Below are 72089 nucleotides of genomic sequence, written 5' to 3' on the forward strand. Positions count from 1 at the left end.
CAATGATGAGTTGTTTCTATAGATTTAGCTGGAGCTCGACTATGTTCGCTGTCAAAAGCGGTTAATGCTTTTATAATGATATTGCGCCGCAAATCTCCAACCATAGGCGGTTTCTGTTTACTAACATTTCGCTCTTTGCGGTCAATTGGGAAATACCCAAAAAAACAAAACAGAAAAAAGAAATGAAAAGAATGAGTTAAAAAATAAATGCGAATCGGTAAACACACGTGTTTATATATTCAACAGATTTATTAGCAAAAGCCGCTAAGTTCATTCCATTCGTTGCATCTCTGATCGCCAAATTTAAGCTTGACTTTCTTGTTACAAATGTATACATGGAAACAACAACAAAGTAATTAACTTGATTTTTATACAAGGGAGTATACGGCTGGCTCATTACAGCTTCTGTTTCATTAAGTCGATATATGCGTTATATACTAGATCGATTCGGCAGTATCCAAATAGGAAAATCCAATGCACCTAAATTGTTAAATAATGTATGAGTATTCTGGAGTGCGGACTGAGGACTTAAAGTTAGAATCGAAAGGAATCGAAAGTCAATTTCATGTGACCAGCGATATAACAATAATTGTTTCTGAATAATATAAAAAGAAAATAAAACCAAAAATAAACATTGATTTCGGTTGCACAGAAGCTGTAAAATCAGCTACGAATACAAAAGATTCGTTACAAGAACTTTATTCCGAACGTTCAGCTTCTATGGCAGCTATATATTGCGTAGTCGAAAAAGTCTTTTCGTATTTTGACAATAGATGTCGTTGCAGTCGTATATCTCCAGTGCTACCGATCACACTGTGTCATACCATATAGTGTTAAGCTTCATTTAGCCAAAAATTCGGGGAAGTTGAAAAAAAGTTACAGCTGTTCAAAAATGAGTGAAAATAATGAAGAAATTCGCTATATTTTGCAATTTTGTGAAGTTTACGGACACGATGCTGTATCAGTTCGTGAAGCATAACAATGGTTCGCTCGCTTCCGTTCTGGAGATTTCGAAATTTCGATTTACACTAATGAGTTTTACACTAATGGAATAATGTCTCTAGCAACATGGCAAAAAGTGATCGAGCAAAGTTGAACATATTTGTTTATCTATTTATTAGTATAAATATAAAAAAATGAGTTAAAGTTTTATTAGAAATACGAAAAGACTTTTTCTTATGCTTATATCAAACAACCTAGCTAGAAGAAGTGTTGGACGATTACGATTTCAGATTTAATTATACGTACAGTTCCTATAAGAAATGTCCATGTGGAGGGTATTATAGCTATGGTAGGTAGTATATCACATATAACAAATCATATAAGATTATTGAGATATTCATATAGCATAAAAGCTCTTTAATGCCCTAAGTTCCAATAATTCGCTGCTATTGATTAACTCCCACATTATTTGAACCGAAATCTTCAGCAAATTTTAAGATTTGCATTTATTAATTTAATATTTAAATAGAGAAGAAAGTATTTATAAATAAAAGATAAGTAAATATGTAAACGGAGAAACTTAAAACTATGATATAACGTGCGGGCTATATTTCTATATCTTTTGTTAACCAATAACAGACACTTAGATATTGTCAACTGAAATGCAAAACATGTCATCAAAAAAATCAAAATTGAGTTTTTTATTGCTTACGATATTTAATATTGTAAAAAATTAAGCTTCCTTTTTAATAGCCTTGACAGACGGCAGCGTTAATCCGGATTAAATGCGCACTTCATGTCCAAATTTGCAGGTAATAGCCCTGACAGACGAGCAAAATTAATACGCATTAAGCAACGTTAATGCGCATTGAAATTTTATGGCGACAGACGGCAGACTTGTGCATTTAGACAGCTGATTGTGAAATTTGTTTATTTAAAAAAAAGTGAAATAAAAACGAATAAGAGAAATTATTAATAGAAATTTTGGTAGTTTTGGAAAATCAATATACATACATAAATTTAACGAAAAAAATCGTTTAGTATTAACTACGTTCAGATATAATAGAGTTAAATAATAATGGATTGTAATGCGAAAAAAGTGTGCGAAAAAGTTAAGAATATTGGAAAAATGGGTAGCAAACTGTGCGTTATTTATTTTCTGCCATCTAAAAATATTAAAATTTGTTTATGTTACTATACTTACACATAATGTAATTAGCAATATAAAACTGCTTACCTTTGATGCTGTAAACGCAAAGGAGGCGGCAGACTTCAAGCGCTATCTGTCAAAACATAGCAAAAATCGGCCATTTTTGAGCAGTGTTGCCTACTCAACTTTGGTAAATTCAGCTAAATGCACGAAATTCTTGTGCATTACAAATTTGCATTAACATGTGTCAAATGCGCAAGTAAATGTAAATTAAGCCCGCTAATGCATATTAGCGCTGTCGTCTGTCAGGGCTATAACAGACGGCAGCTATGCGAGTTTGAAACTCTCGTAAAGAGCTGAGTGTCATTTTTATAATATTTTTAGTGAAAATGGACATAAGTTAAACATTGCCGTTGTTAGCCGACCGATTTTTACAAAAACATATCAACACGTTATTTTTAAAACTGCTTCATAACATAAACTTCTTGTTTTATTATTGAAAATTTGAGAAACAGCTGTCAGTGTTGCTTGTTTTTCATTCACCATAGATTAAAATTGGCCATTTCTAACAATGTTGCCAGCGAAAATACAGCTACAGCTCTCTAAAATTTTGCCGATTAAATGGGAGTTAGCAACGGGGTTATCTTCACTAACTCCGGAATTAATCCGGATTAATGCAGTTAATTCCCTAAGTCCTGTTTAATGTAGTTAATCTGGATTAACTCTGCCATCTGTCAATGCTATTAGATATAACCAATATTTGATCATTCTTTAAATAAAATCCAAATTTTTTTTCAATATGTGTGGATTCTATTACATCGTTTTTTCTTCGTCTGTGAACGTATGAAAAGTGTTGTTGCGTTATTTTGCATTTAATTTTTTAAAAGTCGCATACTATGTGAGAAAACAAAACTCTTCCAAATTCCTTATTCTTTCATCATTTATTTTCTGTAAACTTAAATTTGGATGCAGTTGGGCTCACTTCGGACAGAAATCTGTGAAAGTCTAGAATGGCAAACAGAAGATCCGCCATTCCTACATACATTGCAACGATCTAGACAAGTAGTAATTAGTTATCTTTTGACAGTAAAAATGTTTGCTTAGGTTATTAACCGGGCATACAAGGCAACCGTTTACTCCCTTGTTTGTACATATGTATAGTTTGTATATAACTAATGAAGTGCTAATTGCGCGAATTCATAAAAGTGCATGGCAAAATAGGCGATTTATTACTGGATATTTTGGATGCACATACTGGCTGTAATCGACACTTTAAAGAGCAATCGTTACTTTAAAAGTAATTATATGCACAAACAATTTAAGCCTCATTAGCAAGAAATGATATAAAAGATATCTGTTCACTTGGCTATAGTAAAATTGTGCAAAAAAATTGCATAATTAATTTAATTCTCCAGTTACTGAAATGAAATGGAATATACTTACCATACTTTATATTTATTTATTTCATTCCTTAAAACCTGTTTTCTCAATTTTTATACCCTGAACAAGATACTATATTAGGTTTGCCTGAAGATTATACCACGCAGAAGGAAAGCTCGGAGACTTTATATTTTATTGAAAACATTTTTTTATTGAAAAAATATGTGGAAAGCGAGAAAAATCGAAAAGAAAACATTTAAAGTCAAAACTAAGTGCTAACATTTTCAGGTATCCGTGATGAAATAAACAAAAAGTTTTAAATGGAACACCCCATTTGCATATACATAATATTTAAAAGATCAGCATAATGAGCTGAGTCAATTTAACCATGTCCGTCAGTCTGCATATAGGTAAACTAGACGCTCAGCTTTTGAGATATCGATCTGATGTTTTTCATACGTTGTTTACTCCTTAAGAAGCTGCTCATATGTCGGAACAGCCGATATCAGGCCAGATATAACTGCCATTTAAACTGAATGATCGAAATTCAGTGCTTGCGCGAAAAACATTTCCATTTCACGAAACATCTTCAAGAACCTTTGCATGGATTACTATCTAAGGAAATAATACAAACTCCGAAGAAATTGTTCAGATCGGATCACCATAGCATATAACTGTCAAATAAACTGAATGATCGGAATGAAGTTCTAGTAATTAACCTTCTGTGTTTGTGAAGGGTATTATTAGTTAAGTGCAATCGAAGTTACCTTTTTTTCTTTTTTTAAATCTTTTTTTTGAATGTAATTTATATTTTATATCCAGTGAAACCACAGCTTAATTAGAAGATTTGCTAGTCAGTACTTATTTAATATGCGTATAAAGAACTCCGCTAGCAAAATAGAACTCATATCCGAAAATACCAGTTTAAGGGGCTATACCAGTGTGACGCATGAAAAATTAGGCGATTTTCGTGAATTTTTTTAAAAGAAAGTACTAGATTGAATGTTTCGACGTTCTATGGACGTAATAAAGTATATTTTTAGCTATATTAAAAAAAAAAATTTACAAAAATATTGAAAAATAACGGAGTAATGTGCTGTCTGCGGAAGTGCCAAAAAAAAAAGTGCCTCAACTGCTGGCATGATTCCGGTCGATTGAGTAGCTGAAACAAAAAAATTCAAAATGTTTATTAAACTTAAATATATTTTCTATACAATGGACTACGATCTTTGAAAAATATCAAAAATTAAGAAAATGGCGCCATTTTGAAAAAAAAAAATCGTTTTTTTACGAAAAAAATTGTCGTTTTTTTAATGCCAAATTGACAATTTTCAGCCAATCAAAAAGATCGTAGTCTATTGTATAGCAAATGTATTCAACTATATCCAGTTTTAATTTGAAGTCGATCGGTTAATTTCTCGTTGAGTTATAATGTCAGCAAATTTGAAAAATGTCGTTTCGAGAAAAACGCGTTTAAAGTTTCACTTATATATGTTTGCACCTCTGAGCGGTCGCTATTTAGAACGCTGCCATTCAAAAACTATTTAAAATACGACCTCGCCGATTTCACAGGATATTTTTGAATATATAAGCTATCGAAAAAAGCAAAAAAAAAAAATTTTTTTTTTTTGAAAGTGTCACACTGGTATAGCCCCTTAAAACAATAAATTTCGAACCGAAATGGAACTAGTAAGAAAAATACTGGATTTGGACTAGTTATGAAACAATTTATTGCTGCTGGAACTATTGGTTTTTTAAGTGCAAAACCTAGTGTTTTTGTTTTGTTTTGAAGTATTAAAAGAACATCTTCATGTAAAAACTACCAGTTGGTGGTATAATGAACATTTAATTGGCTATTAAGTTGAATTAAGCCGTCACATTATTTGTAAGTTAGTGTAGAACTAGTTCATTTGTCCGTAAGGTAAAATAAGCCGTGCCAGTATAATACATATCGTATATACATACATATGTAGAATACCTTTCGGCATCCCATTGAGTTAATGAGTCATGCGAAACAAATATTTATTGATTGAAGTGATATTTGTTTACTGGACGCGGTTATTGTTAACCGAAAAAAAAACTAAACTGGCTTACGAAAACGTTTGTTTGCGTTCGCATTAGAACCTGTTCTTGCCTTTTGGTATCACAAAAAAATCACGGTATTGGTTTTTAAAGAAAAGAAATAAAATATTTAAATTAATTTGGCGGCATGAATTAATTTCACTTCTCTATAATATAACAATATAATTATTGGAGGATTTTCTATGAATAGCGTAAGTCTATACAAACAACCCAGGGTAAAGAGAACAAACATTTGGACGAGGACCGCATTTTTGAGGTTTTGATTGTAAATTGTAATGGAAAGAATTACTAAAGTATCTATTTGATAAAAATGAATGTATTTACTTCTCTAATACGCTAGATAAATTTAATTTTGCTATAAGTTATTATAAATAAACATTAATGTATGTACAAGCTATTGATTTGTTAAGACGACTTTATTACATGCGAAATCATTGAAGGGGATTTTTTATTAATCAAAAAATTATAAAATATTGCCTCAATAATGACATAAAGATGAAAAACATTGCGTTGAAGAACTGGTTTTTATTTTTGATTACAATTTTACTTTAATTTACTATAGTAAACATATTTACATATATATATTGTTGGCCTTATCTATATACACATAACCGGTGATCCAAGTAGAGGCACGTTTTTTCATTGTCAAGATCATGCGTGAGTCTTGTCAAGCTGTCATGTTATTTTTGTTCAGTATTGTTTGGCATTTCTTAATGGAAAGACTTAGTCCTGAACAACTCTATTACGAAAACTCACCTTCTGTAAGGAATATGTTTCCCGAGCTTCGCTCAACTTATGGTCAACATAATCGGCCTACTGAGCGTACTATTCGCAACACCATAACCCATCTTGAGACCCAGCATTCAGTATTGAATAATATTGGACCGAATAGAAAACTTAGTCGGCTGACAAGCACGCAATTAAGAAAATAAAGCAGCCCTAACTGAAAATGTGCACGAAGATCGTGGCGAGTCGATTCGGTGCCGTTCGCAGCAACTCGGGCTGAGTATGGAACGACTTGGCGCATTTTACGTATAGATTTTAAATTGAAAGCGTACAAAATATAGCTTGTGTAAAAACTGAAGTCGCTCGACCTTCCCAAAGTTCCAACAAGATCCGACGTTTTCGAGCCAAATTTTGTTCAGCGATCAGGCTCATTTTTGGCTCAAAGGGAATGTAAACAAGCACAATTTTGGGATGAAAAGCAACCTGAAAAGATCAAGAGCTGCGATTTCATCCAGAAAAAAAAAAAAACGGTTTGGTGTGGCTTGTGGGAGGGTAGAATCATCGGTCCATATTTCTTCAAAAATGATGCCGGTGAGAACGTAACCGTCAATGGCGCACCATGATAACCGACTATTTGATGCCTGAAAGTCGTGATCTCGGCGACATTTGGTTTCGGCACGATGACGCCACTTCCTACATATCTCATCAATCAATGGATTTATTGAGAGAACGTTTCGGTGAGCTGATAATTTCACGTTTTAAGCCGGCCGATTGGTCACCAAGATCGTCAGATATCACACCCTTAAAGTTTTCCTGTGGAGATATGTAAAGTCTAAAGTCTATGCAGACAATTCCGCTTCGGTTCAGGCCTTGGAGCAAAACATCTCGCGGGTCATTCGGCAGTTACCAGTCGAAATACTCAACTGAGTAATCTAAAATTGTACTCAACCAATGGACCAACTCACACACAGCCATGACTAACACCTCAAAGAGATATTCTTCAAAAATTAATTCAAAGAATAGTCTTTCGAATGATAATAAACATTCTCTATTAAATTTTAAGTTTAGGGAACTTCGAAGTGAATCACCCTTTATAACTAAACCAGCTTCTGTCACCCATTGTTTGGCGCTCCACTTTGTTTATATCCTAAAATATATTTCCAAATGACTTTACTTTGAGTATTTTCTTATATTTCTTTATTTTTTTTTTGAAATTGAGTATTTCTTTTCCTGATTATTTGTTGAAGACTTTTGTGACTTAAAATTTCATTGTGCACCGCAGAACAGAAGATAATTGAAACTTTACAGCTATTTGTAGACGGCTAAAGCACCATGACTATGAATAAGTTGGATGCCACATTGGATGACGTGCAGAACACGCGTTTCGGGAATATCTATCACGATCTGATCAAGCAAATGGCGAAGACGACGCAGTTCACAGAGGGTGAAGTGAGCAGCATTTTAATGGTCTATCACAAATTCGTTTTGGCCAACGGTTCCAAGGCGAAGCATATGACAAAGAAACAGTTCTTCCATCTTTTCCTGGTTTTGTTCAAAATCTTCGATTTGCAAATAATCGAACGCATACTCTTACACATAACTTTGGATATGAAAAAGGAGGTAGACGCTGTTGCTTGGGTGCGCCTCTTCTCCGTCTTTATGACCAACAAATTGGATCAGAAGATCAAATTCACTTTTCAAATTTACAATATCCATGGTAACGGGTTTTTGAATCGTGAAATTGTGCAACATGCGGTCGAAAAGTTTTTCGTAGGGGAAGACGAGGACGAAGTGAACGAGCTGCGGTCGGATATGGTGGATTTGTTGTTCAAGAAATTCGATGTCGACAAGGATGGTGTGATATCGTTTGATGACTATTCGCAGGTTGTCATGAAGCAACCGATGTTGCTCGAGTTTCTAGGACAATGCTTTCCGTCCATAATTGGCACAACAGTAATTGCTCTCTGTGCGAACATAATGTCCAAGGTAAACTTTGATAAACCGTGTTCATAACTCACTTGAGATATATGTACATATATAGAATTCATATTTTTATACACATATGTATGTATAAATTGTTTTTTTATTTTCTTCTAAATAAATTGCTGTGTTTTATCTTTGAATATTATTTGTATATTTTTATATTGTTTTATTGAGATAAATACATTGATAAAATGTATTTTGGGTAAACTAATCGAGAAGACGAATAGATGAGAAGGTTATTCTACTTATGTAAATGAAGTGTCCAAAGACCCGAGAACTGAATTAAACTGGCCACCTTTTGTCTTGCTTCCACATGGAAATTTCATGACTAGAAGCTTAGAGACTAGAGGCGTAGCGAATATGAAACGGTTGAAAAGATCAATAAAAGTTCAAATGATAATGCAGAGCTATTTTTGTAAGGAGGAATGGAAAAAAACGATCGTTTGTAAAATTTCGAAAACTTTTGCAGCGTCTGATACATTTTGCGAGAAATGCGAAGTGATATAAAATAAAAATTACCTTTTTTTAATCTAAATAAATACCACTGAAGAGAAAAGGCAAGAAAGTAAATTAGAGATTCGTCTCAAAACTTTCATGAAAATTCCTCTAGTATATAAACTACTAAAAGCACGTGACGACTGTCAGGTATTGGCATAACCCGCCAAAATATTATGTGGTTATTTTAATTAGCCGACTTTGATTTTAACGCACATCTACACTCACATGCAAAAATTTTGAATAGCAATAGGAGGTGGAGTTGTAAACAAATTTTTTATTCATTGATCATTCTCTACAATGATTAATACACGAATAAAAAGACAACGCAGACGTTTTACTGTTTCAAACTGTTATTACGCATAAATACCGAATTTGCCGGTTTTTACGTCGTCTACGCGTTAAATTTAAAATCTGGAAGCAAATACAGGTGTTATTAATCTTCGATCGAGACCGAAGCACTTAAGTACCTATACAAACATTGTGACAAAAAAGTATGCGGAAATTGTAAATAAACGGCAAAATATTTAACTATTCATAAATATTTATTTTGTCGCCTTCAAAGTAATCCACACGAGATGTAATACACTTACGCTAACGATTTTTTCAGTCCCCGAATCACTTTTCGGAAGCACGGTTTGGGATGGACTTCAGCGAATTTTGTTTCATCTTTTCGATCGACTGAAAACGGCATTCACGTAGCAGCAATTTCAGTTTGGGGAAGAAGAAAAAATCATACAGAGCCAAATCTCGTTAATATGGCGGTTGATCGATGGTATTTATTGCGTTTTGAGCTTTAAATTAGGTCACAATTGTGGCTCGATGCGTTGGTGCATTATCATCGTGAAAAATCCATGAATTGAACTCCGGCCGTTTGATCATCTGTCCCTCCGGAACAAATTCATGTTGCACCAAGCCACGAATATCGGAAAAAACAATGAGCATCATCTTGATTTTTGAGAGGCTTTGGCTTGGTTTTTTGGTTTCGGCTCGTTTTCTCCCTCCATTCCAATGATAAGGCCATGTTATGATGCTCACCATGAATTTGGGTTCGGAATTCGCACGAAAAAGTCCAAAGAGAACTATTTACGGTACTCGTTTTGAAAAAAAATGTATCTTCATTGGGACGAGTCGAACAAAAACGCGTTTCATTGCCAAAATCATTTGAACGGAGTCGTGAGAGATGTCGAGGCCTCTTGCCATTTCTGTAACAATTGCCTGACGTTCAAGTACCATATTCTTCACTTTTTTAATATTTTTATCAGTTGAAGAGGTCGTTCAGAACGAGACATATCTTCAATGGTCTCTCGACGAAGTTTGCTTAGAAATACATAATTTGAGACAAATCTTTTGTTCGATATTTTTATCCATTGTAAAAATCGCAACACACTACTGAGGTGTACCGACTTAAGCAACTGCTTTGAACAAACTGGTTGAGAAATGGCGCTCACATTTGGCGTAGTGATTAAGGACAGCCCTACCAACTTAGCAAAATACTTTTTTGAAACATTATTTACCCGGGGGAATTTAATTACAATTTCCTGGCGCTTTTTGGACTGAATGTATATTTGGCGGGGGATTTTTTAAGAATTAGATGACTTTCAAAGTTCAATGTGTTTATCCAAGTGCTGGAAAACTATTGGCAAAAATGCTGTAATCCCATGGTACAGAGAATTGCTCTTGAGTATATATAAATAATGGTAGAATATAAGGGGTGATTATGTTCTTTGCCTAACCCGTTTACGTTTGTTCAAATGAAATTATGTATGGATATGTAAACATATGTTTGTATGTGTGCCGAATTAGTTGTGGCGCTAAAAATTGTATAAAAGTGATTCAAAATCAATTTGATATTCAGAATAAAACAGTTTCTTTAAGAATTCAGAGCTGCTAACATAATATTTTTATACAAACAAAATGCGTTACATATTTTATGTGCTGTGGATGTGTCTCGCGGCGTTAAGTGTTTTCGCAGCAGAAGTTGCACAGCTGGAGGCAGCAAGTAAAGCAGAAGAATTGCTTTCCGTGGACGCAGGAGTCCAACACAGCGAAGAAAACACGCGCTCTGTGCGGCAGTTCGGTGGTGGATTCGGAGGCCCAGGCTTCTTTGGTCCAGGTGGTCGGTTCGGAGGAGGAGGCTTTGGTCGACGTGGTGGGTTTGGTGGAGGCGGCTTTGGTCGACGTGGATTCGGTGGTGGTTTTGGACGCAGACGAGTTATAAGAAGACGTGGTTTTTATGGCTAAGGTTTTGAAGAGGTTATGTAAAAACAGTACGAATTTAATAAATATACTTCTTTTCCAAAAACATTAAGGTTATACTATTATTACTTCAGTCCCTTAAATAAACAAAATCAAGAGATACGTTTGAGAGCATGTAAATAGACAAGGCGATGACTGCCAACTCCATTAAAGCATTGTTCGAACTGGTCTCAGCGAAATGACTCAGTGCTTTTCGTCACCATCATTCAAATTGACACCCGGCAAAAGGGAGGTATACATGCAGCCCTCACGTTTCGCATTTGACGAACGATTGGGCATTGGCAAGCGGGTATTTGTCTCTAGGGAATTGTCAAACTGCTTACAACTGTCCGGCGTTGCATCCACCAACGTTATAAGCAGCAAAACAACAATAAACTTATTAAACTTTGAAAAACTCTCTACTCCTTTCAACTTTTCACTTTGAGGCATACGTTTGAAATGAGCCCTTTTTCCAAATTTTAATCCTTTATATAAACACAGAGATTTGTCTTGTGGGTCCGCAAATAAGAGAATTAATGAAAGATGAAACAATTGAGGTAATGCTCAATGAAACTGAACCTGGAGTGCCTTTAAATTGGATGACGTGCAGAAACCGCGTTTCGAGAATATCTATCACGATCTGAGGGTGAAGTGAGCAGCATTTTAATGGTCTATCACAAATTCGTTTTGGCCAACGGTTCCAAGGCGAAGCATATGACAAAGAAACAGTTCTTCCACCTTTTCCTGGTTTTGTTCAAAATCTCCGATTTGCAAATAATCGAACGCATTTGGATATGAAAAAAGAGGTAGACGCTGTTGCTTGGGTGCGCCTTTTCTCCGTCTTTATGACCAACAAATTGAATCAGAAGATCAAATTCACTTTTCAAATTTACAATATCCATGGCAACGGGTTTTTGAATCGTGAAATTGTGCAACATGCTGTCGAAAAGTTTTTCGTAGGGGAAGACGAGGACGAAGTGAACGAGCTGCGTTCGGATATGGTGGATTTGTTGTTCAAGAAATTCGATGTCGACAAGGATGGTGTGATATCGTTTGATGACTATTCGCAGGTTGTCATGAAGCAACCGATGTTGCTCGAGTTTCTAGGGCAATGCTTTCCGTCCATAATTGGCACAACAGTAATTGCTCTCTGTGCGAACATAACAATGCTTTCCGTCCATAATTGGCACAACAGTAATTGCTCTCTGTGCGAACATAATGTCCAAGGTAAACTTTGATAAACCGTGTTCATAACTCACTTGAGATATATTGTATATAGAATTCATATTTTTATACACATACAGTATGTATGAATAACTTGTTTTTTATTTTCTTCTAAATAAATTGCTGTGTTTTATATTTTAATATTATTTGTGGAAATGCATACAATGATAACATTTACTTTGAATGAACTAATTGAATGCCTTGGATTCACAAACACTTGGGGAGTGGTGAATCGAACAAAATTGGCATTTAGCCAATAAACCGGTATAATGGAATAAAGGTAAGAAAATGAAACATGAAGAAGTTATTCTACTCAAATGAGGTGTCTATAGAACTGACTTAAGCTGGCCACCTGTGTTCTTGCTTCCACATGAAAATTTTGTGACTAGAAACTTAGGGACTAACGACGATGCGAATATGAAACGGTTGAAAAGAGTAAGCTATAAAAGTTGAAATGATACCACAGTCATAATGGGTTGTCAAAAAAGTCTTGCGCTATTTTTATTGATTTTTTTTTGCTATTTGCTACGGCTGCTCAAATGCCGGTCTTTTTTTTACGACAGGTCTTTTGAAATCTTTACAAGAACGAAAATGAAACCATCGTTTTGAAATGACTGTATCGGGTCCAGAAATGCCCAAATTTTATTGGATTCCCCTCCAGAACAAATTAATGACAGATGCATTTCATGCCGTATTTTCTCTTTATTTTGACATGTTTGCGATAACTCACGAACGACTTAAAAGAAACGACAATCAATCAAACACGTGTTAGCGCGTGAAATAAGCTTTCCAAAAAGGTATAGCATGTCCCGATGCGACGAATAAAACTAGAACTACATGCTTTCAGCGCCAACTAGCGAAAATACCGCAAGACTTTTTTGACAACCTAATATATCGGGGTACCAACTTAGCAAAATACTTTTATGAAACATTATTAACTTTTAAGAGCTTGATAACTTTTTTAAAAAAAAAAACATAAAATTTGCAAAATCTTATCGGTTCTTTATTTGAAACGTTAGATTGGTTCATGACATTTACTTTTAGAAGATAATTTCATTTAAATGTTGACCGCGTAAAGAGGTGGTCCATTCGGAAAGTCCAAAAGGCATTTCGGCCGGAATAGCCGACGAAACCATTTGTGCTGGTGGAAATGTGACTTTATCTTGGTCCACAAAAACTAGTCTAAATTTTGATCTTTGGCCAACTTACGGGTCCATTTCTTGAGATGAATTGTTCTCCGAAGTTTTCCCTCAAAATGGCCATAGAATCGCGAGCTGTGTGGCATGTAGCGCCATCTTGTTGAAACCACATGTCAACCAATTTCAGTTCTTCCATTTTTGGCAACAAAAAGTTTGTTAGCATCGAACGATACATCGCCATTCACCGTAACGTTGCGTCCAACAGCATCTTTGAAAAATACGGTCCAATGATTCCACCAGCGTACAAACCACACCAAACAGTGCATTTTTCGGGATGCATGGGCAGTTCTTGAACGGCTTCTGGTTGCTCTTCACCCCAAATGCGGCAATTTTGCTTATTTGCCGCTGAACAAAATTTGTCGATAAAAAAGCGCCAACTTTTCAATCTGAAAAACACGCTTCAGTTCTTGCACGAGCTGTATTTTATACGGTTTTACACCAAGATCTTTGCGTAAAATCTTCCATGTGGTCGAATAACACAAACCCAATTGCTGCGAACGGCGACGAATCGACATTTCACGGTCTTCAGCCACATTTCACTGTACGCATTCGTGTGGTTGGTTTAATGTCCAATAAAGTAAACTGAGTGCGAAACTCACAATCGCATTAATTGTTTGCTCACTTTCGATTATGTAGACCATAAATCGGACGTAAAGCGCGAAAACACATTTCGAACCGAACACTGATTTTGGTAATAAGACAATGATTTGCAAGCGTTGCTCGTTAGTAAGTCTATTCATTTATGTCAAATTGAGCATCTTTCTCTTTGACACCAAAAATTGATCGTCAAATACTAATGCATGAAAAACCTCAAAAAAATCACCCGATATTTATAAATTTTTACGAAAAAATTGATCGTTTGTAAAACTTTGAAGACTTTTGCAGCGTCTGTTACATATTGCGAATAATGCGATGTGATATAAAATAATTGGGGACTACCTACTCTTAATATAAATAAATAGTACTGAAGAGAAAAAGCATGAAAGTAAATTAGAGATTCGTCTCAAAACTTTCATGAATATTTAATGATTCTCTAGTTTATTAACTTTCAGGTATTAGCATAACCTGCAAAAATAGACATAAGTTGTTATGTTAATAAGCCGACTTTGATTGTACCAGACATCTACACATACATACAAAAATTTTGAATAGTCTTTTTTTTATTCATTGATCATTCTCTACAATCATTAATACACGAATAAAAAGACAACGCAGACGTTTTACTGTTTCAAACTGTTATACGCATAAATAGCGAATTAGCGGGTTTTTACGCCATCTACGCCGTTAACTTTAAAATCTGGAAGCAAATACATACTTATGTTATTAATCTTCGATCGAGACCGAAACACATAAGTACATATGTACCTGTACAGACATTGCGACAAAAAAGTATGCGGAAATTGTAAATAAACGGCAAAATATTTAACTGTTCATCAATATTTATTTTGTCGCCTTCAAAGTGAACCCCAACAGAGGAAATACACTTTTCCCAACGATTTTTCCAGCCCTCGAAACACTTGTTAGAAGCACTTTTTGGGATGGCTTTCAGCTCCTTCAGTGAATTTTGTTTTATCTCTTTGATCGACTGAAAACGGGTTCCACGGAGCCGCCATTTCATTTGGGGAACAAGAAAAATTCACACGGAGCCAAATCTGGTGAACACGGTGGTTGATCGATGGTATGGTATGGTATCCATTGCGTTGTTTGCTTTAAATTCAGTCACAATCGTGGCTCGATGAATTGATCTTCCAGAATTCCGACCGTTTTCGACGGATGTTCTTGCGCAGACGCCTCAATATTTGTTTCATTTGTTTCCCTCCATTCCGATAATTGTTGACTTGTTTGCATGCCAAACTCATAAATCCATGTCTCATCGGCACTATACTGCTCTCCATGCATGTTCAAAGAAACCTTTTTACCGTGCTCTTTTTGAAAAAAGTTCAGCGCTATCAGGATAGGCCGAGCAAGAAAGCATTTATACCCAAAATATCTACTAAACTAAAATCTTTCGAACAGACTCGCTGGAGATGTCGAGCTCTCTTGTTATCTCTCAAACACGTGCTTGACGATTTTCACGTTCTTAATAATTTCATCAGTTGAAGAGGTCGAAGGTCGTTCAGAACGAGGCATGTCTTCAACGATATCTCGACTGTCTTTGGTGGCTTTGTACCATCTCGTAGGTTTGTGGTTTTGATAAAACTGAATCACCGTAAGCATTTTGCAACATTCGCAACGATTCCTCAAACGTAATTTGATTAGAAAAACAAAATTTGAGACAAATTCTTTGTTCGATATCTTATCTATTGTAAAAGTCGTTGACAGATCACGCTCATATTTGGCATAGGACATTCCTACCAATCTAGCAAAATACATTTTTTTGAAATATCATTTACCCGGATAATTTAATTACAATTTCCGGGTGCTTTTTGGTCACAATGTATATATGGCGGGGGATTTTTTAAGAATTAGATGACTTTCGAAGTTCAATGTGTTTATCCAAGTGCTGAGAAACTATTGGCAAAAGTGCTGCAATCCCATTTACGGGCATTTGTTCAAATGTATGTATTATGTATGGATATATGTATGTAGACATATGTGCGCTGAATTAGTTGCGGCGCCAAAAATTGTATAAAAGTGATTCAAAATCAATTTGATATTCAGAATCAAACAGTTTCTTTAAGAAGTCAGAGCTGCTAACATAATATTTTTATACAAACAAAATGCGTTACATATTTTATGTGCTGTGGATGTGTCTCGCGGCGTTAAGTGTTTTCGCAGCAGAAGTTGAGCAGTTGGAGCCAGCAAGTAAAGCAGAAGAATTGCTTTCCGTGGACGCAGGAGTCCAACACAGCGAGGAAAACGCGCGCTCTGTGCGGCAGTTCGGTGGTGGATTCGGAGGGCCAGGTGGCTTTGGACAAGGGGGCTTTGGCCAAGGTGGTGGATTCGGAGGGCAGGGTGGCTTTGGGCAAGGGGGCTTTGGCCAAGGTGGTGGATTCGGAGGGCCAGGTGGCTTTGGGCAAGGCGGATTTGGCCAAGGTGGAGGAGGTGGCTTTGGTGGACCTGGATTCGGAGGTGGTTTTTGATGCAGGCGAGTTATAAGAAGAAGTTTTTATGGCTAGGGTTTTGAAGTGTTTTTTGTAAAATTTATACAAATTTAATAAATATGTTTCTATTGGAAAAGCCTAAAGGTGATACCATTATTGCTCCAGTGTCTTAAAGAAACCAAATCAAGAGATATGAACACTTATTGCTTCACACTAATTTATTCTTATTATGTGTATAATACTTCATTACAACATTTTACTGCGTTAATCACAACTTTAGATTAAACTAAGCTAATAACTAAGTATATGCTAACCATATGTACCTACGTATATGTATGTATATTCCCAATCCTTATTTACAAATAATTTACTAGTATCCTTAAGCTTATTCGATTACGTTTGAGAGCATGTAAATAGACAAGGCGATGACCGCCAACTCCATTACAGCATTGCTCGAACTGGTCTCAGCGAAATGACCTCGGTGCTTCCCGTCACCATCCTTCAAATTGACACCCGGAAAAAGGGAGGTATGTATGCAGCTCTCACGTTTCGCATCTAACGAATGATTGCGCATTGGCGAGCCGGTATTGGTCTTTAAGGAATTGTCAAACTGTTTACTATTGTCCGGCGTTGCATCCACCAATGTTATAAGCAGCAAAACCACAATAGCGAGCAAAATTATAGTTTTTTTGAATGACATTGTGCTATTAAACTTAGAAAAACTCTCCACTCTTTGTAACTTTTCACTTTGAGACATAAGTTTGAAATGAATTCTTTTCAAATTTGAACCTTTATATAAACGCTGAGAATTGTCGCATAGTTCTTCATCACCTCTTGTTTGTTTATGGAAAATTCTACAATCATAAATTAGTCTATTATATATTCCGTTCCTTGTAATTTCTCTTTTATCATGTTGTCTGCTGTGTTTAACGCGGCTGTTGCCATTTTCGGAAACTTACGTTTCGCACACAAGTTGACGTACACATTGCCAATAAGATTTCTTGTTTTGATTTTGAGGTTTGGCAAGCGCCTGCGAATAGTGGAAATTTTTGAAAACACCAACATTTATGTAAATGAAGTCAAACACATTCTCTAAGCATAGATGTAAATACATTAGTAACAACAGGCGTCACCGCGTAGAGTGTCAAAACTGAATTAGAATTAAATCATTTGCTTCGAGAATCAGTGAGACATGAGTTCATAGCTCATAACTATTTGTTGAATATAGTACACTTGGCAGGGATTATGGCACGTCTGTTGTGCTTAAGTTCTCTTTTTCTAAAGAGAAGAAATTTTAAATTGTGTAATAATCTATTGTAAAAGGGATTTATCTTCATCGCAACATAACCCTGGAGTCTTAGCAGTTTTTGCTCCGGTACTTCACTTAAATTGTACTTAACAAATGGTTTGCTGGATCCTGCTTATTTCCCATGGTTAATCGAGTAATATGTATGAGTAAGTAATTATAGAAGTAAGCTATTCAGGGCCGGATTAAGAGTGTGGGGATCCCAGAATATATACGAGAGAGGCTCCTTTTTTGTGTATAGTAAAATTTATTGAAAAATTACAAATTTTACGAGATGATACGGTAGGTTTTTATAGCAGCCGGTATGAAAAGCCGGCAAAAGGCGTCTCACCAACCTAACATTATCCAGATCTTCCTATAATACATTGTAAAAATGACGTTACAAAAGAAGACTTTGCGCAAATCGTGCCTTCAAGGTATGCGATCTCACGTCCAAAAATCAGACAATAACTTTTTAAGCTCCCAGTACCGAATAATACTTGAGCAAAAAATAGTAAGATAATCAATAAGTTCATAATTTTGAAATTCTTAATTGGTTATTCAAAATTGATGTAGTCCCCCTGAAAGTAATCCCCCTTGGGTCCAATATAATAGTGTCAACGTTTCTTCCGCTGCTCGAAACAGTTGTTAAAGAAAATTTCCGGAACAGCCTCCAATGCCCGCAGCGATTCACGTTTAATGTCTTCAATTGACTCAAAACGGAATCCGATTTAGGCAAATACAATGGTTATGGCACGATATTGGTTGAAGAATCAATGCAGTATGCGGCGGAGCATTATCGTGGTTACGAATAGCTTTACGTAAACGTCGCATAACACTCAAATAGTATTCCTTGTTGACAATTTGACCGGTCTGAAGGAATTCGGAGTGCACTCACCTCAATGTGCGAAGAAAACTGTCAACAAAACCTTGATTTTTGACATACTTGCTCGGTTTTTTCGGCTTCGGCTCACTTATGCCTCCATATTCGTCCAATTGTTAGTCTGTGTCCGGGTCGTAAGCATAGATCCAACATTAATAATAAGTTTCATGAAATCCATACAACTAACCCGACAGTGTGTTTCGAAAAAATTTAGTGATTTTAGGACCAATTGTTTTTTCACTTTTCTTAGGTCCAAATGATCTTTCGAAATGGTTTTTATTGATCTTTCCGATATTCCAACGATATCAGTAAGATCCCTGACTGTTGATCGTCGATTCTCAAGAACCAATTTCTTTATTTTATTGACGTCTTCGTCATCAGTTGATGTTGATGACCGTCCTGGATGTGGTTCGTCGCCAACGCGTCCTCGACCCTGTTTTGAGAGAATCTTTTCCTGATAATGGTGTCCAAAATGGGTTGCACCGATTCAATATTGCTTCTAGCCCCATATACCAAAATATAAAAATTTTTTGAACTTCCAGTTGACTTAATACGATAAATAACGGTAAATATATGAGTAAGTTTAATGACAATCAGAGAACTTAACGTTCCCATATACTCGATATCGTGGTTTCCGACGTTCCACCTTACTTTAAACTGATTATAAAGCTCAATTTATGTTGTTAAGTTCTGAATATGAGTGAAATTTGTCTAGACCTTAGTCTACACTACTTATTCGTAATAATGATTTCCGGCCTCCTGGTTGATGTTTTCTTTATAACTCAATACATTGCATTTGGCCAATTTGGTTGAGTTAATACCAATTTTAGTTAATTTTATCTCATTTGAATTGACTATGTTGATTTTAATAGAAATGTCTCCCACACGAAGCAAATTGTAATTATGAAAGTGGGTAATGTCGATGACCTATAATGTAAGTTAATAACATACCAATTATGATTGCTATTCATTCACAGTTTCGTCGAATAATGACTATTTTTTAACACAAATAATGTTTTGTCAATAGCTGAAAGTATTTGTCCAGTTTTCTTACAAATTGGGAAACTACAAAATCTGCGGTAACTTCAGAAGTTAGGCCTTCCTTACTAGTTCAGGATTGATTTTAAGTAGCAAAACAATTAAAATCGATTGAATGGAGATTTTTGACGTCCGATAAATGGTTTACTCAAATGATGCTGCATATTTCGTGGGGAATTGGAATGTGGCTTTAAGTACACAGAAAAATTCCCGTAATTACACATACGGAACAAACATAAAATATTTTCGAGATTATTATTGCTCTAATACACATTTGTGTGTCTAACACATAAAGTATCAAGTAATAATGAATAATAAAAAAATAAAAAATGCGTAGTCAATTAAGAAAATAAGATCAGAATGAACAAGAAAAAACACTTGAAATATGACAGTGTAAATGATTGCTAAGAAAGGTAAAAAAACAGCGCCAACAAAGGTAAACAAAAAATATTAGCAAAAAGTTAAGTTCTAATCGACCGTCCAGTCAGTGTAATGCCATTGTTTAAAGTCGCCGCGGAGCAGTAAGATGATGTAACGAAAAAGGGGTATAAATATGCTTAAATATCAGGTAAAATTCTTAGTTAACTTCTAGTATTTTGGCATTCCGGTTGGATTGTACCTTTAAGCTATAAAATTATTGAACTTTAGAATTCGCGAATATTGTAACTTAAATACGATGTAATGCGTTCGCCGACTCTTTTTGACATATTCTGCGTTTTTGCAATTATTTCTGTGATTGTGGCAGTTGATCTGGCGGAAACCGAACAAGCGATCACTCCAAGTGCTGCTATAAGTCCAGAGATGTCAGACATTGCTGCTGCAAGTCCAGGCGTGGAGTCAGAGGGGAGAACATTGGAGCCAGCAGACGCGTTGTTGGATGTGGATGCCAGTACAGCGCATGAGAATAAAAGCGGGCGAGAGGCGCGCCAGTTTCGCACATTTGGCTTTGGGCGACGTAGGTTTGGGCGTCCGGCGTATTATGGAGCCTTTGGTGGCTTTGGACGTTATGGTCGTCCATTTTATGGCGGTGGGTTCGGGCGACCTTATGGATACTTTCCCAGACCATATTATCCTCGGCCCTACTATGGTAGACCATGCTGCTTCTACGGTTGAGTTAGAAGAGAAATTGATGTTATGTGCCTAGGCTTTGAAGTGCAATTTTCTGTTATGATAGGAGAGAAAAAAGACGAAAAAAATAAATAAGTTCTAAATGTGATATTAAATTGGGAAAATTGTCGTATTTATGCTTAAGAAAGTAATTTGATAGGCAACAACGACCAAGAACCAGAAAGAAAGAGCTGTTCATTGTACTTAGCAATGGCATGACGTGAAAAGTTAATGAGCCCGGTTAATGCGGCAAAGTGAATCTGTCAGAACCTTTCGGCTAAACTTCCGTGACTTTTCGCTTCGTTTTGACTGATTCATATGCGTGGCAGGATTTAATTACGTGCGGCAAATAAACAGCAAGAAAAATTAAACAACAAGCCAACAGATAACGGCCAGGAGCATAAACAAAAATGCCAGATACGGCGAAGTGAGCGGCACTACCGCAGCATAGAATGCTGAGATGACCGCAAAGAGGATGAGATGACTAATTTTCTGACTTACAAGACCCGTAGCAACTGTTGCTCCCCACACCTCTCCCATCTTATGCTGGTTTTCATAGAAAAGTAGAAAAATTGAAATAAAAAAAGCTTGATAAAAGCTGGTAGAAAAAAATCTGAGAAAAACGAAGTGTATAGCAAACTGCATATAGGTACTTCGCTGATAATGAATTCAGAGTATGCGGGAGGCGAAATAAAAGAATTAGGAAAATATACTTTCATAATCATGTGTAGGTTCATACATATCTACTTGTATGTACAAATGAACAGAGTGGCAGCGAATGAAAGACTTCAGCATAATACATGAAACAAAATGCCGGTGACCGGTGAATACAACACAGTAAAATCCGTTATAATCAAATTTAAACTATTTAAATAAATAAATCTGGTTTAAAGTAAAGAAAACCCAAAATATGGTTTCTCTTTTAATGTTTTACTATCAAAATGGTAAAAATGCGGTTTAAGCTAATTACGTGATGTGAACGCCAATAACAAAATTGGTTTGCAAAATTCCGATCTTGAGGATGCACTAAGTCCGGGAAGGACTCTTGAAGCTGATGTGGATAAAATTAACTCATTGGTAGTTGCAAATCTGAGAATAACCGCTTTTGAGAGATTGCTGAAAGATAAAATGTTTCTACGTGACAGTTCACACGCACATGAAACGTCAGGGATTAATTTCGAAGCTAGATATATGGGTGCCTCATGTTTTTATAAAATATAATTTTCTTCGGCGCTTTAAGGACTGCGATTTACTTACCAAAAGTCAAAGAAATTATTCATTTTTGAAGCGCTTTATTACTGACGACGGAAAGTGGGCTGTGTCTAACAATGAAACCATCTCAAACCACTTCGAAGACTGATAGTGACCAAAAAAAGGGTTTGTTGTCTGTTGGGTCGGATTTCAAAGGGATCGTTTATTTTGAGGTTTTGGTCGACGATACTACGATTCATTTGGTGTGTATTCTGATCAGCTGGACGAATTGAGTGATGCACTCAAACAGAAGAGGCCACAATTGATCAGCAGAGAAGATATAGTGTTCCACCAGGATAATGCGAAAACTCATTTATGATTCATTTCCTCTACCCTTCCCCTGTAAGATGGTAAGAATTAGATATGTTGTCGTCGACGTCATCCAACGGTAGGCGCAAGAAACGTGCTATTTCGACGGAGTCAGATCAAAGGGAGAGGCGTGTCAGATGAGATATTAAGAGGCATCCAGTCGTAGTTCGGAGTGCAGTGTTCTAGCAAGGCTGGCGCTTCGTCGTCTGCGTTTTACTGTATCTAAAAGTCACACCTAAAATTTTAGGTTGATTAGCAGTCGGAATCTTAACGTCGTCGACTGTAATATTAAGGTTAAGTCTGTACTCCTTCGTCCAGTTTGTGAATATGGTCGCTGTAGATTTAGTTGGGGAGAGTGTTAAGTTCCGTGCTGTTTACCTTTGAACACGTCGTATATATCGGTTGCTAAAACATTTACCTCAATAAATTTTATTTTACAATATTTCGACTACTGACATAGGATGAAATTGCTATGTAGTTTCACATAACAGACTTTTACTTCCCGAAGAACAAAAGATTATTGCCCAAAGCCTTGAAAAATTACCGCGATTTATTTGCATATGCTAGTATTATCAACTACTTCTACAATCTACTGTTAATTTTTGGAGATTACTCAAAGTTGGCCGCTCTGGCAGAATAATAAAAAGGCGAAAAAAGAACAAAATGAGCAGATGCTGCAAAAAATTACCAGAGACAAACATTACTTTTAATTAACAATTTGTAACAATATCTTTTAAAAGCACTTCTGTTTAATGAGAACTGCTTTGCAAAGTACCGCAAGAACTGTCTAAAAAATCCTTTCAATCCACACAACATTATGCTCAACACGTACTTTAAAGTTTCGGACAGAGTGCGCAAAGAAAGCGCGAGAAAAAATGAAAAGCCGTCTTAAGTCCATAAGAACAAGTTTAGGACAAATTAAAAAATTATTACAAAAATGTACTAAAAAGCACTCGCACGGCTTGGCGAAGAACGCGAACTTAACAAGCGCTTGCCAGAAACGGCATTGAGTGAGTGGACATAAAGAAATAATTATCAAATTCAACTAAGTTAGAAATTGCTAATTTAAAAACAAGAAGGAAAAACAATTAAATGTAAAATGATAATTACATAATTATTGCTTAATGTCAAAGTTTCTGTTGGGCCAGCAGTTCATCGTTGGCTGGTCCATGGACGCTTGTGGCACGTACACTTACGTCACAACAATTGAATGCTGGTTGCCCCCCTCAGTGGCAGTGAGACAAGTCAGATACTCAGTCAGTGTTTTTATGTGACAGAGTTAATGAAATTATAATTACAGTAATTTTTACTCAATTTAATTTTTTCTTATTATTTTTAACGGTAAATGTGAAACTAATTGTATGGGTGCTCGCCATGTTAAGCAAGCCACCGAGATTTAGTTAAGGGGTCAGTAGGGTAATCTGTTGTCAATTTTTTTTTTTGCATTTTCTGTTTCTTTATACTCTTAGAAGTAATGTAGAAACCCACTTTTCCATTGGAAGGTTTCGAAAAAGACCCAAAAATAATAACACCGCACGACGTTCGGAGCACTCGGAGTGCACACCTGGTACAGTACACACCAGTACCTCAAATTTTAAACGCGTTTTTCTCAAGAGATGAAGGGTTAATCGGGTCCGACAAGACATCGCAGCCGATTAGAAGTTGCACTACGACAACGCCCCGGCTCACACCGCCTTTCTTCTCAATAGCTGCCTAACCAAGGCCGGCATTCCAACGCTTCCGTAGCTACCCTACAGCCCAGATGAGGGCACTCGGACTTTTTTTGTTTCCTTGCCTTAAAAGGCCGATGAAAGGCAAGCATGTTGAGACGACAGAGGGTATCCAAGCAGCATAAACCTCGGTTGTCAAGGCTATTCCGGCGAATGCCTTCCGTGACGCCTTCAATGCTTGGAAATCGCACTTTCAGTGCTGCATCGACGTAGAAGATGTAACGATTAGTTTAATAAATTTTTTCAAATCGACTCAGTTTCTTTACTTTCCGGACAAATCCTGTATGCCATCCTTCTTCAATTCTGCCGGACCTGTCCATCAGTGTATTCCGGTCCAAAGTTCATAACCTCATTAAAAATGGAAAATATGGAAAACTGCGGAACAATCATGGATTAAACTAAGTCTCATTAGCTTGGAATAAATCACCGAAATAAAGTTTTACTTTGAATTAATTTTATTTTATACCTGATTAACTATAAACTAATACTTAATATGAATACTCAACATTGTTCCTAATACCCCCTAGCAGTGAAGTCAATACCCACATGCACCCGTATGGCCCTGAATACATCAGACATTTTCAGGTTTCGAAATTAATTAACATAAAATACCAAATGCATTTCTCTTACGAATAAATTGTCAGTTGGGAGAGCAGAAATATAATTTGATTTTGCTCCGGCGGCAACAACATACACAAAGATGTATGGCCTGCTTGTCAAACTGGCAATTCACCAAACCGAAGGGACGAAATTAACTCGATTTAGGTAAGCAAAAACTTTTCTATTAACAATGACAGCCCAAATGTTGGCAAAGCAAGGTGCCAGCCGCAGACACACATGTTCACCTATTATCTCCGTATGTATGGTATGTGTGTGTGTGCTAGTGCGCCTGGTGGGCTGATGTTGTGTAAGCGGAGCTAAGCCAGCAATAAGGGCAATTTAGTAACATAATTCGACTTTATTATTATTTAATAATTTTAAGTCATTTACGAACACGCTTACGATATTAGCTGTGTTCAACTAATCCAGCGACAACAATAACAACTGCTGGTAGACATGCATGTAAGTGGCGGCAACAAACTAACAAACTAAAATATCACGCAAATGCCTCTGAGAATAGGCAGCAAAAGCGAAATTTCGCAACTCGGCATAGAACTGTTGGAAGTTATCGCATTACCTCCGTAACCTCACATTGGCCCATACATATGTAGTCGTATTTGAGTGCCCGATCCGCGCTCATCTGCGCGACCTGACGGCGAACTACGATTCTGGCATTTATGATGGTAATCCCTCTCTCAGCGCAATCCATATTCGCAACATTGTATTTACTCTAACCCCACACAGCCATACACCCGTCCCTTCACATGCCATTCACTTAATGTCTGCGTATACCCAAAACGCTAATAACTTTTCGACTTTAGGCGCAATTTCATTCATTTTTGCATACAAGTTATCAGTTGGTGTGTGGTGGTGTAAGGCAACAATAACAACAGCAGCAGTGGCAGCGTGGATGTCGCGTCGTCGGCAGCAAGAAAACACTTTGTTTCAACACATTGCGGCAAGTTACATTGTAGTTTGGCTTGCACACGCGGCGATACATGGGCGCACACATTCGGCGCTTTCCAGGCGTCGGTAATCGCATTTTGGTTGGTACTGGCGGCGGCGCCTATTAAAAGCGGCACAAAAGTTTTGGCTTAGTTGCGAGCATCTGGGATTTATAACTTATTTGCTGCATGTGCCACAGCAACTATGTACGAAGGTTGCCGTCAAACCGTTAAACGTACGTACAAACACGAGTTCGAGCAGAAATATTTAACTACTTGTAAACAGACACTCATGCAACCATATGTTTGTGGCAGAAGCTGGCGCTGATTGAATGACTCAGCCACCTAGGCGCAATGCGCCATTCGCCCTATCCGCCACAGCCCAAGTGCTTGTTTTTGTTGCTGAGTTGCTGTTGTTGGCGTAATTAATACCAGCGAAGTCTCGAATATCTAACTGCTTACGCATATTAGTTTGGATGATGCTCCTCTTATTATCTGATCAACTTTCGCAGTGCTCAGCTGCACTCCATTCAATCTTTTTTTATTGCCTCGGGTGCGTGTGTTGGTTATATTTGTTGATGTTGCAGAAAAACTTTTCAATTTACTTAGCAGATACGAAAAATCTTTCATCTTCGTGCATGCTATTCGCTCAGCAAAACTATTTTTAATTAGGGCGGTTAATTTTTGATCTAAAAATTCGATGAAAATATGGTCACTCCCGAGTATTCCAAACGATAAGCGCGGTAACTCTACGGATGAAGTGAACTATCTATGCCATTATTTAAAATTTGTCCGTGGTTATTAATTTTGATTTTCAATTTAATTTATGAAGTTCGTTTTACTTAGGGTTTGTGCCATTACCGTGGAGAGTCGTTGCGGCGCCGTTTGCAGCAACTCGGTCGAACGTATGGAACGACTTGGCACATTTTACGTCGAGATCTTAAATTGACAGCGTACAAAATATACCTTGTACAAGAACCGCTCGAGCTTCCCAAGCGATATCGCTTTTCTCTCTGGGTTCTTGAAATGTTCCAGGAAGATCCGACGTTTTCGAGACAAATTTAGTTCAGCGATTCACATTTCTGGCACAAAGGGTATACGAACATACAAAATTGCCACATTTGGGACGAAGAGCAATCTGAAAGGATTCAAGAGCTGCCATTTCATCCAGAAAAAAAAACCGGTTTGGAGTGGTTTGTGAGCTGGTGGAATTATCGGTGCACATTTCTTCAAAAATGATGCCGGTGAGAACGTAACCGTCAGTGGCGACCGTTATTGCGCCATGATATTTATGTCTGAAATTGAAGCTCGTGATCTTGGCGACATTTGGTTTCAACAAGGTGGCGCCACTTCCCACATATCGCATCAATCAATGAATTTATTGAGAGAACACTTCGGTGATTCGATAATTTCTCGGTCGATCGTCCACCAAGATCGTACGATATCACAACGATATTTTCCTGTGGGGATATGTAAAGTATAAAGTCTATGCGAACAATCGCGATCCAATTCGAACGAGTCATCGAAAATTGGACTCAACGAATGGATCATCTGTGACGTACCCGCGACAACATTTGAAAGAGATAATCTTTAAAAGATAAATGCCCAAGAATGTTCTTTTGAATGCTAAGAAACATTCCCCATGAAATTTGAAGTTTTTATGTTTTTTTCTTAAAAAAAGTAGGGAAACTCGAAATCAATCACCCTATACAAATGTGGAAAGCTGCTCTTTGCGAGAAAGTATTAACGGTGTTACTTGAGTTGCAACTAGGTTGATTGCCGCGAATATTGCAAAACTTATATTCTTCCCAAATTTAAGCCAGGCCCTTATGTGCATACCTAATAAGCTCGTACCTGTGCTATTATTATGAACAACACTGATGGGAAATGAAAAGTTTGCTAATATGTCTAAATCAGCATTTTCAGTCCAATTTAATTATGATCCAATCATTGCCATTTATAACTTACTTCATTCATATTTGATATTTCGCTTTGTCTTTAAGGTAGTTTGCACTTTGATTTGTATTACTTAATCAGCGAAATTAGTTTAACATGAGCCAAGGTTTAAGGGATGTTGGATGGTGCTTAAAAATAGTATTGCAGAAGGAATAAAAAGCGAAAAGTTAAATAAATGAACCAAATAGCTTTAAGGAGATGTCAGAATGCAATGCTCAGTATCAGTTCAATATTGCTCATTTCGTCAACAAACCGAACAACAAACTTCGAATTGTTCGGAATTGAACGATTACAAATATGACATTAGTGACTTCGAGCAACAATTTCACAAACCAAACTGAAAATATATAATATTTTACCTTAAACTTGCGCTTGTGTAATTTTCCATTTCAATCGAAAAGCAGAAAAAAGAAACTGAACTATCACTCTAAGCAATAAACAACAAATATATGTACATATGTATATATATTTTTCACTTTTTATATCATTAGTAGTGATGAGTACCACACACATTAAAAGTGTTTAGCATCTCCAAATGAACACGTTTTTCAATTCATTGTTTACTTATTATATTTTGAAAAGAAATGATGTCGTTGGGTATATTCACTCTTAGCTTATGACGCTTCTGACTTTTATTTGTTATTTGTGTTTCTGTGACGTCCAGAATAATCTGGTCTATGATGCTGGTGGTGACGCTGTCAGTCCAGCCCAACTTACTATGCTCACTAGATCTACATACAAGCATGTAAACCGCCGAAACAGGTTTGACCGATTGTGTTAAATTGGTTTGTTTTGTTTTTATTTGCTATGGAGTTTGTTTACATTTACGGTTTATGGAACTTGTTGTTGTCCATTGATAGTTAATAGATTCGTGGGCAGGTAAAATCTATATAACCCGGGGTTAATACTACCTTATGTGCAGCTATATATGTATCAGTAGATATATGTTATACCAGTCTCATATCAGCTCAAAATATACGAATGATGTCTAGTTCATTATGGAGTAGTCGTAAGCTTTTAACAACACAGTAAGAAAGTAGTTAATAAACTTAATTAAACACATGTCATATGTTAATTTGGCGGCATTAGGTTCCCCAATTTCAATATTGTTTCCAATATAAAAGATTTCAGTGAACCAAAAAGAAATCATCGATTCTTTCTTGTCTGTGAGCTCATTATTAATTGTCCTACCTTAGGTTTGAAGTTGATGTGTATTTGACTACATAGTTCGTTTTCAGCTAGGAAATTCAAGCCATAAATTAGTTTTTTCATACTCAAAACTTTGTGATTTTGTTTGATTTTTTATTTAAGTAAATTTATTATTATTTCAATTAATGCAATTTGTCCTAAATGTGGCATATATTTTGTATCGAAAAAATTAGAGATGGGCTTCCATTCTTCTGAAATTATACTAAAGGAAGAATCTCATTTGTGTTAAATAACTCTACTTCAAGCAAGTCCAAACCATCACGTGAAAAATAAAGGTCTTTATTATTTATCTCTAAACGAAGCAATCTATCTAATTTCGGATATAACTAATTTTAAAGGTTGACTGTACGCTTTTCGCTTTAGTGCATTTCCGATGGGATTCTAGGTAGACCTTAACCTTATATTCTTATTAAAAATCCTGAATGGAATAGTTTGTAGGTCTTTTATCTTGCCTGAAGTTATATTTAATATCCCGGTTCGCTTTAAGAGGCAATTCAGACCTGATAAAATCTTCTAGATCAAATTTTGAACTTAACGAACCATTCCGTCGCATATGTCATGTTTTTTATTTTCATTCCTGCACATTTGATTTGTCTGATTCACTTTTCGAAATGAAAAGACCTTTTTGCTTTATGTCAATAAATAAAATCCTAACAATTGTATATAACGTAATTTAAAACTTAGCTGTTGAAATTTTTGTTTCTGGAGCTGAGCCGTTTTAGATCTCGACGCTTAAAAACTCTGTTGCCTTTCATGACTCGACATACACAGCTCAGCCCAAGAAATTCCAAATATAACAAGTAAGGAAGGGCTAAGTCGGGTGTAACCAAACATTTTGTACTCTCGCCACTTTCAATGATCAAAACCGGAATTTTTTTTTCGAATTTCTATAGTATATTTATCTGACAGGTTGACCGACATCTCAAATCCACTATTCGAGCAAAATGTTATGCGATTACATTGCTTGGCTCTTTATTTGTATACTTGAAAGTGAAAGAATCAAATTTAAAATTGTGTTGTAAAAGAAGTAGGTATGGTTGTAGTCCGATTTCACCCATTTTGACACTGTAGAAATGTTGAAATATTACCTACCAAATTTAGTTGAAATCGGTCGAGTAGGTCCTGAGATATGGGATTTGGCCTAAATGTGGGCAGTGGCAAGCCCACGTCTTATTTTGACCCTGGCTTCTATAAAGACTTCTCGTACTCGGATTTGTTAAGATAAGATTAAGATATTTCAATTTTTACTCAAGGTCATAAAAACTAAAAATTTTATTATGTTATTTCTATATTCCTGCTCATAACAATATCTTTAAATTTTTTTAAATTTATAAAGGGTGTCCCATAATTAATGCAAGTTTAAAATATACGATCATTTATGAAGTAAAGTGTTGATAGTCCTAGAAAAACAAAAGAAATCAAATGTTGACAGTTTAAGCGTATGTAGTAAAAATGGAGCTTTACAACGTGTCTTCATTATTGAACAATAATATATTTCTAACTTCATCAAGAAGTGGATGCTGGTTTTTTGAGCGGCGGTGTGCATTGCAGGTCACTATGATGTGTTTGTTAATCGCCAAAATTGCCGCTTATGGAGCCACAATTGGACCATATTTCTTTGAAAACGAGGCTGGTCAAGCAGTGACTATGACTAGTGCTCGATATCGTGACATGATAACTCAGTTCTTTTTGCCAAAATTGGATGAAATTGATCTGGCCAATATGTGGTTTGGAAAAAACGGCGCCACATATCATAGAGCCTGTGAAACACTTCTATTCCTATATGATATATTTGCAGATCGTGTACTTTCTCGTTTTGGTGATCCAGATTAAAAACTGAATTTTCTATTTAATTCCAATCTAGCGTCAATTTTGAGTCACCCTTTATATGCACCCGGATACTAAATAACAGGTCAAATCTCCTTGAATTGCGCTATTTTCTTCATATCATTGTTTGGCTAAAATATTTTGGAAAATTTGATAATTGTAAACAGCACTAATATTACCTAAATTTAATTAGGGAGAGCACAAAGTTCGATTTTAGGCAAGTCTTGCTAAACTGTTTAGTTTGGATGACATAAATATTTAGCTACAAACGCCAGTATGTTGACAAAAATCTGTTTCGATGACTGTTCCGAGGCAGCGCAATGAAGCATGACTTCTATGGGCATATGCAAATAGCTGTGGCCGGTGGCGTGCGCCGTGGTTCAAGTTCACGGTTGCGGCTGCTTCGTTTTGTTTATACTCATGTTCTATAATTTCGACGGCGGGGCGCTTTATCACGTAACAGCTTCGTTGCAAAGTAGCTTTAATTATAATTCACGCAACTATGCGCACAGTAACATGCAATTACTTACCAACCCGGCATGTGCCGCGAAATGTGGAGAGGCTCACTTGGGCAGTGTCGTCAACAAATATTCGGACAGAATGTACAAAAACAAGTAAGGAAGGGTGTCACCGAACATTTTATACTCTCGCATGATAAAGTGATAATCGAGATTTCATTATCCGTCATTTACATATTTTTTTATTTTGCTGTAAAATTAACTAGATTAGTAGTTCCTGAGATAAGGTTTTTGGTCCATAAGTGGGCGACGCCACGCCCATTTTCAATTTAAAAAAAAACCTGGATGCAGCTTTTTTCTGCCATTTCTTCCGTAAAATTTAGTGTTTCTGACGTTTTTTGTTAGTCGGTTAACGCACTTTTAGTGATTTTCAACATAACCTTTGTATGGGAGGTGGGCGTGGTTATTATCCGATTTCTTCCATTTTTGAACTGTATACGAAAATGCCTGAAGGAAACGACTCTATAGAGTTTGGTTGACATAGCTTTAGTAGCTTCCGAGATATGTACAAAAAACTTAATAGGGGGCGGGGCCACGCCCACTTTTCCAAAAAAATTACGTCCAAATATGAACCTCCCTAATGCGACCCTTTGTGCCAAATTTCACTTTAATATCTTTATTTATAACCTAGTTATGACACTTTATAGATTTTTGGTTTTCGCCATTTTGTGGGCGTGGCAGTGGGCCGATTTTGCCCATCTTCGAACTTAACCTTCTTATTGAGCCAAGAAATACGTGTACCAAGTTTCATCGTGATATCTCAGATTTTACTCAAGTTACAGCTTGCACGGACGGACGGACGGACAGACGGACAGACGGACAGACAGACATCCGGATTTCAACTCTACTCGTCACCCTGATCACTTTGGTATATGTATATAACCCTATATCTGACTTTTTTAGTTTTAGGACTTACAAACAATCGTTATGTGAACAAAACTACAATACTCTCCTTAGCAACTTTGTTGCGAGAGTATAAATATGGAGCTTTCATATAATGATATTGATATCAGTCATTTTTTCATTCTTTTAATGAACTTTAAATTGAATGGAACATATTTTTTTATTTCTTATATAAAAGAAGTTTGATTAGAAATACGAAAATACTTTTTCGACTACCCAGTATATATTATTTCTTCTTATTGGTGTGAAAAAAATACTTAACAAATTGATTACCTCTTTTATCTGTTGTCTAAATAAAGTGGCAACATTTGTCTGTCTATTAGTGGAAGCCACTGTATGTGCTAATATCTACCTATGCAAATTACATGATAACTGTCATTAAATCGTTATGACATTTTAACTCAAAATAGCGTCCCTACTTGCCAATAGAAGTTTATTTGAGTTTTCAGCACTGTTATCGGCGGCCGGGCAGCGTATAAATAGATTCAAATCTGTTTAGTGAATCGCAAAGAACGTTTGGCTACCGGAATACATCATTCTAACAAATACGTAAAAAAAAAATAATATAAAATAAAATAAATCGAAAAGGACGTGCTCAACGCATAAAAAATGCAAGTCATTCGTATGTTCCGCAACGCGTTCGTCATCGTGTTTTTCCTTTTCAATGTTTGCCGAGCCATCGAAGCCAACGCGCAGCTTGCAGTTTCCGGACGCATGGATAATGGTGCTGGTATTCCACCGGTTGCCAGCGGCGTTGTGATGCAGCAGCAGAAGTCAATGCTTAGTCTGCTAAATGCGGATAAGTTGGAGTCATCGTCAGCAGTTGCAGGTGATGCTGGCGTCGCGGAGACGGAACAGCAGGCGAGTGGAAGCCGCCAAGCACGCCAAGTTATACTTCCATATGCTAGTTATGGCAGTTATTATGGCAGCTATCCTGCCTATTATCCTTACAGCTACTACACTTACAGACCCTACTACTACTACAGGCCATCCTACAGTTACGGTCTTCCCTTCTATTTGTATGGCTAAATGAACTGAGCTTCAGATTCGGTGATAATGCGTGCTTTGTAGTGCATTTAATTTTTGTGTTTACTATTATTTTTTATTAATTTTGACGTGAGATTATCATATTGAGCTTGTGACAAGCAAGCATCCTTGTTTAAGTGAAAGTTATGTTCAATAAATTAATAAAGCTTCAACCTCAAAATTATAACTCGTTAATTAAATTTGCAATTCGGTGATAAATTCTTGGAATCCTCAAAGTGCTGAGATGAGAGTTGAGTTGCAATATTGTAATGAAAATGTTCTGCTGTCAGTTTCTGAGGTGAAATTATAAAAAAGCACTTTCGCTAACATTTTGATTCGTGTATAAAATCCAAGCGGAAAATTCTGCATTGGTGTTTGCTCATAGATTTCCAAAATGGAGCTACTGCTCATGGAACTTGCGACCTTCATAACCCGAGCAGTATAGAATGAGATTTATTTAAGGTGTGGCAAGAAAAGGTGGAAGTGCATTTAACAAGAGGATTCCATGAACTGATTACCGATTAACATTGAAACATGGAGTGGTATGATTAATCATTTTCCAACAACTTAATTAATTAATTTATTACATAATGCCCCAAAATAACAATTCCAATACCTTGCTGTGAAAAGCCATGAAGCGAAAAAAAGTTATTTAAACAAAAAAGATGGAGTTCACTTGAAATAGCAGGTGCTAATTGTTATTTTTGTACCCGGGAGTCATGTGTTTAGGTATTATGGTATTTTGAATTGACGATTGTGCAACAACAAGAAATGTTACAGATTATGATTTATACCTTCACCTTCTGCCCACATTATTTTGCACTTGATATAAGCTGATCAATATTCTTTCTACGATTTCTGATCTCCTTCATCGAACGAAAGTTTTGTACCGTCAATAAATCTGCCTGCAACTTCATGAACTCTAGTCTGACTTTATCGACTCGGACTTTATCTATTCATCTCTTCACTTTGAAGTCTATAATATATCAATCTGGGCTGCTGCCGCGATTATGAACAGCAGAAAGGTTGCCGGGTATAATAATGAATGATTTATTTTAAGCCTTACCACCACATTTTATTTCAACTATACATGTATCTATTCATTCACATACATACACGCAGCTTCGGTTGATGTGGGCTTTGAGTTGATAATTCATGTTTTGTGTGTGTGTGAATGTGGTAAACGTGCTGTTGATAAGCATAATTTATTTGATGGACTACCTATTTCACCGAAATAATCAATGCTGAAATTTTAGTAATGACGGAGGATAATTAATGTAATTTTAGCTTTTATAAATTATGCGTGTCATCAGCGAATTCTTGCAATTCATTATCATTAAATTTTATTAATATCGCCATTTGAATGATCCAATTCAATGATATTTCATTAAAAGCATGTTGTCTAAGTTCGCATAATTCCATATAACGGTTATTTGCAGCAGACGAAATATATTAAAATTTATTATTTTTGGGTTTGAGTGCTCTCGAGATCGGTAAATAAGTGATGACCCGCTCATGTTACTGTTAAACGATTAAAAGGGATGAAGGTGAAGGAAATTAGTCCAGATGGTATTGCTTCTACTCACACTGAGCCAAATAATTATAAATAATTAAAAAAAATATGTAAGAATTTTCGATAAATTCAACTTTTTTTTAAACTCTTCGAAAAATATTTCAACGGAGAAAATATTTTAGAACTTCGACTAACAGTTGGCTAAAATAAGCCGATTTTTTTAAAACTTGCGATGCCTTCCCTTGGCAGATATGCGGTCACGCAAAGAGAGTGGAGTTTGTAGCGCTCTTTGCTTATTCAGGGATGCAGCAAGAGATTTGTAATTAATTACGGTTTCTATAAGTGGATGCAACAAACAACGTTTGGGTAGTAAGTTTGCCTTTCTGCGAATTTATTTATTGCTGCATATGTGCTGGTGAATGGCGAAATGCGCGCGTTCATAAGCTACTTTGCATTGCAAATAGACTCAAATCAACAATCTCAAACGTTGAATGCAATAAATCTTCGCCAAGCTGCCTGAGATGCAAGCAAAGTGGTCCTAGTGCAGTCTCTTCTAAAGTGGGCTGGTCGGGGCATCAAGTTGCCGCAGCATTTCATCACGTCTGTTTGCTCATTTGTTGGAGAAACGTTGAATTGTAAATTTTAAATAAACTCACGCATCAAACGGAAAAAGTAGGGCATAGAGATAACATTTATATGGGCTACGGAGAGTAGCAGTGCATTAATTATGTGGTTAGAATAAAAATCGTGCCATATTATATACTCAAACTGATCATTTGCTTTTAGCACTGCAGTGAACCTCGAGGTCAGCAGTTTCCGTATTGATTACAAACTAATACAACGCAGGGTGCTGTGAATAATATTCCAACCTCACATTTATAGTTGCAATTATTTATTTTTTTGGTTGAGGATTAAATGGCATTGCTGCTGCGCATTACCTAACACAATTGTGAGCAAATAGGCATGTTGATTTTTTGAATTTCGCCGAAAGCTAAATTTTTTGGGCTTTACTCTGCCAAGTTCTCCACCAATATTGGCTTAATCATTAAACTTTGTTTGTGTGAAGACAATATTGACGGCCGAAATTGTGTGGACTCGCATGTGGATACACGCATGCATACATATGCACGGGCTGGCATGTGAGAGCGAGAGTGAGTGCGAATGTGTGCGGCTGGTGTAAGCTGAATTTCCTGGGCAATAGAGCGTATAGGTGACAAATATTTACACAGCGATCAGCAGCAAATCGAGTCATACGCGGCTACAAGCCAATTTACACACCAACAAATTTACGAGCAAACAGGCAGTCGCCTCATTCGGCTTATGTGCATACAAATACATAGCTTTGGTCAGTGTGTGTACAAACGTGGTGGCTGCTGATGAAAATAGATTTTAAAAACCACATTGCATGCGAAACTGCGCCATTAAATTAAAAAAAAAAATATTTTTTTCTATCCTTTTTGTTACTTATTTGCATTCATAGTTTTGTATAAAATAACGGTTGTTTGTAATAGCGCAAAACATCGACGGGGTATAGTAAACTGTGGTGAGTTTTCGGCAGACGATTCGCGTAAGCTATAGAATATTTAATTTATTTATTATAAATCGGTCTAACGGCGCTGTTTTTTGGTGTTTGAGCTCCTCTCTGAACCACCGCGTGCTGCTGATGAAGTTCATTATTGCAAATAGTTTTATATGTGCAGCCTCTGAAACGACACCAAAAAACCCTCGACCAATAGTTGAGATTCCTTTCCTGTATGGAGCTCCTACCTCCTGATAGCTTCTGCTATAGTCATTGTAGTATGTTGCACCTATCGCCGGCATGTTCACCAAATTGATTAGAGTTCTTAGGTCATTCCTTTTGAATTTCAATAGTCGGCGTATGTTCCATTCAAGCCACCTTTGCCTGTTTTTAAGCAAGTAAGGGATTGATTCCACCGATACTCAGCTAAATTTATAACATGTCCCATGATTTAACGATCCAACGAGTTGTCAAAGGCATATAAATACACCCTTTTTCGGAGTCTACTTGTAGAATGCTCCGTGTTTTGGCTAGTAGATTTATTACCGGAGAAATCACGGTGGAACCCGTTGCAGTTTTTTCGTGAAATAGGATTTCGTGGATTAGATCCACTAAGAGACTTCAGTGATCATCTAACATGTCATACATTTTGACAATCCTCTCTTCCATTTTAGGTCTCTTTTGCTGGAGAGATACAATTTAATGAAGTACTTCTATAATTAGGACCACCCTACTGCCTTCAATCGCTCTGCTTTCTTTAATAATTTCCACTTTAGCCCACTTACAAAGGAATTGAGGGGAGAACGGCGTTACAACTTCAGTGAATCGTAAGCAATAAAAAACTCAATTTAGATTTTTTTAATGATACGTTGTTTTGCATTTTAGCGACGATATACTCATTTACATATAAATAAATAATTTTTCATTCGATTTATTTTTGTGATTGATTCCTGTGAAAATCTTTAAATAAAATTTGCCTAAATTCTGAATGACATCTATTCGAATTTAGATTGACAGCGGTGTTTTTATTCTCGGGAATTATGCATGCCCAATGTGAATCAATACTGGTTCTGGGTGATGATGAATTAAATTCCGATTGCAACCATACAACGGTGCTGTCACATTCAAATAATTAATTACTATTAACATTAAAATTAAAGAACAAATATTAGTGCTAGAAGCTATCAATCAGAGACGAGTGGTTTTATCATAATTGAAATTGAAAATAAAAATTATTAATTAAAGCTTTTTTGTTTATGAAGGGTGATCCATGCCGAGGTTTCCTACTGTTTTAAAGAAAAAAACACAGAAACTTCAAATTAAATAGGGAATGTTTATTATCATTCGTAAGAACTTTCTTCAATTTTCGATCACTCGTTTGAGCATTTCGACTGGTAACTGGCGAATAACACGCGTGATGTTTGGCTCCAAGGCCTGCATCGAAGCGGGATTGTCCGCATAGACTTTAGACTTTACATATTCTCACAGAAAAAAGTCTAATGGTGTGATATCACACGATCTTGGTGGCCAATCGACCGGTCCAATGTGTTCTCTCAATAAATCCATTGATTGATGCGATGTGTGAAGTGGCACAGTATTGTTGAAACCAAGTGTCGCCGAGTTCACGAGCTGCAATTTTAGGCATCAAATATTCGGTTATCATGGCGCGATATCGGTCGCAATTGACAGTTACGTTCTTACCGGCAACATTTTTGAAGAAATATGAAACGCTTATTCCAACGGCCTACAAATCACATCAAACTGTTGTTTTTTCTGGATGAAAGAAGAGATCTTGAATCTTCTCAGATCGTTCTTCGTCCTAAATTCAGAAATTGTATATGTATACCCATTAAGCCAGAAATGAGCTTCATCGCTGAACAACATTTGGCTCCAAAACGTCAGATGTTCGTGGAACTTTTTAAGAGCCTAAAGAGCGAAGTAATGTCGCTTGGGTACGTCGAGTGCCTTCAGCGTTTTTTAAGCTTTCAACTTAAGATCTCGTCGTAGAATGCGTCAAGTCATGTCCAACAATACTGCACAGAAATAACATGACAGTTTGACACGACACACGTATGATCTGTCAAAAAAAGGCTATTGAAAAAAATGAAAAAAACGCATTCTGACCGATGGTATCAGAAATAATAACAAACTCTTTCTGCCTAAGGTTTTGCTCTCTTTCCTCTCAGTGGGAAGAGACCCTGTCTTTTTTCGGCACTTCTGCAAATAATGTATCTATGTATTAATGTCAAAGGTCTTGCTTTTACAAAAACAACAACGCAAACAAATATTTATAAGCTTTTGTCAATATTCCCAGATTAGTTTTTCCTTTTAATTATAACCGACTTTCTATTTATTTGATACCCGAAGTTCAGTGTTATTAAAAGTCATTTGATAAGCTTAATAAAGCGAAAATAACTCTCATAAATTTTAATTGCAAATGAGAGAGTATGTCATACATACCTTTACAAATGTAAATACACGCCTACGCTTTGATCCCGAGCGGCGTTTTGCCCGCGCCCAGTGAAACTTCGAAAGAACTCGGTTGCGCGTGAAATAAAATTAACAAAATTGCAATTGTATGTGCTGGTAACTAAACAGTGCAGATAATGGCGTTGGCTTCCACTGTTTTAAGTGGCAAAATCTACAGCGATGACAACAAACACCATTGTGTACATTTGTTAAGAAGCAGAATGGGTTCCGCGCGCACACTTTTAATTTAAAACGAAATAAATTTCAAATTTAATTTCTCACTCAACTGAGCGCTGCGCTATTTCCATGTCACGCTTTTATTTTGTTTTGTATTTATGCTTTCCAATTCAGTCTATGCTTTTTGCGCTCACCGTGGAGCGCAGAACGCCTCCAAGATCAGCGCCGTCGCCACTATCGCTGCAAATGAGTGCGCCACCTTTGCCGAGCCGCAACCGCTGCTGCCGTTCTCATCTCCGCCTTGACGCTTCCTTGATCCGCCACATTTATTTCTTCTTCATTATCCTGGAAACAATTTTCTAGCGCGCCCCTCCCCTCGCCACCGAACCCGCCTTTCTCGCTAAGCATGGCGAGTTGTAAATGAGAAAAAAGGACGCCTGGGGAAGAGAATAGTTGATTGCCGCGCGCGAATGGCAAATACAATACAACAATAGCAATAACAGTGGCGCGCATCTAGAGAAGTGGCGGAGAAATGCGAAAATAAGCGAGTAGTGGCAGCAAAGGTCGCAGTAGTGTGGAGCGGCAACAGCCGCGGTTGAGCAGATGCACAAGCATGCAGAGCGGGCAGCAGGCGGCTCCTGCCAGCCAGGATATTCATTATTTTCGTGCATCATTAAGCGCTGTGAAATGTTTGGTTTTGCATTTACTTACGCGTTCGCTGTAATTCCGCCCTTTCACCGCGCGTCCGCCCGGCAGTCCCGCAATACCGCTTCATTGGGGTTACGCTAGCGTGACATCAGCCGAGTTTTCACACTGGCGGAACACTAAAAAACCAAAACAAAAAATCGTTGTGTAACAGTATACCTACTTATATAAATGAAAAGATGTGGTGAAATAGCTGCTACCAAAAACAACAGCAATATTCTGGCGCCTGCAAAATGACTTGGAAGACATTGCGTCTCTGGCGAAAGCTAATGGATTCCCTCTAAACAAACGCACTTTTACACACTAGTGTGCCGCCGTCGGATGGCGTAAGGAAATATGCGTTTGCGTTAGCGAAACGTAACGAAAGCAATATTTTTAATTTCTTTAATCATTCTAAGTATTTGTTTGGCTAAGCCATCACAAAGCCAAATGCTCCATTTTAATGACGAAACAAATTGTTGTTTTTCTTCTTAGTGGGAAATGTTTGAGCGAAGTGGCAAATGAAATATGTTTTGTAATATTTTTAATACTGGCATCTGGAAGTAAGGGAGGAGCAAGCATTAGGGAATAAAAATGCTTTATAATCCGGTTTAGACACTACCGCTATCATTACTATGAAATGAGCACAAAATATGTGGACTTGACTTTCAGAATGGCAGTGGCGCAGGTGAGTTGGTGTCCAGCAATCAGAGAAGTAAGTAACGGTAGTAACGGATTTTTCAATGAGAGCGCTATAAAACCGCTATTCTCGACGGTTTTCAAGCATAAATCGGCCGATACTGTTTCAATTTCATTTCGATATTCGTACGAATTTCATCAATCATCGCTGGTTTGTTGGCATAGACCATACAAGGTGGGTTCCAAAGTAAAAAGGACTTAAAAAAAAAAAACAGAACAATGATTTTTTCGACAAAATCAATTTATTTTATTCAAAGTAGTCTCCTTCTGCTTCCATACGGTTTTTTGCACGGTCGCATGTCGAACGAGTGTTTTAGCTCGTTGGCCGGTATGGCCGCCAGCATGCCGGTGCAAGCCTTTTGAATGGCCCCCACGTCTGCATATCGCTTTCCTTTCATGGGCAAATGCATTTTTCCGAAAAGGAAGAAGTCACACGGTGGCATTCAGGTGAATACGGGGAGTGGTTAATGGTTAAAATGTGATTTTTGGTCAAATAATCGTCTTTGGAAAGTTGGATTCTGAGCAATTTTTGGTCGTCAGTCAATTTGTGCGGAACAAACCGTGCACACCTTTCGTAAGCCCAAATGTTCGGTCAAAATGCGATAAATCGATGTTTTGGAGATGTTCAATACCGTTTTCATGAATTTCAATGATGATTTCGGCTGATTTTTGATGAATTCACGCACAGTTTCGAATTTCCGGTGATCTCAGATTTTGTTTGGCCCACAGGTTGATCGTCTTTTATATCCTTTTATATCCTCACGACCACTTTGAAAACAATCAATTTTAAAACAAAATTGAATGTTGGCTCTTTGTTCAAAGCTCATTTTCGCACCGATAACACAAATATACTGACACTTCAAACGCAATAACTTCACTTCCAATCGATGAAATGTCATTCTCATTGGACAATCGATAAAGATAGCACATTCTAACGCACCAGTCGACATGTAGATGGCGCTACCAGGGGCGCTTCAAAAAGATTCAAAAAGTCCTGTGTACTTTGGAATAAACCTTGTAGACCTGACGTAGCCCCACAGGAAATACTTAGTCTAACGGCGTCAAACCGCTGGACCGAGGCGGCCAATGGATACGCTGTGTGGCTTGTGGCGCCGTCCTGTTGGAACCACCTATTGTCCAAGTCCATATCATCTAATTCGACCAAAAAATATTCAGTTATTATTGAGTGCTAGCGATTCCCATTCGCAGTAACCTGTTGGTCTTCATCATGACGGAAGAAGAACGGTAATGTTCGCAATTTTTTCGGGATGCAATGGTGACTCATCGAGTATGTGTGGATTCCTGCCAGACCAATAACGCCTATTTTGCTTATTGACGAAGCCATTCAGTCAGAAATGAGCCTCATCGTTGAAGATGATTTTTCGATGAAAATCCAAATCATTTCCAAGTTGTTGCTCAGCCTAATTCACGAACATACAACGATTCTGCTGGTTAAGCGGCTTCAGTGCTTGCGTCAATTTCCTCTTTTAAGGATGTAGGCCAACGATTTCACAGAGATACTCAACGCTTGAGAACGACGTGTCAGGGACTGATTTGGGTCTTCCTCAATTGATGTGCTAGCGGCAGCAATTTTCTCGACACTACAGCACTTCTTTGTCTCACTGGCACGGGAACATTTTGTATGTGCCTGTGCCTTTGAGTTCAAATTTTTCCACTTTTGAGGTCAAGGTTATAATCTTTAGTGCAGTGATTTAGATTTTCCCCAGTACCTGTATAGATCTATAAAATATTTTCGAGCAAAGGATTTTTGAACGAAGTCGTCAACAATTTTGCTAGAAATATCGCAAACAAGTAAGACAGAGTGTGAATGCTTTTATAACGAATATAAAAAATACTTCAACGGTCAAGAAAATTCCTTACACTGCCCTCCAGTCGCAAATTGCTTCAAAACCATTTTCTTCCTTCAACAAGTATTCTGTAGGCGCTCGCTTAGTAAGTGAATTGCAGAAACTGATCCAGTATTAGAACTTAATAAATATACGACTAGGAAGTAACTTTATGTAATAGATAATTGTTGCAACTTTGAGGAGCTTAAATTAGCTAATTACACGCAAACACGTCACAAGCGTTTTTAAATTAGTTTTTTTTATCTGAAGCAGTTCTTAAAACCATAAAACTAGTCATAAATAGCGGCAGTGCCATAACTTCGCCTAGTCATATCAGGAAAAAATATTGTAAATTATATGCGCGTGGATGTGTGTGCAGGTAATAAAAATGGTTGCGTTCTAAAAGTAATCTAAATTTTCCGACGACGGAACTATACAGATAGTAATGAATTTCTATAACAGGGCTTACCTATTTATAGTGCACAAAAGCCAAATCCATTTACATTTGCATACCAGAAAGCAGTGAGTCGCGAAGCATATTCAAATCAATATTTATTTCTTCGCGTGGTCTAAAATGAAAGTATTCACAGTTTCAATTGTCATGGCAATACTTTGTACCCTGTCATCTTGTCAGGATAGCTCAGCTGCCGATGAAACTGCAACTACCGTCATTTCAAGTACAACTGTCGACAGTTCAGTTGGCACAACGAGTGCCGGAGAAGCTGACGGACTTACAAATTCAAGCACTGGATCACAACCAGATCAAGTTACAACACCAGCAAGTGCACCAGCAACTGTACCAACAACCGCGGGCAGTTCGAGGGAATCGGACAAAAGTGAAACAACAACCATGAGTAAGAGTTTGAAACATATAATCACATATATCTGTATAATCTACTCCAATTCACGCAGGCTATAGTCAGTGGAAAGAAGAGACTGAAAGAAGACTAGATGAAAAATATGAAGGGATAAAAAGAGAGGATTTAGACAGGGCCATCAATGATTTGGCGAGGAATATTCAAAGCGCTCTTGCTAAACCTGGTCTATCTGGTGCCAAACAAGCAGACCTAAATTACGCCTACAATTTATTAATGAAAGCTATTGCCAACAATGACACGAGTGTTAAGAAAGCTGCCTATGACGAAGCGCTACATATACTGATCAGCGTCTTGTCTATGCTGAATGTGGCAGTGCCAGTTTGAGCTGATTTTATAATAATGTATATAAAAATACCATCACTGATGATGCAAATAGTTTATATTATAAGAGATACCTTAAGTTCTATGGTTATTTATAAAATCCGATCCAGATTTGAAACCATGGCACTATATCTTCAGTTTTTGTGCGATAGATATCAATCTATCGAGCAACAGTTCAATTTTTTTTAGATTATTTGTTGTTTTACAAGAATTTGCAATGCCGTAAAACTATAGTAAATATACTTGAACGCAGAGATCCCATAAATAGTTCTTTAGGTACCAACCGGAAGGAAAAGTTAGATTTTCGCGAGCTAGCATGACAAACGGATACGATGTCGAATCACCCGCCTCCCTGAAGGGCGTCACGCAAGCACCAAGTGAAGCAAGAGCTGAAAAGGTTGGGTAAAAAAAAGAAAGGCCAAAATGGGTAAGTGTAAAGACAAATTGCTTAACCAGAAGAGTATACCAACAAAGAGTGTTCTTATATTAAATAAAGAAGGTGAAAATCCAAATAAAATAAGATCAATACCGAGAGTTGAAGAGAGAAGCGAGACGCATTTGCAGACTGAAAAAGAAAGAGGACGAAATGCGTGAATATGAAGAGCTTGACATGCTGGCCGACAAGGGTAATGCTCGAAAATTCGACGAAAAAATGCGGCGACTAACAGAAGGTTGCAAGGCCGAAGCATAATCTTGTAGAACCCAAGGAAGTGATCTAGTAACCGATGCCCAGAGCATACTAAAATTATGGAGGGAACATTTCTCCAGCCTGCTGAATGGCAGTGTAAGCATAAAGCCAGAAGAAGTCGAACCCGAGTCCCCAATCGATGACAATGGAGCAGATGTTCCATAGCCCGACCATGAAGAAGTTCGAATAGCAATTGCCCACCTGAAGAACAACAAAGCGGCAGGGGCCGACGGATTGCCGGCCGAGCTATTCAAATACGGCGGTGAAGAACTGTTAAGGAGCATGCATCAGCTTCTTCGAAAAATATGGCCGGACGAAAGCATGCCTAATGATTGGAACTTAATTGTGCTCTGCCACACATCCACAAAAAGGGCGAACCCACAATCTGCGCCAACTACGGTGAGATAAACCTTGTCAACATCGCATGTAGAGTTCTATTGAGTTTACAGTGTGGCTTTGCAAATTAACAACTGACCAGATATTCACTCTGTGACAAATCTTGAAAAAGACCCATTGAAAGAGAATAGACACTCACCACCTCTACGTCAATTGCAAAAGCTACTTTCGACAGCACGAAAAGAAGCTGCCTTTAAACGGCGATGTCTGATTTTGGTATCCCCGCAAAACTAATACGGTTGTGTAAACTAACGTTGAGCACCACCAAAAGCTCCGTCAAGATCGGGAAGGACCTCTCCGAGCCGTTCGATACCAAACGAGGTTTCAGACAAGGCGACTCCTTATCGTACGATTTTTTCAACCTGCTGCAGGAGAAAATAATTCGAGCGGCAGAACTTTATCGAGCAGGTACAATCTTTTATGAGAGTGTACAGCTGCCAACGTATGCCGATGATATTAATATCATCGGCCTTAACAACCGCGCCGTTAGTTCTGCTTTCTCCAGACTGGACAAGGTAGCAAAGCAAAGGGGTCTGGCAGTGAACGAGGGCAAGACGAAATATCTCCTGTCATCAAACAAACAGTTGTCGCACTCGCGACTTGGCTCTCACGTCACTGTTGACAGTCATAAATTTGAAGTCGTCTGTCTTGGAACCAGTGTAAACACCACCTACAATGTCAGCCTGGAAATCCAGCGCAGGATAACTCTTGCCAGGTGCTACTTCGGACTGAGTACGCAATTGAGAAGTAAAGCCCTCTCTCGACGAACAAAAACCAAACTCTATAAGTCACTCATAACTCCCGTCCTGCTTTATGGTGCAGTCGACGTTACGAGTTTTCGAGAGAAAAGTTCTGCGAAAGATTTATGTTCTTTTGCGCGTTGGCCACGGCGAATATCGCATTCGATGGAACGATGAGCTGTACGAGATATACGACGACATTGACATAGTTCAGCGAATTAAAAGACAGCGGCTACGCTGGCTAGGTCATGTTGTCGGAATGGACTCCACTCCGTTGGAAGCACCAGGGGAGAAGACCTTGCTTCGCTTGGAATCTCCAATTGGCGCCACATTGCGAAAAGAAGAACGACTGGCGCGCTGTTGTTAACTCGACTATAATCGCGTAAGCAGTGTCTAGCTTAATAAAGAAGAAGAAGAACAACAGGTTAATAAATTATTGGTATTTTGTACTTATAGCCACTTGACCTCCTCCAGCTTGTTTCTGGTACTACAATTTACTGTTATTAGTCGCCAATTACGTTTGTAGACTCCGCATGGCATTCTACACTAATCAAAAGGCAAACGCATAGTGTTGCATTTCAATGCGTCTGTCGCACCGGATTGTATTGTGAGCGCGACTACTGTTCTATTGGCTCAATGTTCAAAATCCAATAACGCTGAAAGCCTCAAATCAGCTTTATCTGCTAGATGTTGTTCTTGTTACTGCAAAATAACATAGAAATCTATACCAAAAATTGCATTGTCGTTGTTGTTGTGCATATAATTGTATAAATAGTAGATGTGTGAGTGATCAGACAAATATTGAATTTGTCAAGCTTTCGGGACAAGAATTCATATTTGCTGATAGTGCGAGTTCCGCGCGACCTCGCTTGTCGTCCAAATTATGGCGAAATGTGGAAAATGTGAAAATGATGTCGGAATTAAGTGAAGAAATGAAATGAAACGAAAAACGGAAATAAAAATAAAAATCAGAATCAGAAAATTGCAGTTATTTGTGAAACGGAGCTGGATATCATTGTTGCTGTTGCAACAACTTCTGCATTGGTAACGGTGTAAGTGTGTCGGTGGCGCTTGCACTGTTGACATTCGTAATACCAGTGGCAGCTGCATCACCTCATATTATTTTGACAAATTGTTTTTGCACGCTACTTTTAGTGGATTTTATTTCCTGCTTGCGATTATTTTCTACACATTTTTATAGCTAAAATTTATATTACTTCCTCGCTTACTTGGCATACTTCTCTTACTTGGCTGAGTTTTTGCTGTTTGTTGCGCTTTTCTGCTTCATTTCGTATTTATGAGCGAAATTTTTCAGCGCGTGGCATTACATTCGCGTATGTTAGTGTGTGTGTTTGTGAGTGCATTATGGAGGGTCGAGGTTGCAGTTGACTTAGAGCGTGGAGCGCTCGGTTCGTGGTGGCTGCAGCGTTATGCGGCAGGTTTGCGATAAATGGAGAGAAATAAATGCAGCAGCAAAATTAAGTGGCTTTCAAGGAGTTTGCATTGTCTGCATTGTGTTTTACAGCGTGTTTTGGCAGCGAACAATAGTTATGACAGTGGATAAATGTGCGCTTAAGAATAAGCAGTGCGGGCGGCGGGGTCGAGAGTTGTCCCGTATGGTTAATAAGTGCATTGGAAGGATAAGCCCGGAGCTGAACATGGACTGACACGAGTTTTCATATATTTCCATGTCGGGACAAGTGTGCGATCCTGAGCTTTTTTGAAGCCGAAAAAAAAAACAAGTTAATACAGCGTTTTTAGGGGATCACACCCTTTATTTGTAGAAAACCAAAATTTTTCATTTCAAATAAGAATTGTATTGTGAAATATTGTTGTTTTTGGTATTACCCGTCAAATGAAATGCAGGATACCTGGAAACGTAAATTTCTTCAAAATCAGTTAAATAAAGGTTAGAGAATCTCACCTATATATAATCTATCTAAATTTGAAAGTGTAGATCGGGTGGAGCACGTGCTTTTTGGAATTACAGTTGTTCGTGAGACCCTTAAATAAAATAATCGACATTATCGTAAAGGGATAGTTGGCTTTTAAGAGCTGAACACGGGTTCAATGAACAGGTAATTGATTGCGAACAATTCACAAAACTCTACTTTGTTCTCATAGAGCATTGTTTGTTTCCAAATAATAATTACAAAAAAAAAATTATTGTGTAGTCGAAAAAGTATTTTCGTATTTCTAATCAAAAAAATATAAGTTGATTTTTTTTATTTTAATAATGAACTTTAATGAACCCAATATGTACCATTTTGGTAGACCACTTTTTGCCATTTTTCCGCTAGAGATATTATTCCATCAGTGTAAAACCTTTCTGGTTTCTCGACGAAAAACTGCGACAAGTAACTTTCACAGGCTTCTCTTGAAGCCAACTTTACTCCGTTAAATGGTTCAAAACCGTTTTATAATGATTTTATAATTGGCGATGTCATGGCTGCTTAGTTGATGGTCCCGGTCAATCTTTTCCACAATTTCAACGGAAGTTGCCGTCATATATGGGTCGACATTAACTTTTAGGAAGGACAGGTTGAAAAAATTTAATATGAATATATCTAGCTATGAAATGGAATTGCCGCAGCAACTATAAAATTTATTATGAAATCTTAGTACTTTAGAATCTTAATGAAATTTCGAAATTCTTAGCTGTTTGGGGTTGGTTTTGGTTTTTAACCACTTGATTTGGTCTATTCGACTGATCAATTTGAAAGGGATACGTATAAATCTACTCAATTTATGACGTTAAAAATCCCAGTGACGTGAGTAAAGCAAGAATTCGCTCGTACCCTGCTGCTTTTGAGTGTACAGATGAAACAGTAAATAACCAGCAAGTGCCACACTGTTGAAGGCAGTGGTATTTAGCCGCCGCACATTGCATAGTTTTAGGCGCACAAAAAACAAAAGCTTCCGTCTGACTTTTTGGCGAGCATTAGTGAACTTTTCCATTAGTTGTAGCCAAAGTGTCGACTACAATACAAACAACTTCGGCTGACTTAAAAGCCTCCACGGAAGCATGCGCCTATGTGTGGTCGGCCTAAGCGAGCTGTGGCTAAGCGCTGCTGTCACGCTGCAGTGAATGGTGCGCGACAAAGCGTTGCTAGTTGGAATGCGCTGGAATTGCGGTGTTCGGTATCTCTTTTTTATGAATGCGTAAATCCAAAAGAATTCTCTCTATGGGCGAGTATTTGTGTATCTTATGTGCTCGGTATTAATTTGTGTGCCGCCGAGTTTTTATTTGAGCAAAAGAATGCTATGGCAAGGGCAAAATAAATGTGCGCGGTCACAAATACCATAGAGAGGGGCTAAAACGAAAGCTATGCCTCTTTCAGGCAGTTTATTGGGCTTTTCTTGGCAAACGGCTATGTGTCATATTGCATTGCTCGACGTTTGAACGTTTTTGTTTTGTGTCTTTGTTTTTGAACTTTTTCCACAATTTCGTATTTAACAGGGTATTATAAAAGGTCAAAGTTGCTTGCGCCGGGTCAAACGCATTTAAGCTTACGCCAATATGTTGCATTTGGATGTGTATGTGAAGTATACTACATATAACTCTCCTTTGCTAGAGAACTGAATTGAATTCTTCGAATATTCGAATATTTATGGGAAAAATTTCTGATTTCAGAAAGCCGTAAATTTACCACACATTCTCAGAAGCTAATAAAATCTTTATTGCTTGGAATATAAGACAGGCTTTGGAGTAAATATAAGCAAAAATATATTTTCTTGCTTTTGAAAGCTAGCATTTTCCAAGGAAATCTGAAATGAGTTTTGGTTTGATAGAATCATATATTCTCATAAGCTTATGGAAATTTTCACTGCATAATTGACTTTGCTTCAAGTATATAATTCCAAAAAGTTGCATCCTTCTTCACACAGTGCACCGGGGCGTATGAGTAACAACCATAACAAAATGTGAAATTGCGTTAATGTGTGTGAAACGGGCATAAAAAATCTCAAAAATGGTTTAAAAATTACAAAACATAATTTCATTAAAGATCTCCATCAGTTTTCGCAGCGTACACAATGTAGCGCTCACATAAGCACCGGCACACCGGCACATGTTCACTTGAAGAGTTAAGCGCAAAGCAGCAGTGCAGGCCACTTTATTATGTTGACAGGTAATTGGAAGACACACCAACGCAGAAGCTCACACGGAGCTCCGCAAAGATGCATGACTTCGGGCAGAGTTATGTGGAGAAGTGAAAAACCGCTGTGCATTCGTGCCGGCAGATGCACTCTTAATGAGAGTAATGAAGTCGACTGACTGCAGCAAAGGTGACAACAATGTAACCAAGAAGGCTGGCTTGCGGCGGACGCATAGCCTGGTTACCGGCTTTTGGCACACCAGCTTGTGCAGCTTGTAAATTAAGTGCGTACAGCGTGCGGAATTTGTGTTTGTGTTGATACGAGTTTGGAAGATTTATTGGCGTGACGACGGCAAATGGTTTGTAGGTGTTGCTGGCAAACGTGCAACAAAATGTGGTGGGAGTGCTTGTGAAAAAAGGGATATTTATTAGAATTGCGATTAAGAAAGTGCCATGCAGGGTTACCAAATTGCTTTTTTATATTAAGATTATCACTTTAATTATGTGGTGGCAACATTAGTTTGGACGAAATACTCTTTTCAGATTTTTGTTTATTTTGGTGATTTTTCTGTGTCTCACTTTACTAGTAAACTCGATATCAAAATAAGAAAGAATATTTGCGAAAACCTACTTCAATTACTTATGCACTTAGATATTTATTGCATCTATGACTATATTCGAGCTGTTCCAAAACAGGAGGTGGTGTAAGTCGATCCTCTTTTCACGGTTTTTTTCCAAGATTTGGCGCATGTTGGATATCTGGTCGATAGTAGATTTTTCAAGTCTAAATCCATACTGATAAGGTCCAATCAGTTTGCTGACGGTGGTCTTTAATCTTTCTCACAATATGCTCTAAAAACCTTATATGCGATGAGACAATACTTTAAATAAAACGACATATATATATATATTGCGCACCAAAAACAGTACATTAAGCGCAAATCCACACACTTCATTTTGGTATTAATCAAACAATGATTCTGTCTAGAAATCAGTGTTGCTCTTTGGAAGATATTCTCTTTTTATGTACTCGTAACCTGAACAAAATTTATGTTATCCTTATATAAAGTCAATAATAATCGAACTTTTGTTGTTGGTCATGTGTATTGCTACACAAGGGACGCTGTCAATAGGAGTCAGATGGCAGCCATAAATAAAATGTGACCCTGAAGATTATGAACTCTCAAAATCCAATTGTGTGCAACAACAATAGAGACACTACAACACGTGTCTACAACAGCAGCAATGTCATGTGGGAAAGTCATGAAAATATGAGCATTTATTACACTCGTTTGTGTATGTTAAATGAGCGTCAGTATCTCAGCAGTGTGCATTTGACTCGCCTAACAAGAGAAACATTGAACAGCAATAATTTCGGCTGAAAGAAACAGACTCATTAAAACGCCAGCAGAATTTATGCACTAACGAAGCACATAAATATATATGGAGAACCGACGACTATCTTATGGAAAAATATGCGAGCCAATTGTGCCAGCAAAAGGCCATCAACAGAAATACCAGCATAATTGTATCATATACCAAACATATCCAGGCATATCCAGTCACAGATGCACTCATACACTCACGCGTTTGCCTGGCACTTCACACATAGGCACATGACGGTAGGTGGCGCCCGCCCGGCTCTCACCCACTTGCAGACTGTACTCTCTCCTTCGCCTCCTCGCTGCTGTTCATAATGCGACACTTGGCTTTGGCCAATGCTGCAATTGATTTCCACTTTTGTCATTGTTGCCCTGACTTTGCCGCCTTTTATTGTAGTCACACCTACCCATGTTCCCTATCGCTTCCTCCTTTCGATTCCCCGTGGACCTGCTCTCCATGGTTAATATTTATTTCTCGTAATTGTCTTTTTGTTGTTGCCTAAGCCTCCTTTAGGTTGCCTTGTGAGTCTGCGGCGCCGCACGCATGAGTGCCTGTCAACAGCTGTGGTGTAGCATTGCTATTGTTGTTGTTAGTGTTATTACCATGCGTTGTTCGCCAGTGTGCGAGTATGTGGCTGACATTTATTGGATTTGAACATTTTTGTAACGATTCTGTTTACGTTATCCCGAACAAATGTTTTCTACTTGTTTCTGATTATCCGTAAAACGAGACGCCAGCCGCTCTAGTAGGCTTTATGAGACATCGCTTCGTTCCAATTCACAACTGTACATGTGTACATACCATAAAAGACATGCAATACAAGTAACATCGGCAACTACAGTTGCGTATTCCCGGGTGTTTGTATGTTTGTCGGTGCCGGAGAAAATCTATATGCGCATAATTGAATAAAGTTATAAGTGCCACTCAACACAAATTATTTTTATTTTTACACTCCACAAGTGTACGGGAGTATGTGGAAGTGTGAGGATTTGTACTCAGGGACACATACATTCGAGCATTGGTACAAGCTTCAAACAAGCTATTAAATTTGTTTTTTTGGAATCATTTTAGTTTGAAGCGCTCAAAGAAAATGTTATTTTATTTCACAAAACTTCAGATCTGTACAGTACTTTTTTAAAGAAAAAACACCGAAACTTCAAATTTAGTGGGGAATGTTTATTATCATTCGAAGGAACATTCTTTGGTATTTGTTTTTGAAGATTATCTCTTTCAAATGTTGGCCGCGGCTACATCTCAGATGGTCCATCTGTTGAGTCCAATTTTCGATAACACGTTCGACCCTTTCGACTGGGGAATGACACGCGTGATTTTTTACTCCAAGGCCTGAATCGAAGGGATTGTTGGCATAAACTTTAAATATACATCACCTTTGGAAAAAGTGGCCAACCGAACGTTACCAAAACGTGAAATAATATACTCACCGAAGTGTTCTCTCAATAAATCCAATGATTGATGCAATGTATGGAAAGTGACGCCACCTTATTGAAACCAAATGTCGCCGCGATCAAAAATTTCGATTTCAGGTATCAAATAGTGGTTATCATGGCGCGATAACGTCGCCATTGACGGTTACTTTCTTACTGTCATCATTTTAGAAGAAATATGGACCAATGATTCCACCGACCCACAAATCCCATCAACACATTGTTTTTTCTAGCTGAAATGTCATCTCTTGAATCTCAACTTAACTCTTCGTCCCAACTGCGGTAATTTTGTTTGTTGACATACCCACTGAACCAGAAATGAGCCTCATCGCTGAACAAAATTTGGCTCGAAAAGGTTGGACCTTCTTGAAACTTTTCAAGAGCTCATAAAACAAAGCGATGTCGCTTGGGAAGGTCGAGCAGTTTCAGTTTTTGCACAAGCTGTATTTTGTACGCATTCAATTTAAGATCTTGACATAAAATGCGTTCCAAACATCAGCCCGAGTCGCTGCAAACGGCACCGAATCGACTCTTTACGGTCTTCATGTACATTCTCAGCTTCGGCTGCTATATTTTCTTCACTACGTGCTGAACGTGGTCCAATAATGAATGCTGGGTCTCAAGATGGGTGATGGTTTTGCGAATAGTACGTTCAGTAGGCCGATTATCTGGCGCATAAGTTGAGTAATGCGCGCATTCTTTACAAAACGTGAATTTTAACAGCTTGGCTATTGAAAAAGTACCTCTGATAACATAAATCCTTCAAATTGAAATGTGATACTCTACTTAGGTTACCTAGTTGAACAAATTTGGAATATATCCATTTTGTGGGCGTATCAATCCACCAATGTCATCCATTTGCAGTACCATCATACTCCAAATGTTGAGGAACACGTTTCATAAAGATGCCTCACTATTTATCTATTTTCACTTGCACGACAAACGAACGGATGTACGAAAATTCCACTAGTCAGAGCAGTTTGCTTTAAGTCGAGTTGTAAGTCAAATATAGCAAGGCACGCACTTTTCTCCGCCTAAGGTGCCTTAGCTAACAAGGATGGCAAGCCAAGCAGGGAAATTAAAACAAAAGAATCAATAAAATAGCACGAAGTGAGTGCTTTATTCGTTCCTCCGGCAAACGGGAAAAACGAGTCATTTTATGTCGCTGCAATCAGCAATATGTTTATGGCAACTAGTTGCAATTGTTGCGGTTTTGTTACTTTTAATTAAAAACGCAAGCACGAGCTTGTGGCAAACGCATGACAGTATAAATAACAACAACGTTTATGTAGCAGCGTTTTCAGCAAGCCACAAACTCACACACACGCGCCACAAGCACGGCAAAGGGAGCTAAGCGCTGCTTTGGGGTCGACCGTTTCTTCAACTTGTCAGGGCTTTGAGCGGCAACGAGCAGTCGCAATTATTTTCAAAAACACATGAGACGATGGGTGCTGAGGAACAAACCTGCCTCTGGGCTGTAAACTGGCGCATGCATGTGAGTGCGAAGAGAGGCGGCGCTTGCAGCAATTACATGCGACTGCCATAGCTGGCTGAAGGAACACAATGGCAGCCGTGTAAACAATAGGAACAGCAATAAAAATGCTCACTTCCGCCACATAATGCAACTGCAGCAAATGTAGCCGTCGACAATGGCAGCCATTGGTAAATATTCGTCGACTAAAGCATATTTTTACACCATCCTCCACACATACGTATATACTTTCGTACTTGTATGTGCCTGTGTGTGGGTGTGTACGTGAACATGCAACGGAAGTTGTCTTGTCAAGAACAATGACCGAATATCAATTGCTTGCAATGAATTTGATAGATAAATTCACTTCCTCCACACTGGAAAAAATATTGTGTTTAATTAGTTGTATTTAAATGCTGCTAATTTTGATTTGACTGACTGATTAAAAACTAAGCGTCTCAGAAAATCTTCAGATTTTTAGTAAATCCGGTTAGTTTAGTGAAAGTTTAAGTGCGCAACTAAGTCGAACATCACCGAATGGAATATCCAATATGGTGGGTGGGGTAGGACTTCCCATTTACGAGTTTTAGGTGAGTTTTAATGGGTTTGGCAATGTGTCCCCCGGTATTGAGGTAATAAGAAACTCAAGTTTCTTGTTTCTGAACCATTCCTAGCGCGTGTGATCACTTTGAAATGACTTGGCGGGTGACTCGAAATGCTGCCACGGTTCCTCATTAAGCAACGACTATAATTTAGTGTCTTCGAAGGATTTTGGACTTCCTTTACGCGGAAGGTTGTTAAGAGGTCAGTAGGGTAATCTTTTTTAAAAAATTTATTTATTTTTGTAATTTTCTGCTCTCTTATACCCTTAGAATTAATGTAGAAATCCATTTTACCATTGGAAGGTTTCGAAAAAGGCCGAAAAATAATAATACCGCTCGACGTTCGGAGCGCACGGAGTGCACAACTAAAACTTTAAACGCGTTTTTCTCAAAACACACTTTTTTAAACTGGTGGACCTGGTTCCGGTCGAATTAATCAACCGATTTCCCCAATTTTTTTAAATGTACACAAAACGCCTGGCTATCGTTCCTCTATTTTTTATAATTGATTGACAATGTTATGACACAATTTATGTAAATAACATGGAAAAAAATTAAAAAAAAAGAAACGTTAATTACTTTTTTATTTATCAACATTTTTTCATGATTCTAGTAGAGACGATAACCATTCACGTACTTTTTAAGAATAAATTGGGTTTTTGTGTTTCAGATGATCGAAACATGAGAAATTGTATCTGCGAGTGGAAAAACCCAGGCATTTCTCCGACAGATGTCATCAAAAAATTCCGAAAAAATTGGTTTATACACTCCACGATATACCTCATGATATTGAAAGAAAGTTCTATTGGAGAATAAAAATTTCTAAAAAAAAAATGTAAAAAAAGGCCAGATTGCCCCACTGACCCTAATATCGAAATCGTCTCCCTTGAAGTGATGAAATCAATCCGGGCACGTTGTTTCACATGGCGCAGCAGCGTAAACCTTTTGGAGCTCCCGATGTGCTTCAGCCGCCGATTTCTTTGACTCGCCGTAAATGGCGATTAGTTGGCAAAAAATCGAACTTTTTCGCACAACCAAAAGTATATGACATATAAACAAAGTCACTAATGTGGAAACGAAGTTCCTTCTTCATATGCCTAAGTTAAGTTTAACAAGTTTTGGATATATCAAAATCGATCACCAGTAACTGCTGGGTTCATCTATTAAGAAACATCAGAAACTTAGTTGCGCCACTAATATATAATTTTAAGTAAGAAATCTGCACCACTTCGCTTGGTGTATAGTAATATAATAAGCAAAAGGAGTCTAAGTATAGTGAACTTCCTTCTACAGATCTTGCTGAAGAATATTACGAGTACTAGCGAATTGGTCCGCCTCCTATTTCTTACAACACCTTTACTGCTTCCTACTAGGACTCTTTTTAACAATAGAATACGCTTTAGGTTATGTAATGGGTAGCTGTTAAAAGGCTTGAACGTACCGTTGGGCTCTATTGATAAATATATGTTGGTAGCTTCACACCACCGTTGAATAATAAATAGGTTCTGAATATTTTTATTCGAACTTTCTAACTGCGGATTTTCTACTTCCACCTGCTATCGCTACCCTCTTCTTATATACATATAACATCTTTGCCTATCCACTTTATTATGCCCTATTCTTAAAAATCATAAAAACTTTGCATGTCTAACATCTCTCTTCATACCACCTGAAAATATAAAAAAGCCGATTAAACTCCATCATAACTTTTTTCTTTGCAATAAAACATTTATTATTATACATATATTAAAACCATAATGAAACTTGTAAGGAAGAGGCAAGTTCGGGTATAACCGAACATTACATACTCTTGCAACTTGCAGAGATTAAAGCGAGGGAAAAACCTACAGGTACATAAGGCCTGTTAGTAATGTACATATATAAGTTTCATCCGATTTTATTCATTCTAAGCAGAAAAATGTACCGTTATAAGAAAAAACAATTTAAAAAACTCTCTCAATTTTCTAGGATAACTCACATATATAGTAGTTCGATATATGTGGAAAAAGTCATCCGGAACTTCGAAAATGTTAATATTAGGTATAGGGGGGTTAAGGGAAGTAATAACGCAATGCGTTGCATTTGTAGCACACAGACATTTTACTGTCAGGAAAGGATTTGCTTCAAATTTTAATTATAAATCTGACACATTGACCGAAATTTTGGGTAAAAAGTCAACCATACGTACTGAGGTACAAACAAAGATCTTACGAATTTAGGAAGAATGTTAAATACCAGATTTGGTTGAAATTGCTCTGGCTGGTCCCGAGATATGTAATTTCACGTAAAAGTGCGCGGTGCCATACCCATCTTCACTGGATTTTAACAGTACCGTTATACGGAGAGTGGGCGGCGTTACCATCCGATTTCATCCATTTTCACACTATCGGTAGGAGTTGTGGTGGAGTGGTTTAAGAGATATGCACATTAAACTTGGGAACGGAACCGTGCCTCCTTTTAAAAAAAAAAAATTTGTCCATAGGTGCCCCTTGCTACTGCGATCGCCTGTGCCAAGTTAGAGTTTTATATATTAATTTACTGCTTAATTATGGCACTTTATAAATTTGCGGTTAATGGCTTTGTGTGGGCGTGGCAGTGGTCCGTTAACTCCCATCTACGAACTCGTAATTTCTTATTACTAAGGAAACCGCATACCAAGTCTCATCAAGATATCTTAATTTTTACGCCAGTTACAGCCTGTACGGACGGACGGACTGACAGACAGACAGTCACTTGGATTTCAGTTTTTCTCGTCATCTTGATCATTTATATACACATAGTTTTATATCTATCTCTTAGTTTTAGGTGATACGTGCAAACGTTAGGTGAACAAAACTATTATACTCTGCAGTAACATGTTGCAAGGGTATAAAAACTAGTTGACTAATTTTGTTTTAAAATTTATTAAATATTTGGGCTGCGCACAACTACACTGAGTAAGCAAATGAAATCTAAATTTTCTCAATGCATTGGAGTTCATTAACTCGACGGCGTTTGTCTTGTTTTTCGTCGTTTGACAAGTGATGGATGTCATGCTTAATGCTTTGACCCACCTCGTTGCCTATTCCGTTAACATTTCATGCAAGCTTCGCAAAAACACAACACTGCTTGGTTCAATTCCCTCTGCATCGACATTTCACATCACCAAAAACATGCACACAAACACCTGCTAGGCAACCGTGTTATTGTTATTGTTCGCTTAGATAATGTCAAATCTTATCGCTATGCGTGTGCAAAACGGAAAATGCCGGAAATACCAACAAATTGCGCAGCCAGCAGGTTCCACACACCGCCTTCCCCTTCCGCACTCAGTTAAATGAGTCCTGCTGCGGGTGCAATCAATTATATGCCGAGGTGGGTGCCGAAGCAGGGAACTGCTAATCAATCCCCTGTGTGCTTTGCCACTCGCCCGCTGCCGGAAAGTAGATAAATGTTACTTAAAGACTTGAATTGGACTTTAAATAATTAACTGTAATTAATTTATCGCCAATAGAAAATTAATATCGAATGCAAGTAAGTGAGTACAATTAATGGACGGGAGGCGAGCTCATATACTTTGAAGTGTTAAGCTTAATCCTTAGATATACTTGTTTAGCAAAAAAATTGTATGAAAATAGTCCATAAATAATGAGTCCAAAGTGTCTAATGCTGTTAAATTGTTAGTATCCTCGAGCTCTCCTGTTTATAAAAAATCTCTTATTTGTAGGGTATTAAAAACTAAACTGTTGGTTACATACATGCTGGTGAATAGACTGAACTGAAATAAATAAAATTTTAAATAATTCAGAAAATTATCACTTCAACTTAAAATATTTGTACATCAAGTTCTATTGCGATTTAAGACTTCAAAGGAAGTACTGCTTTTATAAGCGCTTAAAAAGAATAAAACCAACCTAAACCTTACGCCGAAAATAAGCAAAATGTTTATCTCTCACTAAGTATAAAAGGCATAATCCAAATTGATGGCACTGTTTGCTAGTGGAGCGCTCATACCGAGAAGAAGTACCAATAACTTCTTATCTAATCTCTTTGCTGGATGTGTGTTTGTGTGTGTGTAGTGGTGTACTAGTGGCCTGTTCGCAACTCAGCGTAATGCATGCGATTAGCTAACTGTGCCAAATTTCGCTTTTAAGTGTTCCATAATCCCACGCATTTATAAACTCTCTGCATTGTCAATGTTCGGCTTAGTGTGGCAAATTCACAGCTATGCATGATTTGTCGTCGTCAGCTGCAGTAGCATACTTTCGGGCTGAAAAACAACAACTTCAGCGCGCGACAAGTAAATCACAAGATACAAAGCAGCAAAAGGCAACTAACAAAAGCATGGAGGAATGTGGATATGTAAGCCGTTAAGTCACAATTTGACAACTTAACGCCTGAAGAGCGACGCATTAAAAGTAGTGCATACTCACACACACTCACACAAGCAAGTATATAAGTTGTCGGTTAAGTTGGCATAATGGCATAATGAAAAAACGCTGTAATTTGGGTGGCACTGTTATCAGTCAGACAGCTGGCGCGGCCTGCGAGCGTCCACAGGCTGACAATCAAGCAGCCGTTTGGTGGGCGTTCAGTTTGGCTTGCAGGCGCTCAAATGAGCCACATCAGCAAATAGAAATCTGTGTTGAGAAGACAAACGCCATTTGTGCACATTTTGTTTTTGCCCCACTTTGCTGCCATTGTAGTTGTCACCGAAGTGTACATGTGTACACAGCATGGCGTTTGAGTCCTTTTTGTCGCTGCCAGAAAGGCTTTTCAATTGGCAGCACATTAATCGTCGATTCGTCTTTTATTTTGCCACACTGAGATTATTTGCTGACAATATTCGCTTGATAAGCTTCATTTTTCGCTGACTCTACTTTTCGTGCAGTGCCAATACTAAATAAATACATATACATGTGCTGAACATACTCGAGTGTTTGCCGTTATTCGCTATTGCTTTCGAGTTTATATTTTTATTTTATTTTTCTTGGGAAAATCTCAAAGCCATTTTGAGATCAATCGTGCTCATATCACACAAATCGTTTTTAGATAATCTGATGGGCAACCAAATTTAAAGGAAAGCGCGAGCCAGCAGTCTCCCAATAATGACCCACGAAGCACGAGCAGCACAGAAAATATTGGTCGTTTTAGTTACAGTCGGTGTAAGTATAGTCCTTCAGCACTTTCTTTATACCTTTCACAATACTTTGTTTCAAAATGTATACCCTTCCTGATATGAGTTAAAAAAAATTTCCATCTTGTTCCATAAGTTGGTCAAGAGATGGCAACATTTTATATATTCGGTCAATATTTATTTATTAGTATAAAAATAAAAAAAATAAGTCGAGTTTGATTAGAAATACGAAAAGAATTTTTCGACTACTCAATATTTCTACATCGAAATCGTTGAAACTACATTTGGTGTATAAACGCAGTCTGGTGTGGTGACTTTGTCAGTGGAAGCCATTTCCATTGATTATCTTACTACAATCTTTCTACGGATGTGAATGAATCATAGCTGAATATTGTTGAGAATGGTACAAATGCATTTCCAAAATTATTGTTGAACAATCAGTTTTTTTTTCAACTATCGACCCATCTACCAACTAGTATTACAATGTGGAATTCGTCCCGAAGTCAGTACATCCTATGGACTATGAACTGTGTTAATTTTACTTAGAAAGAGCAAACAGCTCCTAGCCGATCTAGGATCATAGGTTTACCTGTTATGTTTGCCATAGAGGTCAAGGTGTGTCACTAAACTTCAACACCATTTCTTAGGTGGTTTTGTCCACTAATTACTTTCACAAATTTGATTTTTTATTCTCCGAAAATTGGGAGTTGATCCGGTATACAGTTCCGGAGCTATGGCCGTATTTTTAAGAATATCTTAACTTAGTATTGGCTTCCAAAACTTGAAATAGTTCTTTCTCTAAAATTTTCGAAACTTGGACTAGAAATTTTCAAACGATAGTCTTCGATTAGTTTGTGAGGTTATGATAGAAGCAATTAAAGTTTTGACAATAGTTTTCATAACACACTCGAAAGAGTACATTTCTTTACAAAAAACGAGCCCCTATTTTGACAAAAATCAGACTCTGTCCGTATTATCCTTTAGTAACAATATTTTCTTTCTCCTTTTCTAGGGTTCTCTTGGAAATCGGTTACGGGATCCAACTTTTTTTTCCAAAATTAGTCGCCGATTTTTAGAGTGTGAATAACATGTTGTACCGCAAAAGACTGTACTCCATACATTAGTATTCAATATCGAAAAGGCTCTGCAATAAATGGAATACGTTCTGGGAGTGTTTCTTGACATTTCTGGAGCATTCAGTAACGTGATTACGGAAAATTTTACGAATACTATGGCGTCAATAGTTGTTGATCATGCTAACAGCGCTGGGTCAGAAGCCCCTTGACCTCTCGAAAGATAGCAGCAGAATAGTGGTGAATAAACTGCTGAGCCACTTAGACGGCGGGATCTCCAAGTAGTAGCATTTGCAGACGACATTGCCATCTAAATAACGGAAAGGTGCAACATTAGCAGTATTATGAATATCACTCTCACTCTCATTACAGTCCAGAATTGGCGGGTCTGGATCCGGAAATACAAAGGCCCATGGAGGCTTCGTTCGATAAATGGAACAAAACTATCTCTCAAGGATCATACTAAATATTTTAGTGTAGTATTGAACAGCAAACTGTTATGGAAGCAGAATATGGATGAAAGAGTAAGACAGGTCAGAAATATCTTGTATTATATGCGTATAGGCATATGCTCGCAATAATCTTGGCGCTTTCTCCCTCTCTCATGCACTGATGCTACTCAGCGATTTTAAGATTAATTCTGCTCTACAGTGCAGAACTGTGATGGACATGCTAATAGAAATATACTTGCCGAAAACCATTGGAAAGGGAGCTAACTTCTCAATTTAGAAAGAAAGTTCGGAATAAACATAAAAAAATATGGTTGGCGTAAAGATATGATACATTAAACATATATACGATCGCCTCGAAAATGGATGACGGAGTTGACGCAGTGTATTCCCTTCAGAGTTAGACATTAGGAAACCTTTTAAGCTAACGCATAACTGCAGCATATTTTAAGCAGAGGTTTGTGTTATTGGAAAAGTCACAGAGCTAGCATCTAGTGCATCAGTAAAGAACTCCAGTGTCAACATCTACATGGGCAGTCAAACAGCAATCAAGCCCTTAACCTCGTATCGCATATCGGCCAGAACTGTCATGGAACGTATCGCAGCTGTGGAGACTGTCGCCAGAAATAAGCGACTTCACTTCTACTAGGCGCCAGGTCACAAAAGCGTTGAGGTGAAGATGAGATGACAGCAGACATGATCTCCAAGAATTGTGTATGGCGGACACCCAAAATTGTGATCAACATTGGAAAGCTCATGCATTGTGCATATGACGATCAGGACAGCAGCTTGGGCGTAAATTGGCAAAGATCATATGTAAAACGGTAGATCGGATGTATACAAAACTCCTGCTGATACTCGATAGAAGGGGCTGTAGGAACGTGCATCGCTAGTGAGGCCACAGAGTAAGAACTACGAAAAAATTATTAACTGTTTTGAGTTTATGAATATATTGAATATGGTTATACAATTACTTTTGCATTGATACTGATTGAGCATACCGCACCTCAAATATATTTTCAACGAGAATCGACCAATTTTTTATAAACAAATCAATAAATTAAAAATTTTTTTGGTGCTAACTTTCATGTTAGATGCATATAAATGGTAAGGAAAGTGGTGAAGAGAAGAAGAAAAAATATTTAAAATTTCCTGAAAATATGTATCTCTAATGTTCGGATTTTCGAACCGTTAGCATGTATTGTTGTCTGCTTCCAATTTTATTGCTTATTGCAAAGCTAATATTTGACTTACTGATAGTGGCGAGTTGGTAAGTGAGTTCATTCAAGCACAAAAGTTCCACTTGAGTAGAGTTTGTGTTTGTGTTTCCATGTGTGAGTACAAGATGAGGAACTCAAATATGCGCTGCCTTCATTTATACATTAAACGGTGAATTGCGACTGTTCAAAATTTAACTGTACATTTTTCTAATCCCTGCGCCTAGAAACTCATATATCCAAGAACCGGCGATGTTTGTACTAATGATTTTCTTTTAAGCGTTGAAAATTTAACGCCGAACCGTTTTTGGGCGCCACCACGACAAACCAATGCAAATGAAAGGCATTAAGCATATTAAACCTAAATATGGGCAAAGTACCGGGGCGAGCGACATATGTAATTTTAGGAATTTTGCTTTCATTTTTGAGCATTTATGGTCACGTGGCAGCAAGGCAAAGCGCATTTGCTTTGGGCAACATAATTTCATTACTTGCTAAATACACAGACGCACGCATGCGCACATTTGGTTTTGCGGTGAAAATGTTAAACAATTAATTTACAAATACAAATAGCAGGGTTGCATGCAATGAATATAGATGTGGCAGTGGCAGCGGCAGCGGCAACGCATGCGTGTACACCGGCAATGCAAAGGGGTGAGCTTATTTATTCATCGCGGCTAGAAAAATGCGCGGCGAACCAGGCGCCAAACCGCGTGCATATTGTGTTTAATTAGCACAAAGCAGGTGTTGAAAATGTGCGCGCGACCAAAGCACCAGCGCACACACAGGCGCACATGCACAAATTAACCACATGCGTGGCCTGCATTTATTAAATTTGCAACTGGCACAAAGCGTCGGCGGGGCGTATGCGCAACAATTTGAGTTTTTAACTTTCGCATTCCGCGTCGCCTGCCGCCTGCGCTGCCTTAGATGCCACTTAACCATGCGCTCTTCTGGCTCTATTTGCTGATGGCTTTGTTCGGCAAACCAAAGTTTTGCATATGCTTTATGCCATATTTGGGCTTTCGACGTACTCATGGGAGCACTCATACGCCCTGTCGTTACGTCGTTATCCAGAGGTTCAAGTGTGTCTTAATTATCGCATGTTTCACTGCAACTTTGTTGAAGATAATAAAATTCAAATTAAATTAGAAAGTCATTATGGCGCTTTGCGGCGAAAGCCGAGCTGCCGTGTGGCGAATACTGGCCGCAGATTATAGACAAAAATTGTAGTGGAAATTTTAAAAATTATTACCGATATAAAACTATATATTTAGAGAGTTTTCAAATACCCACTTTTCCAGCGCAAAAAACTGTATTCATACTTCAAAAAGTACAGTTAGTGAGCGTGATTATTATGTGTCAGCGTTTGATGAATTTCCAGTTGACCCTCTGCGAAGTCTGAAATTACTTTCTGTTGAAGAACTATTGCCACATATACAATGTAAAGGACCAGAGAGTGCCGACAAAACTTGTGTGGTTAACGATTTTTCTCATAAGTGCACTTTACAATAATTTACTATCACAGAGGCATTAGTAGGCCGCTCTGTGTGTGTGTGTGAAAATACATTTCAGAGTTTTTGTTTATGTGCGGTAAGACTTGCCTTATTTACTTTTGGAAGAAACTACAGCAAACAACAGCTGTTTCCTGCAGCAGAGCTGCGCAATGCCAAGCAAATAAGCCGGAATACGGACGTGCTTATATATATATATATATATGTACATATATATATATGGCAGTTTGTATATATACAGCTGTTGACAGCTAATTAGAAACGACGCCTATTTTGAAGTAAATGATGTTATTTTCCAATAGATCACGAATATTTATTGTATTTTCACTTATTTTATTGAAATCTATGTTAAACTTAAGCTCTAATAGTAAAAATTTTGTTTGAAATTCGTTTTGTTTTGAAGATTTTAGCAAAAACATGTGGAATCAACGATTTGAGTGCGACAACTAATTAGTTACGAAAATATTTTATCAACAAAAAAAAATGATATTACAAAAACTTGCTTACTTTCAGTTGGAATGTTGTTGGTTAGCTCTTTTACTTTAATACTATTGCGTCACATTGATTCCGAATTTACGTTATAAGACTCTGACAGCGCACCAATGGTGTAGCTTGCCATGCCGTTCTAATTTCATCACAAAAGACATCCATATTTGGGATATTTTTGGTGCATATGGCTCTATTAATATCACCCAGAGATGTTCCATAGGGTTTAAATCTGGGCTGGACGATGCCCACTCCAAAACATTCAAAGAAAATTCATTAAAAAACTTTTATGTCAACTATGACGCATGCTTTGAATAGTTATCTACCTTATAAAAGGCAAATTTTCCTCAGACCATGACAACATGGGGATTTTTAGGATGTCGACGTATTTCTCCTTGTTTAAAATTCCACCATTCTTATGGAATGGACCAACACCATTCCAGACAAAACATCCCCACACCACGATTGATCCTCCACCATACTCAACTACGCGTGGAACATAGCGAGGATCAAATTCTTGAATTATTGGACGGCGCACATACCTTCGACCATCGGGTCCTAAGGGATTAATTTTTGTGACAACGGTCTTAACGATATACCTTCGCTGATGTTTTGAGCATTTGACCTTATTCGAAATTTCTTTGCACATCTTTCCAGACCGGATAAGGTCAAATATGTAGCTGTGAAGGGTGGGTTTACAGCTGCAGCTTTTCCTCATTAAAAAACTTGAATAATACATTTTAATATATTTTAAACCACAGCTTTGAAACACATCCTTATCAGAAATTAATAATATTGCTAATAAAAATTAGCAGCAGAAGAAATTTTAATTCTGTAAACAACTGTTTCTAATTAGTTGTCGCACTTAAGTCACCTTCTATATCGTAACGCATTTACTATTTGTTAAAAAATTAGAAGAACTTTAACTTCACAACTACAAAAAAGAGTCAATTTAGTAGTAAACAAAGACTTTTATTAATATAAATAATAGAATATCAAAAGGGAGCGTTTCTAATTAGCTGTCAACAGCTGTATATGCAAGTATGTGTGTTCAAGAGCAAACGGCACATTTAGACGCACATCAGGTCGAACAAGTGGTGCGCTTTCGCTTTATCATGCAACAAAATTCAAGTGGCTATGAAAGGTTGCAAGTTGAAGAAAGGAACCGGAAACAAAACACAAGTGTAAACGCACACATATACGAGAGAGAAAACATGAAATTCAATTAAAGTTTAACAAAATAAAGGAAGTGTGCAGAGCACGGAGGCTGCGCTTAACAAGCAACAATGTTTACTGAGGTGAATGAGTAGGCGTTTACGCTTATAAAAATAGCTGGAATAAAACTCATGCGTTCTTGTATAAATGAATATATGAGGAGCTTTCTGTGTGTGTGCCTATATTTGTAGTAACTTTGACGGAGTCCAGCTTAGAAAGTTTTTTAATTTTCGTTGCGTCTTTGAATTGGTTCCCTTAAGCCTAAAGGAACTTCTAAGCGTAGTCAGAACTATTTCTCCACTGAAATTAGATTATGGTGGAAATTATATCATTTCAAGGTTCGTGGTAGTGTGCCCGTGCCAGTGAGACAAAGACGCATCAATTGAGGAAGACCCAAATCTCTTAGTCTCTTGATCTTGGCCTACATTCTTACAAGATCAAATTGACGCAAGAACTGAAGCCGGTTGACCACCAGAATCATCGTATGTTTGTGAAATGGGCTGAGCAATAACTTGAAAATGAGCCGAATTTTCATCGAAAAATCATCTTTAGCGATGAGGCTCATTTCTGGCTGAATGGCTTCGTCAATAAGCAAAATATGTGTTATTGATCGGGCAGCAATCCACGCGTACTCCCTAAGTCACTATTGCATCCCAAAAATATTACGGTTTGGTGCGATTTATGGGCCGGTGACGTCTTATGTGATGATAAATGTGAGTGAGAATCGCTACCGGTCAATGACAACCGAATATTTTTGGACTGAATTGAGTTTAGCGTCTGGACTTCAACAATCGTGTCCGTGGTGGCTATGCAAAATAAATCGAGTTCCATGCATAATGGCATCGAGTGTATTTTGGCAGAAATTAAGAATTTCATTGATATCACAAACCCGAACCCGTTACGCTTTATTCATAACATAACGTAAACATTTATGCGATTGCTTTATGCCAACTTAGACATAGAAACTTAAGTTTAATGAAAATAATTGCCAGCTCTTCTTTTCACCGCGATGATTCTCATACAAACGGCTTTCCCTAATTACTGAAATTGTCAAATTTTAATAGAAATACTGCATATAATCTTAAAGGTAACCGAATGTTCAAGAACTTTTCGGCACAGTCGCTGATAAATGAATTGAAAATTAGCTTTTCATTAGGCGGAACCTTTAGCATTTCAAAATGCATTTAACCCAAAAATAATTTATGAGCGTAAAGCAATTGTCTTACTCACAAACTCACACAGCCACGCGCACATTCACATGCACACTCAAATATTGTGAACACTTCGGCACAGCTCCATGGCAAATCCACTTATATCTAAAAACCCTGAAAAGTGTTCTTAACTAAATTTCTGCTTTGCTGTTTGCCAAACTTATTTGAACTCTCATCTTGTTATTGTCATTCTCCGCCTTATTGCGCTTAGTTTTACTTTCTATTGTAATTTAATTGATTTCGGGTCAGCAGCTGATCCCACACACATATACGCGCACGGCAGCAGCCCAACACGTGGCAGATATTGCATGGTGTAGGTATATGTAGGTTAGGTTAGGTATGCAGAAAAAGGTCCGCTCGGCAGCTGTTCACATATCAATACAATAGTTGGGAATTGGCATGAATATTGGCCGGGAACGGGAACGGGCGCTGGGCCGGCAACTTTGCACTTGGAGTGCCGGCAAAAGTTCAGAGTTGTGAGTGTTTGCTTTCTTTGGTCTCGTTTACTTTTCTTCAACTACAACTTTTCCTGCTCCCTTTCGCTCAACTCTAATCAAATAAAGTTTAACTGTGGACATTTGTCGTGCCATCACCGCATTTTTTCACAATTCTTTAAATTTATTTTTCCACTGCTTGTTGTGCGAAATTCTGCTTTTCATTCTTCGTCTCTGGTTTTTTGCCACTTTTCTTGCACTTTTTTCCAACTTACCACTTAACTTTGTAAGTTATTGAGCGAAACTGTCCAGCAATGCGCTCGAGTATGCTGCTATCACGCTGGTGTGGGTAGCGGGCCCGCTAACGGTCCAAGTGGTCAGCAACCTTGTCCAACTTAGCAGCCACTCAACCGTTCCCCGATACAGCGCTTCGTGCTCGGTGTGTACAGCCATTGAATCTATCCGGTGAAGCGTTCAATATTGAACTCACCAGCTTTTGTCCGGATGCTGCTGTTGTCCCAGGCCACTCATAATTCTTACGGGGCCCCAGCATGTTTGTCTTTCGATTCCTGCATTGCCAATGCCATTTCCCGTTTCACATTTTCACATTTTCGATTTCTAATTTTATGTTTTCAGTTTGATGTTCGTTGCTTTTTGTTGGTGCGCATTTACAGAACTCGTTTTGGTTGAATCGGTTAGCTTTGTGTTGATTTTGCTCAGCTTTTAGTATTCCTTTACGCATTTGGCTTTAATTTTTCTTCGAATTCGGTATGAAAATCCATTTCTCTGTTATTTGCTGGCTTTTATTTTATTTTCGCAGTTTGGTGAAGTTTGTGTGGGGAAACTTCCATTTCTTTGCACCCAATGACTTGGAAAAATTCTCAACGCAAAGACAAGAAAAATGTTCAAGTTGAGTGCATCCACAAGAGGGGGGCGAGCAGCGGTAACGGCTGCACTACCGGAAATTCGGTGACAGCAGTAAAAACTTTTCAAAGCACCGAAAAAGCAAACAGACAAAAAGCTCTTGCTAAGGTGGCCGTGGAAGTGGAAGTGTGTGCATTGCGAAGCCAATGAAAAAGTCATTCAATAAATTTTATGAAAATGCAATGAAAATATGAAAATTTTGAGTAGATTTGTAATAAAAAGGTTGCGTTTGTGTAAATTGGTTTTGAATGATGATGAAATGGTTATGAGTTTTTCGCAATTGAGGTTAATAAATATGGCTTGGGCGCTATGTTCGAGCAGGAACTGTGAATACAACCGATATATCAGTGGATGCACGTGACACTTAAGAAGTGAGTTGAAGTAATTATTTTATTGCAGCTTTCACCCTCTAATATCATAAAATTAATCTTCAGTTTTTCGTATCGGCAAAAGAATTCAAGGTCGATAACGCTACGCTTGAGAGGCTAGTGGCAAAACGAAGCTTATAGAAGAACCAAGCTTACAGCTGGAAGAAAAGCAGTCTGGAACTAATACAAGTATATGCAAATCTCTTTTACCTCTCCTTGAAATACAGCGTTTGTCTGGAAAGTAATAGAACTTAGTCGATTTAAAAATATTTATTGAACCAATCGTTCCAGTTCTTTAAAAACCTACAAAGTAGGCTCCTTCTGCGTCGCTGCCTGCGCGATTTCCAAGTATTGAAAGCGTTACTGAAGGCATTCTCCGGAATAGCCTTGAGAGCCGAGCCTTTGATTCCTTCTCTCGACTCAAAATGTTTGCTTTCATCGGTCTTTTCAGGCAAGGAAAGAAAAAAAGTCCGGTGGAACCACATCTGTGCTGTAAGACGGCTGCGTAAGCGTTGGGATGCCGGCCTTGGTTAGGTAGCACAAGAAAGGCGGTGTGAGCCGTGGCGTGGTGCAACTTCCAATCGGCTGCGATGTCTTGTTGGACCCGGTTGACCTTTCGTTTGAATTTCTTGAGAAATTCAACGTAAAACTTGGTGTTGACGGTTTGTCTAGGAGGAACAAATTCATGGTGGACGATGCCTTTGATGTCAAAAAAGACAATGAGCATCGTTTTCACTTTGGATTTGCCCATTCTTCCGGTCTTCATCAGCGACATCTTCCCGGCCCTCCAAAAAGGCCTGGTGCCACCGAAACACACCACTTCTTCCTAAAGCAATATCTGGACAAGCCTGCTTGATCGTATCAAACATCTTTGTCGCAGATTTTACCGAGTTTCACATTCGAACGATCGCTGCATTTTCGGCTTGCAACACTCACAGAAATACTTCGCGCGAAAATGTTTGTCCTGACTCCCCAGGTGCTCGGAGGCAAACGATCCGCTCGTTCGTTAGCTAGGAACGCCCTTTACCGGATCCAGTCGGTGCGCGCACGCTCCGAAGTACAGCTGAGGCGGAAGAAAATCAGTCCTATTACTTTCCGGACAAACCCTGCAAGCACAACTTTTAGAAAAATTATATGGTCTACGGCTTACGCCAGTGGTTCTCTTCTGTAAGTCAGGATATAAAAGCGCATGCTTTCTGCAATTCGAATAATAAGTCCTTACCGGACTATATCAATCGACGCAGCTGAAGTATTAGCCAGTATGCCATCCATTGACATCCAGGGAGATGAACTCGAGTGATTGTATCAGCTATCAGTGCCAAAAATTCTATCGGCAAATACAGCGTAAAGAAACAGGAGCATCCAAATGTGTCAGCAGCGGTGGCAATCCTCATCCAAAGGGCGCGAAACATACATACTGATACCGGACATCCACTCGTGGATAGACAACAGATCACATGGGAACTTGGATTTCCATCTGGCCCAAATACTTCGTGAACATTGGTGCTTTAGAAGCTACCTTTCCAGATTCCACTATAACATTAATCCGAACTGTTCGACGTGTACAGAGTAACTATACAGAAGCCTCGCTCTTCAAATATAGGGGAATAATAAAAAACCACACTAGGTGGTAGTTTTACGATAGATAACTTAACGGAGCTCATGTGTCAGTCGACTGAGAAAGCCGTTTGCGAAGCTTTCCAACAGATTACACGTCCGTCAGTCCGCGCAATAGAGGAGACCTAGATGTCATGTCCTTGCCACAATGTAATGCACTTGCGGTGCAACCCTGCGTTAACATATTCTGTGGACATTTGGAAAAGACTTAAGTCTAAAAACAAAATTTTAAAGGAGAGCGAAAAAACACATTTAACTGTTAACAAAACTTTTGTTAATACATATTAAAAAGAAATAGGACCATTACATAAAAGGGTCATGATTTCTTATGATTTTCCAGTTAACTGTCTTCGACTAACCGCATCAGTTTTATTTTAAACCAAGTTTAAATGAAATAAGTGCTTCTTCCAAACTGATTTGAGAAAAAAATATCCGCTGATGTCAGGTAAGAGCATTTACAAAAATCATCTAAGACGAAAAATTTCACAAAATTTTTAACCTATTACGACTTAAGTTCCTTTTTCAAACATTTTAATGACACAAACCAGACTTAAGTGGATAATCTCAAATTCATTTTTCTTCATAAAAGACAAAATATGCAAGTTATTTATGTAGTTTACAATAGAAAACTCATAAGTAAAGATTTAAAAAATTTGCATTTAACAAAAGAATTTTTAAACAATAAAAGAAAATTAACATCAGTAATACAATAAAATAAATAGACACTTCAATACAGATGCATATACGGATATGAACACAAACAAATATATATTTTTGAATTTTATTAATTAAATTTTTAGAGATTTTCTTCAATTTCATCCAAATCTGAATCTATTTCAACCACGGATTCTCCTTCAACTTTAAGATTTCGGTAAAAACTGTGCAGCTCTGGGTTGACCAACGGCAACATATCTAGCAAATCGCGTTTTTTGTTTGCAGGAATAGGGAGAGGACCCGTATAAGTATTTGCAAGCTCATAGTTTTGATCTCTTTTACGCCGTGCTTTTATGTTTAATTCCTTAAATGGATCGTCCAAGCCAAGAGAATATTTGTAGCGTATCAGTCCAGACTCCTTTTTCACATACCGCAACCACCTTACAAACTTCCACTCAAACTTCTCACCTAAAAAATTGTAAGAAATAATAATTTTTAAATAAGAAATAAGCAAAATACTAATATTAATACTATTACTTATAAGTAAAATACTAACCTTCGGTGTTATTGTTTCTCCAGGTATATTTGTCTTTCATGAATGCATTGAAATTGTAGAATTCTTCTTGCTTCATTTCCTGAGTAATATACATTTTGATTGTAGCAGCAATTAAATTTGACCGGTCATGGGGATGTTGAATAGAAACAGAAGTGTATTTCTTTTTCTTTTCTATCTGTGCGTGAACTGTATCACATTCTAGATGGGTATGACCAGCAACCAGAATCTTGTGATCAGTTGTTTCAATTGTGGGATGATCTTCCAACACCTTTGCAAACATAGCACAAACATACGGGTTACGATTTTAACCAGTGCATGAATCACTGTATAAAATGACATGCTTTACGTCATTAGATAAGCTTGCGAGGCACTTATAAATGCAAGAGCCGATGTCATTAGCTCCGCGCTTCGCAATGGCTTCATGCCAAATGTAGCAGTTGGCCTTGTTAGTGGCACCATCATGAATAGTTAAGTTGAAGGTCCACAAGGGACGTTTATAAAAAAACATTGAAGCCTTCAAATAAGGCGTTGGCAGACACTGCTGCAGGTCGAAAGAAAACATTTTCACAGACTTATCTTGACGGGAGAGTTCTTTGTCCCTTTTCTTACAGTCATATGCGAAATCAGCAGCATCATGGTGGTTTTTTAATTGTAAAGTAATCTCAGATTTTTCCTCCATATTCTCAGTGTTTTTATTTTTTCTTTCAATGTTTCGCATTGGGTACATAAATCAAGCTGGGGTTTTTTTAAATTTAATGTCTAAACTTTTAAATATTTCCTGAAATTTTGATTCTGACACCGGATTAGAAATATTTTCTTTATACAATCTATAGAGTGATGCCTGATTAAATCCTCGTTGGAAATAGATCTTGGTAGTATGATGCCGACTGTAATGGCTTTCATATTTTGGTATAGAGTTTATAAAGTTCAAAACTTCGTTATGCTTCTCAACCGTAAGCTTGTTGCTTGGAGCACTCCATCCGCGGCGGTCATTAGGAGGGACTCCGCAGTATTCCGGTTGTGTTTTGTACATACAAATAGTTTTGATTCTCTGTTCTGTTTCGCCATACAATTGAAGGAAACATTTCTTGCAAACTTTGGTGTTTTCGCAATTAGTTTCGAAATGGTAAATAAAAACGTACTCTCTTTTGTTCGGGTTATCTAAGGTGGCAGTTTTTTTGTGCTGAACGTCAATTAGGCTTGATAGTATTTGCCGACGTGAGTTATAGTCCCTATTCCAATAACTTTTAAAGAGGATGGTTTGTTCTTCGAAGCAA

At 37.7% G+C, this 72089-nt stretch overlaps 5 protein-coding genes and 1 pseudogene across 6 annotated transcripts in view; 4 read left to right on the plus strand and 2 right to left on the minus strand.

Moving 5' to 3' along the window:
* The window catches only part of LOC126751501 (claw keratin-like), a 717-nt gene extending 653 nt beyond the window's left edge, over positions 1–64 (minus strand). For both annotated transcript variants that reach the window (XM_050461818.1, XM_050461817.1), the window contains exon 1: positions 1–64. This exon is cut by the window's left edge. The gene's annotated coding sequence lies outside the window, so the exon portion shown is untranslated.
* A 6207-nt stretch (positions 65–6271) lies between these two features.
* Positions 6272–8293, plus strand: LOC126766621 (calaxin-like). Its single transcript, XM_050484394.1, has 2 exons — positions 6272–7017; positions 7589–8293. The coding sequence occupies exon 2, from the start codon at positions 7613–7615 to the stop codon at positions 8291–8293; it is 681 nt and encodes a 226-aa protein (XP_050340351.1). The 5' UTR covers positions 6272–7017; positions 7589–7612.
* Positions 8294–10675: 2382 nt separating this feature from the next.
* LOC126766705 (calaxin-like) lies at positions 10676–12250 on the plus strand (annotated as a pseudogene).
* A 3889-nt stretch (positions 12251–16139) lies between these two features.
* Positions 16140–16502, plus strand: LOC126766794 (uncharacterized). Its single transcript, XM_050484521.1, has one exon. The coding sequence runs from the start codon at positions 16140–16142 to the stop codon at positions 16500–16502; it is 363 nt and encodes a 120-aa protein (XP_050340478.1).
* Positions 16503–42465: 25963 nt separating this feature from the next.
* Positions 42466–43274, plus strand: LOC126751499 (uncharacterized). Its single transcript, XM_050461815.1, has 2 exons — positions 42466–42811; positions 42870–43274. Exons 1-2 carry the CDS (start codon positions 42532–42534, stop codon positions 43157–43159), a joined length of 570 nt encoding a protein of 189 aa, XP_050317772.1. The 5' UTR covers positions 42466–42531; the 3' UTR covers positions 43160–43274.
* A 27124-nt stretch (positions 43275–70398) lies between these two features.
* Positions 70399–71312, minus strand: LOC126766896 (uncharacterized). The gene is made up of 2 exons (XM_050484588.1): positions 70813–71312; positions 70399–70724 (listed from the first exon to the last, which is right to left on the minus strand). The coding sequence occupies exons 1-2, from the start codon at positions 71090–71092 to the stop codon at positions 70399–70401; spliced, it is 606 nt and encodes a 201-aa protein (XP_050340545.1). The 5' UTR covers positions 71093–71312.
* Positions 71313–72089: the final 777 nt, after the last annotated feature.

Source organism: Bactrocera neohumeralis, chromosome 2, assembly GCF_024586455.1.
Source record: "Bactrocera neohumeralis isolate Rockhampton chromosome 2, APGP_CSIRO_Bneo_wtdbg2-racon-allhic-juicebox.fasta_v2, whole genome shotgun sequence".
Classification (NCBI taxonomy): Eukaryota; Metazoa; Arthropoda; class Insecta; order Diptera; family Tephritidae; genus Bactrocera; species Bactrocera neohumeralis.

Bases quoted from the DNA above. Each gene is read 5' to 3' on its own strand.
- LOC126766621 (XM_050484394.1), top strand. From the start codon at position 7,613: ATGACTATGAATAAGTTGGATGCCACATTGGATGACGTGCAGAACACG.
- LOC126766794 (XM_050484521.1), top strand. From the start codon at position 16,140: ATGCGTTACATATTTTATGTGCTGTGGATGTGTCTCGCGGCGTTAAGT.
- LOC126751499 (XM_050461815.1), top strand. From the start codon at position 42,532: ATGAAAGTATTCACAGTTTCAATTGTCATGGCAATACTTTGTACCCTG. The intron at 42,812-42,869 runs GTAAGAGTTTGA...CAATTCACGCAG, and splicing joins AAGTGAAACAACAACCATGA to GCTATAGTCAGTGGAAAGAA.
- LOC126766896 (XM_050484588.1), bottom strand. From the start codon at position 71,092: ATGTTTGCAAAGGTGTTGGAAGATCATCCCACAATTGAAACAACTGAT. The intron at 70,725-70,812 runs GTTAGTATTTTA...ACAATTTTTTAG, and splicing joins GAGAAACAATAACACCGAAG to GTGAGAAGTTTGAGTGGAAG.